Raw genomic sequence first — 72,089 nt, forward strand, 5'->3', positions numbered from 1 at the left:
GGGCCCTGCACAAGAGGCCAACGTGAGTCGGGGTCGGATCTCGAGGCCCGCATACTAGTCTACGGGTGGAATCTTGGATTAGCAATCCCTGTGGATTGCTAGATAGCCTTCGGATGGATTATGGATAGCCTTCGGGAAGATTATGGATTAGCCTATGGGCTGGACTTTATGGATGTATTTGAAAGATAAATAAGATAACCAATTGAAAAGGCACTTATTTGACATTGTTTTTTTATGTCAAGTGCTAAGATTACGTGAAGGAACCAGTCTCTAACTAATGAAGGAAGCTTCTTGATGCATGTCCAACCAAATGTGGTAGGTAATTAGACAACTAAAGCAACCCTGAGGAAAGTGCGGTGGAAGTGGCCATGTGTCTGTCCCTACGGATGGGTGGTCTCAATTGGCCGGGAACTTTTCTCAATGAAATGGACAGCAAGGAACTTCGCTCGAAGGAAACAAATAGCAAGGAACTTTGACCTAGAATCTAGGTTACTAGAACCCGATTTATGTTGTTTTAGGGAAACGGAATGGGACTATGCCTTACGAGCAGAGAGGTCGAGCTTTGCATCCCTATCGTTTCCCATTCTCCTTGAACCAAGTGCAGCATGAATCCGCTTTGACCCTGACGTTTCTGTGTAAAGTAGTTTGCCTGGGGTTCGATGCTAGCTGCCGTTTTAGGAATTTGAAAATTAGGGGAAACCCTGATTCAGGTCGATCCTAAGTGGGAAAGGCTGAAATACTTCTGCTACCTGGTAAACTTGGGAAGTCTTAGATTTCAAACCCCGTAACATTCCATGGGAGTGCCGAGCGGAGCTTTCTAGTCTCTCTTCCCGATGGACTGCTAAGACGTGTCCTGAAAGGGAACAGGTGGACATGTTACAATTGGTATCAGAGCAAACCAACGAAGGATCTGTCTTTGTAAGAAAACTTAATAAGATAAAGTAAAGAAAATGTTGCTGTTAGGAACATTTTCTTACTTATCGATGCTGTCTTGTAGAGTTATGAAGCATGGAATAGGTTCATGGTATTCCATGTCATGTCTATGACCACGGTGCATGCCTAAGATCATTGACAAAGGATCGATATGATGAACATCCTAGAGTGCATTTAGAATCCATCGCCTCTATACGTGGAACGGAGATGGATGGGTGACTCAGGAATCTATTACATAGCTACCTACAGGTTTGAGTACCTTTGAACCAACCTAAAGAGAATCAAGTGATTGGAGGACTTAAAGATCGTGAAGCTGTTCTCTTTGTTGAGGCTCATGTAAACGCGACCCTACAGGTCCGAGGTCGAAGGGTTGATCAGAATAAGTATGTGTACGGGGAAGAGACTTGAGTAATCCCTGCCGACTGAATCAAGGTGTTGGGACGTCATGAGAAGAACGAATATCAAAGGAAAAGATACCCTAATCTTCCAATGACTTATCGATTTCTGAGAATCCATGATCCCAACCCATACTATTACACAATTCCCGTAGCTGAATGCAACAACATCTTATTCTCCTTGGATTAATGTATCAGCTTGTTCCATCGCCCCAAGGATAATTGTACTCTGAAAGGGATATGCCCATATGAATGGAAATAAGACTTTTTTTTATCAATGATTGCCTTGATTCTGAGTAATGATAAAAAAAGGTTAAGTGACTAGGTCACTTGGCTAAAAGCTGATTTGGGCATGCTAAAGTATTAAGAGAAACGCTTAGCAAGTTTTAACGTAAGGAAATTTATTGCCCAAGCACAACCTCATGTGGAGTTTCTACTAGGAGGAAAGTCGACTTTGATCAGATTCAGGGTTATAAACTTAGGTATCCATGAGTGTTTGCTCAAATTGGCTTAAACCCAATGACGCCCACATTCATTGTGGAAAAGGCCAAGTTTCCTTTCGAAACTCTAAAGGGGAATTGGTCACAACTCAAGGAGAGGCTAGAAAGTCGAAAATTCAATTGGCCAAAGCATCTCAGATTATAAAGGGAGTTAGAAAGGGATTACCTGTCTACTTGATTAAGCTTAATAAGCTAGATCAGAATCAAGAGTCTAGTGAAGAACCTTCATGGCTAAAGGAGTATGCAGATGTATTTCCTGAAGAGCTGATAGAACTTCCGCCTCAAAGGGAAGTTGATCATGAGATCAAGCTAGTGCTGGGAGCTGTGCCAATTGCAAAGAGGTCTTATAGAATGTCCATCCCGAAAGCGATTGAGCTGAAGGAGCAACTCAAGCAACTCTTAGATCAGGGCTACATCCATCCCAGCAGTTTGCCATGGGGAGCTCCAGTGCTGTTCCAGAAGAAGAAGGATGGAACGCTTCGACTGTGTATTGATTACAGAGGGTTGAATCAATCAACCATTAAGAACAAGTACTTTATTCCTACAATAGATGAACTTCTTGACCATCTTCAAGGTGCGAAGATATTCTCCAAGATTGATCTTAGGTCTAGATACTATCAGATAAGGATCAAGGAAGAAGATATCCCAAAGACGGCATTCAACACAAGATATGGACACTTTGATTTCCTAGTCATGCCATTCGGGCTAATAAATGCACCTACCACCTTCAACAGGTTAATGCAGGATATCTTTAGGCCATATCTTGACGACTTTATACTCGTCTTCTTCGAGGATACCTTAGTATATTCCAAACAAGAAGAAGATCATGAAACCCATCTTTGCATTGTCCTTGAGACAATGAGAGCAAACAAGCTTTATGCTAAGATGAAGAACTGGGCATTCTTCAAACATCACATTGAATATTTGGGATTCATTGTGTCAGCAAAAGAAATTTCAGTGGATCCACCCAAAGTCAGAGATGTTCTAGAATGGCCAATACCAACAAATGTCAAAGAAATACTCGGTTTTCTTGCATTGATAGGATGGTATAGGTCTTTATAAAAAACTATTCTTTGATTGCAGCACCTCTGACGGATCTACTGAAGAAGCAAATATCGATTGCATGGTCAATTGTTGAACAATCTAGCTTTGATAGACTAAAGCAAAGTTTGGTATCAGTACCTATCCTGAAACTTCCACACCTCAGTAAAGAAGTAACCGATGCCAGCACACTTGCCTTAGGATGTGTGCTTATGCAAGAAGGTCATCCTGTAGCATACTCTTCAAGAGAACTGAAGAGTTATGAGAAGAATTATGCTACCCATGATCTAGAGCTGTTAGCTGTCATCCATGCTCTAAAACTTTGGAGACACTACATGTTGGGTAACAAGTTTACCCTAGTGACGGATCACAAAAGTCCCAAGTGGATCTTTAACCAGAACGAACTCAACATGAGGCAACGTCGATGGATTGAAGTGCTGGAGGAATATGATTTTGAAATCAAATATCGGCATGGAAAGGAGAATGTAGTTGCCGATGCACTTAGTCGCAAGGCATTCCTTAATTCTCTAATCTTGCAAAATCCATCAACTGCTAGATCTCTAGCCACAAAGGTATCCATGCCAAACAACCCAATACTTGAGCTAGCTAGAGAAGAAGCATGCCATGATCCAACTTATCAGAAGATGCTAAGGGAGATCCCTATCAAGGATCAAGACCCGAAGCTACAAGCTAAGTATCAAGAATTCTCTATCAATAGTGGACTTGTCTACTATAGAACAAGATTATGTACCGGCAAGCCAGTCACTCAAGCAAAAGATACTTTGGGAAGCTCATGATTCCCCTTTCTCAGGACATTCTGGCTATGCCAAGACCCTCAATGCAGTCATCAGGAAGAGCTACTATTGGGACAGGCTTAAGGGTGACGTTCTCAAATATGTCACTGAGTGTTTGTCTTGTCAACATATTAAAGCCAAACATGCCAAAATGCCAGGAAAGTTGCAACAACTTGACATTCCCCAAATAAAATGGGAATTCATTAGTATGGACTTTGTTGTTGGCCTACCCCAAGTTCAGGGAGGATAAAACTCCATTATGGTTGTGGTTGATATGCTCACCAAGGTTGCACATCTTATTCCTGTTAAGACAAACTATAAAGCCCCTCTGACATTGCAAGATTATTTATCAAGGAGATATTCAAGCTACATGGGTTGCCCAAAAGAATCATTAGTGATTGTGATTCTCTCCTCACATCACACTTCTGGAGAGCTATCTTTGAAGCCATTGGGACTCAACTCCGTTTTAGTACAGCTTACCATCCCCAAACCGATGGTCAAACGGAGCGAGTCAACCAAGTCATCGAGGATATGCTAAGGGCACATTGCTACCATGAACCAAAAAGGTGGATTCAATACTTGCCACTGGGTGAGTTTGCCTACAATGCTTCTTACCAACAAAGCATTTAGATGATCCCTTTTCAAGAAATGTATGGGCATGAATGTTGAAGTCCTTTACACATCTCGGATCCAACCTTGAGGGTTGAAGCTTCAAGGTAGATGTTGGAAGATATGGATGACCAAATGAAGTTAATAAGACAGGACATCCAAGCCGCCAAGGATAGACATAAGGCATACGCGGATTTGAAATGTCAAGATAGAACCTTCGAGGAAGGAGACATGGTCTTCATTCGCATACGCCCAAAGAAGAGTTTCCTATCCTTAGGAGATTGCAAGAAGCTAAGTCCAAGGTATTGTGGACCCTACAAGATCCACAAGTGCCTAGGACCCAATGCTTATAGACTACAACTCCCTAAGAACCTAAAGGTTCATAATGTATTCCATATCAGCTTACTGAAGAAGTATATACCTAGTCCTAGCCATGTACTTGATGACCAACAAGTTGCAATGCCTAGCCAAGGAGTCCTTGAGCTATGGCCTAACAGGATCTTAGATGTTAGGGAGAGACAATTGAGATCTAGAACCTTGAGAGAATGCCTCGTTCAGTGGAAAGATTATCCCGAGGAGGATGCCATTTGGATGGACGAAAGTACTCTCAACCAACAATACCCCCAGTTTTTCTCGAGATGAGGACATCTCGATTCCTCCAAGGGGGAGAGAATTTAATATTTCCACTTTAAAAAATTTATTATTAAACCTGACTTCCCGCACGCCGCGTAAAACCTGTGCAAGGTTATCTCCCGCATCGTAATTACCAGTAGCTTAATCTGTACCCCACATGCGCAAAAATTAGGCCTCCACGTTGTGAAATCTAGGCTGGGGTTAAAGACTGTGAAAGCCGCGGGGAAACACCCTTTTGAAGGGGGCAAAATGGACAATGATGCAAATTAAGAAAAAAATTTAATTCCCCCAACCAATGCATGGCTGGAAGGAAGGGAGTGGGAGAAGGAGGTAATGAGGTGAAGTTGGTGTATGGGGGGAGAGCCATGCACCAGCCACATGGTGGCTTCCCTTCCCCCCCCCAAGGCTATAAAAACACCCCTTAGTGGGGCACAAGGGGGAAGGATCATGGAGAAGAGAGGATAGGCTGCTGCGCCATCGTTCAAATAGGAGAGGTTGTCGTGCTGGGAGGAAGCCACCGTGAGGACCACCCAGACCTGCCACCAACACCACGCCATCCACCACCAAGCCACCGTGTGGACAACCCTGCCATGCCCAGCCTGTCAGGCCGCCGCCATTCCATCATAAACCCCCCCTCATCTCGTCGAATATTTTCCCCTCCCCTCAATCATTATCTTTTTCCTCACGTGGTTCTGGGAAGCAGAAGCTTCCTAGAAGCTTTATGGAAGCTTCCAAAGGCAAGGCTTAAGGCCTTCTGCACATGGATTGACCCTGAAGGTAAAAATCCTAGCCTCCTTGGGTCTTGTTCCTATGTGCTTTTCCAGTTTTAAAACCAGGCTCATAAAGCTCCATTCCCACAAGCCTTCCCATAAGCCCCAATCCCACAAGCTCTCGGGTTTTTAAAGATCTCCATTTCGGTGAAGGAATCTCTTACGTACGAGGGAGAAGGCACATCTTGAGGTTGTTCGGAGAACACGTGGAAGCGAGGGTAATCCGCGGAGTTCAAGTCATCAACGATGGCTCCCAAGGAGTCTCAAGGCACATCTGTAGGAGGTTCTTCCCCAAACTTACATGTGGATATCACCGCGGATCCACAAATCCAGGTTCCACGAATTTATTTCCACATGAAGAGATGTTTTAAGTACGCTTAATTCCATAGGGAAAATGAATTCTACGTTATCGTTAATTCATGGATAGAAGTACATTTGATAAATTATCTCTTTGAACGATAGATAAAGCATTTGTGCATATCATGCATCTCCAAAGTTATGAAGGAAAAGCACTTACTCGCCCTATGAACTTAGTCGCAAATTGCCTTCTTGTGCATTTTCAAAGTAGAAATCCTAAACGCCTATTTCTTAGGGCAAAGGGATGAAATTGTTAAGTGCATTTTTTACTAGACATGGAAAGAATAAGTGTATGTCGCATTTTAGGCAATATCTTCCTTGTAATGATTCGCATGAAGAAAAATCATTAACACCCGTAGGATGTTATCCGAAAAGGAATTGTAGAGCAAGAAAATGAATCTATGGATTTGCATGTGGCATATGCTTGTAAAATGGAATAAGTTAACACTAGCCTTAGTTTTGCATGAACTTCATTAACTACATTGTAGCTGGGTGAAGGTTGCTTGTTGCATATTCGTCATGCGAAAAATTCATTCATCAAGAGTTGCATTTAGGAAAGGTTGCATGGTTTATCAAAGCATGAGATTCTAAAGCTTAGATAAAAGGGTTGTAGGCATGATTCTTCAATGTAAATCCTAGTAGGTCCTAGGTAAGTTATTCTTCAAATTATTATCATGCGTTTTGACTTTACCAAAGAAAGATAGGGTTATTGTGAACCTTGCGGTGCGTAGAAGCAATGATTCACATGTTTACATGTATTGTGACGTCTTGCAAACTAGCTTAGCATATCTAGGAAAGAATCGTCCTTGTCGCAAGACAAGTAGTTCAATTTACCCAAATCACTTGTGATAATATAACTGTTAGGGTTTCGTATAGGTATAACTAGACGACACAATAAATACCTCAAGTACTAGCTAGGGCTTGGCACGTTGGAAGTGCTGCCTAATATCGCACTTGGAATGCCAAGTTGAAGCCCTCAAACCCTAAGGTCCTACCCACATTCACGGAATGTTGGGTCAATTGGACGCTCATGCAAACAATGATCTAGGGATTCTGCCCTAAGGATCGTTTGACCTAATGCTAAAACTCAGATTTAGTTTGGAAACTCCAGGCGAATGTTGTCGGCCTAGTACAATTAGGGTTGGATTGGGTAAAAAGACACCCTAACCTGCGTCTTGTCTAAACATAAATTCCTTGACCAGGAAATGATGTTCAATGGGTGAAATGATCCCATGAGTTAAGAGTGACACTTGTGTAACAAGTTGCATCATCGCGCAGTTTTGTGGTTTAATCACGAGAGGGGTTTGCCACTCCTTGGAATGAGGTTGGCAGGTTCTAGCACAAGTCTAACTTGCAGGAGGATGAGTAGTCATCCTGCTACATCACCTTTCTTGGGCTGATTTGCAAAGTTAAGGGAAGTTATGTAATTTCTTGAAAGTGAAGGGTCAATCAAGTTAAAGCGACATGGTCGCTAGGATTTACTGTTAATTTATGAAACCTAAGGTGTTGGTTAAGTTGGGATAACAGGGTATGGCCCCAACCCAAGGACAAAAGGGTGAACAAACGGACCCTTGGGGGGATCTTGCCAAGTCGCATCAATTGATCCCAGATCGAATGTTGGATGCATTTGGAGAGAAGGATTTACTCCTTAGCAGTTGGCCAAATAAACGACTGGATTGATTGTGCTTGTAACAGTTTAGGAGCATTGTTTGCATTGTTTGCTCAAAGAACTAAAAGATGGAAAGCTAATTAATGCTTTAGGTTGAAGGCCTGAAGGGAGAGGCAGAATCAGTTACCCTCGACTGTCTTCCTGACCCTAACCAAGGGGGTTGTTAGCCATGCCGAGAACGTGGACCCGAACCCGCCGCGTGAGGTCTCTCCGTTGAGTGCTACTTGGAGCAGGAGGATGCTTGGGTGCCAAGGGGGCTCTGGCCGTAAATCCCTTGCCTTCCGGGCCCTGCACAAGAGGCCAACGTGAGTCGGGGTCGGATCTTGAGGCCCGCATACTAGTCTACGGGTGGAATCTTGGATTAGCAATCCCTGTGGATTGCTAGATAGCCTTCGGTTGGATTATGGATAGCCTTCGGGCAGATTATGGATTAGCCTATGGGCTGGACTTTATGGATGTATTCGAAAGATAAATAAGATAACCAATTGAAAAGGCACTTATTTGACATTGTTTTTCTATGTCAAGTGCTAAGATTACGTGAAGGAACCAGTCTCTAACTGGCTAATGAAGGAAGCTTCTTGATGCATGTCCAACCAAATGTGGTAGGTAATTAGACAACTAAAGCAACCTTGAGGAAAGTGCGGTGGAAGTGGCCATGTGTCTATCCCTACGGATGGGTGGTCTCGATTGGTCGGGAACTTTTCTCAATGAAATGGACAGCAAGGATTTTCGTTCGAAGGAAACAAATAGCAAGGAACTTTGACCTAGAATCTAGGTTACTAGAACCCGATTTATGTTATTTTAGGGAAACGGAATGGGACTATGCCTTACGGGCAGAGAGGTCGAGCTTTGCATCCCTATCGTTTCCCATTCTCCTTGAACCAAGTGCAGCATGAATCTGCTTCGACCCTGACGTTTCTGCATAAAGTAGTTTGCTTGGGGTTCTTGCTTGGGGCTCGACACAAACTTCCGTTTAGGAATTTGACCATTAGGGGAAACCGTGATTCAGGTCGGTCCTAAGTGGGAATGGACGGAATACTTCCGCTACGTAGCAGACTCGGGAAGTCCTAGATTTCAAACCCCGTAACATTCCATGGGAATGCCGGGCAGAGCTTTCTAGACTCTCTTCCGGATAGACTACTAAGACGTGTCCTGAAAGGGAATAGGTGGACACATTACAGTCATAACCACAAGTGAGTGGCCCTATAACATCATCAAGTTTTCCTTTTTCTTTATCCACATTTCTCCCCCTCACTAACATACCCATGTTAGTGGACAAAGATGATGAAGTCCTCAATCTACCTGTCCAAGGACTAACTGATGTAGTAGCATCTTTAGCCCAAAAAATTTTACACTCTCATTTGCACTTGTGTGTACATAAGTCTCCTAAAAAACATCATCATCATTAATCAAGGTGATCTTCTTCTCATGCCATGATTTCAACTCATCAAATACTACATCTCTTGAGATCAATGTCTTATGAGTAGAATGATTGTAGCATTTGTACACTTTCCTATCTTGTGCATACACAATAAAGATGGCCTTTTTTTCCTTTGGATCAACCTTCTTTCTCTTTTCATTTGGAATATGTATATATGCCAAGCATCCAAAAACCTTAAGGTGGCTAATCACTCTTGTGCTTCAGCACATACAACCATGTGTACCTACTATAGTGATCTATGAATGACACATAGTAACATGATCCCCAAGAGATGCATTCTGTGAGGGACCCCATACATCAAAATGTACAAGCTATAATGGTCTAGTAGTAGTGCTTACATGCCTCATAAAGGGAAGCATTGATTGCTTCCCAAATTGACACGACTAGAATACATGTGTCAATTCCACATGCTTGAACTTAGGGAGTCCAATTAAATCTTGCTTATGCTGCATATTATTTAGCTTTTGAACATTTTCATGATTGATCCTTTTATGCTATATCTCAATGTTCCTTATTGTGGCATTGTCATGTGAGTACATAGCAGCATTCAATGCTAGAATTTTTGTATCCTATGTAAATATCTTGCCCTTTCTTTTGCCTTTAGCAATGAGTTTTCATCCTTGACCATAATCTTCAATGTAGCATCCATCTCTATTGAATCTAACTTGTAGATTCTATTCAGCCATTTGTCCCACATAAAGCAAGTTTTGGTTATGGAGGGTACACATAACACATCGTAGAGGCTCTTTTTCCTATCACCATGCATCATCAAGGGAACAATACTTGTATGCATAATGTCATGCTGTGTATCATCCCTTGTGTAAACGTATCCATGAGCACCTTCTACCAATGTGTTAAACCACTCTCCATGAGGAGTCGTGTGGTTAGTTTCCCCTGAGTCGATATAGCATACATCATCTGCTTTGCCTTGTGTAGGAAATCCTTTCTTCACATATTGCATTGCAAAAAACCTGTCATCCTTCTGTATACCACTAGAAGAAGCATAATTACCATTTTTCCTTCCTCTTGCTCTCTTATCATTCTACTTCTTGTAGCAATCCTTAGCTACATGCCCATATTTGCCACAGTAATGACAATCCTTATTTGCATTTGATTGCTATCCATGACTCATTTGAGGTTGCTACCAAGTGCCTCTTCCTCTAGATGAATAATCCCCTCTTCCACAAGCATTTGAGGCCCCTCTATTTGCTTGAGGTTGCCTATTTCGCCATCCAGTAGCTTGCTTTCCACAAGCTATATATGCATTTAGAGCATCTCTTCCTCTAAAATTTGATCTTCCTCTTCCACCTCTACCCCTTTGATTTGAGTAAAAGACATTGTTCTTGTTTTTTTAGACCCACTAGAGCTTGTATAGAGTCCAAGTTTCACTTCTTCATGCAATAGAAGTGCCATAAGTTCATCAAATTTAGGCTGCTCATGATGCATTGAAATGGACTACTTATAATCGTGGCCAAGTCCATTGAGGGTAGTGGCTGCCAAATCATCATCCTCAACTTCAGCTCTCCCATTGAGCCTAGTTGTTCTGCAATGGTTCTAATCTCACTGACATAGTCTTGAATAGAACTTCTATTTGTGGATATGTTACTAAGTTTTCATTTTAGTTGTATCTTTCTCGCATGAGTGACATGCCCATAATTCTTCATCAATAAGTCTCAAGTAGCTTTCAGTGAAGTACACTTTGCAATTTGCATAGCTTTTGTGTTTGACACACATAAGGACAGCCAATGCAAGACCTTGCTGGCCTTTTCCAACCATGTCCTATGTGTCTTCAATTGATCTTGTGTTGGAGGTCTATCCTCTAGTAGCTTGGGCTCATCTTCAAGACTTGTGACTAGGTCCCAATAGCCTCTTCCAATTAAGAAATTAGACATCCTAAATTTCCATAGAACAAAATCATTGTAGTCTAGCTTCTCACCAACTATCTGAGTGATAGTGTCCTTCTCTCCTATGTTTGCCATTTCAAAGTCTTTAGCTTGGCAAAACCAGTAGATTTTAGGTTAAAACAATATCATACATTCTAAAATGTGGAAAAGAATCTAAATATAATAGCATTCCAACCAAGTAGCCGTGTCTGATGAGTAGACATATAGGCATAAGCAACATTCAAAGATTGACAACAATATGTAATCAACAATCTATATGTAACTAGCTGTATATTCTCTACTGAAATGAGGTTATTCTCAACTCAAACAAGCCATAAACCACACAACCGGGTGCTACAACCTTTGGGAGTCAATACAAAACTCAATAGACACCAATGCTTGTCTAACTCTTCAAGCAACAATGCCACATATGCTTGGTGCAAACTATTAACAGTCAGCCCCACTACAAAAACTGTAATAAATCAGTTCAAAAACTGAGCATTTAATGCTCACAACATTCCACAAGTCATTCAATACCCATGTGACCTCATCAAATTATTCCAAAAGATGACAACTGTGTATCTGTTGTGAACTACCTATACATGAAGCTCAATAGCTTCTACAAGTGCTTAACCAACCAAAGTTATTGACATGATCACTTATCAGTCATTGTACCTTCTGCCAGTATGACATTCATTAGGGCTGCCATTAATCATTGACAATGCATAAGAGAGCATCAAGTACATTTCAAGTTAAACCAAGTGATCTTCAAGTCTACTTGATACATTCACTACTGCTGCAAACATGAGACGAATACAAGCTTCAAATAGTGTTCATTGATAATAATTGTACCCTTGAGTTCAATGCTCAGCAGGCCTGTTGTACAAGGTAAACATGATCTACACAAATTGTTTCCAGAAAAGCTTTTACATGCATCAACAATGGGTCTGTAGCCAATGCACGTGTAGTTATTACCTACTATGGCATATTGGGCCGTCTCCACTAACAAGCTTGGGATTGTGTGCAAGGGTTTGCAAGTATCCGTATTTGAAGTGTCAGACTGTGCACTGTTCACACAAGCATACATGGACATGGACATTCTGGGTGTGCAATAGCCACTGTAAGGTGTCCACCTCTTCCCTTTCAGGACACTTCTTAGCAGTCCATCGGAAAGAGAGTCTAGAAAGCTCCGTCCTGCACTCCCATGGAATGTTATGGGGTTTGCGATCTAGGACTTTTCGTGTCTGCCACATAGCGGAAGTATTCCGGCCATTCCCACTTAGGACCGACCTGAATCAGGGTTTCCTCTAATGGTCTTTTTCCTAAATGGCAACTAGTGTCGAACCCCAAGTGAACTACTTTATGCAGAAACACCATGGCCGAAGTGGATTCACACTGCACTTGGTTCAAGGAGAATGGGAAGCAAGAGGGATGCAAGGCTCGACCTCTCTGCCATAAGGCATAGTCCCATTCCGTTCCCCTGAAATAGCATAAACTGGGATTATTCTCCTTGCCAACAAATTTGGATTACACAAGATTAGCCTTAACTCGATATGATGCATCAAACCATATCTAGAAGAGAAAAGTTCCCAGCCAATGGGGACCACCCATCCATAGGACGGACTCATGGCCACATCCATCGCACTTTCCTCAAGGTTGCTTTAGTTTTCTAATTACCTACCACATTTAGTTGGACATGCATCAAGCAACTTCATTAATTAGCTAGTTAGACACTGGTTCCTTCATGTAATCTTAGCACTTGACATAGAAAAGCAGTGTCAAACAAGTTCCTTTTCAACAGGTTATCATATTTATCTTTGGAATACATTCATAAAGTCCAACCCGTAGGCTAATCCATAATCCACTCGAAGGCTATCCAGCAATCCATCGGGATCACTAATCCAAGATTCCGCCTGTAGACTAGTATGCCCGCCTCGAGATCCAATCCCGAATCATGTTGGCCTCTTGTACAAGGCCTCGAAGGCGAGGGATTTACAGCCAGAGCCCTCCTTGGCACCCAAGCGTCCTCTTGCTCCAAGTAGCTCTCAACAGAGAGACCTCATGCGGCGCGTTCGGTCCACCTTCCCAGTGCAGCTAACAACCCCCTTGATTAGGGTCAGGCAGACAGTCGGGAGTAACTGAGGCTGCCTCTCCCTTCAGGCCTTCAATGTGAAGCATTAGATATCTTTTCATCCTTTAGCTCCTTGAGAAAACAAAGCAAACAGTGCTCCCTAAACTGTTACAAGCACAATCATTTCCAGTGGTCGTTATTTGGCCAACTGCTAAGGAGTGAATCCTTCTCTCCAAATGCATCCAACATTCGATCCAGGATCAACTGTGACTTGGCAAGATCCCCAAGGGTTTTTTTGTTCTCCCTTTTGTCCTTGGTTTAAGGCCATACCCTATTAACCCAACTTAACCAATACCTTAGGTTTTATTAACAGTAAATCATGGCAACTATGTCGCTCCAAATTATTGATTGGCCCTTTGCTTCCAAGAAAATAACTAATTTCTCTTAGCTTGGCAAATTTTTCCAAGAAAGGTGATATAATAGGATGACTACTCATCCTCTTGTAATATAAACGTGCGCAAGAATCTGCCAATCTCATTCCAAGGAATTGACAACTCTCTTGTGATCGAACCACAAGATCATGCGACGATGCAACTTATTGCACAAGTGTCGCATCTATTCTGTGGGGTCATTTCACCCATCGAACGGCATCTTCTAGTCACAGAATCATGATCAGACAAGAAGCAAGGTTTAGGGTGTCTTCTTATCCAAACCATTCCCAATTGCACTAGGCCGACAATGTTCGGTCCTAGGGGTTCCATCTCAATCTGAGTTTCAACATTTGATCGAGTGATCCTTAGAGTAGAAACCCTAGATTGTTTCTTGCAAACCCTAGATTGTTTCCAATTGTCCCTACATTCCGTGAATGTGGGTAGGACCTTTGGGTATGAGGGTTTCCACTTGGCAACAAGTGCAAAACTAGGTCAAATCCTCAATGTGCTAAACCCTAGTTAGCACTTGGAGTATATTGTATCGATTGAACCATCCTATGCGAATCCTTTGTGGTTTAGGTGTTTTAGGTAATCCAGTTTACTTGTCTTACGACAAGGACGAACCAATCCCAAGGATGTTAATTTGATAAAAAAAGGGAAAACTAGTTGCATTACGTCCCAATTCACGTAAGCACGCAATTCATTGCCTCTACGTACAACTAGATTCACAATCCCAAACTTTTACTGTTAAGACCAAAGCACATGTTAAATTACGGAATAATTTCCATTGATCTTACTAGGACTTGCATTCACGAATCATGCCACTAAGCTTTTAAGATTTTACACTTAAATGAACCATACAACCTTTCCCTAAGTGTACCCTTGATGAATGAAATTCTTGCATACGTCAAATGTGCAACATGCAACCTTTCCCTAACTCCTACATAGTTAAATGAGATTCATGCCAATTGAAGTTAGAGTTAACCTATTTCATGCAGCCCTTAGAATCTTTTCCATTCTTTGCTATTTCCTACGGTTGATAACGACTTTCTTAATGAATCATTACGAAGAAGATTTGTCTAAAAAAAATATGACATGTGATTTATTATTTCCATGCATAATCAAAGGTGTACTACAATAATTTCAACTTTGTAAAGGTAGTCATTAGTTATTCTAGACTCGTCACTTTGCAATACACAAAAGGAAACTTGCTAATAAGGTACTAAAATGCATAGATACCTTATGTTATTTTTCGTTCATTCCATTGAAAGTACACATGACCAACTTCGTATTGTGAGTTACTTCAAGTAAATTTCAAATAGCAATTTTATTTCAATCGCAATTAGCTAGGTGGATTTGACAAGCATAAATGCATCCTAGTTCCATGAAATAACCATGCATAATTTCAATACTTTTACGTAAATCAAAAAAAGGAAGAAAACCTGGACTTGTGGGCTCGGTGAGATATCCACATGAATACTAGGAGATGATCCTCCTGCAGGTGCACTTTGTGACTTTTTAGGGGCCATTGTGATTTCGGCTTCTGGTTTGCCTTTGCGGATTCGAATTGCTTGCCTTGGTGCGCAGCCTTAAGATCTTTACCCATCTCCCTCGTACGTGGAGATTCCCTTTGAAGTATGGATCCTTGACAGAAGTACCAACTTGCAAAAATTTGGCTTATGGAAGGCCTTAGGGTTCGGAGTTTGGGCCTTTTTGCGGGAGAGAAGGGGTTCGCAAAAGGGTTCTTTTGAACGGCCCTTGCAGAAATAGAGGCTTGAGAGCCATTCCTCTCCTTGAAATTCCGTGGTTAGGAATGGTTTTATGGGGGCTTGCGGGAATGGGGACTTCAAATCCCGGCCTAGGAATGGGCTTGTGGTGATTGGTGGGAAGGGCTGTATAGGCTTCCCCTTCTTCTCTTCGAATTTCGAGGCTAGGGATGGATTTGTGGGTGATTGGTGGAAAAAGGAGGCTTATGAACTTCTTCTTTCTCTCATAAAAATCCCGAGGGAAAAAAGGGATCTAGCGGGAAGGGGGCTTAGGGAAACCCCTCTTCTTCTCTACAAAGAACCGGGCCTAGGGGGTATGTGGGAGATTTGGTAGGAAGGGCCTTATAGGCTTCCTCTTCAAAGCCTGAGGGGTAAAATTGGCTTTTGGAGGATCTAGTGGGAAGGGGCTTTGTAGCTTCCTCTTCTTCAAAGTCCCAGGATGGGCCTATTGAGTGATTGGTGGGAAGGGGGCTTAGAAAAGCCCCCTTAAAAGCTTCCTAAAGAAGCTTCTATGAAGCTTCTAAAGCGTGCAGATGTGGAAAGAGGGAGGATAATAGCTACGTGGATGACGATGATTTGGAAGGCCTTGATGGCGGCTGTGAGCTCAATGACAACAGGTGGCGTCAACAGCAGAAGCAGCCGGGCCATTGGTGTAGTGAAGGGGGGATGGCTCGCACGACAGCAGTCAACTTGTGGCCTTTCCTTTTGTCTGTCAGCATCTGATCCTCATGCAATTTCCCTCTCCCCTCTTACCTCCCCCTAGGGGGGGTTTTTATAAGTCCGGGGGGGGAGAGGGGACCTCCCCCACGTGGCCCTTTTGCATGGCTCTCTTCCCCCCCTTCCTCATGCAGCCCCTACTAGCCCATCCCCCCACACTCCCTCTCCTCCAACCGTGCATCAGCTAGGGGAGAAGGAATAGTAAAAGAAATTTGAAATTAATTTCAACATTATCCTCTTAACCTCCTCCCAAGAGGATGTTTCCCCGCAGCTATGCGGTTTTGAATCCCTGGTCTTACTTTGCCAAGATAGAGCTCTCCATTTCTCGCGTGCAGTTATAGATTAACTACCGGCATTGAAGATAATCTTCGCACGAGTTTATGGTGCACGGGAAGTTGATTTAGTAATATTTTTCAAACGGGAATAATACAGCCACATTGAGAGCCATAAAAACTTGCAATTCTTTCTTGCACTGCATGGAAGCCCTTCTGCGTATTACTAGGCCCTCTATAGTAATCACAAAGCACCCATCGATGGTGCAAAGCAATGTGAGGCTCAAATTAATGGTGAACACTTCAATCTTCTTGGTCTTTGGATCATATTTGGACAACAGAACAAGGCAAGCACCACATCTGCCATTTTCATTGGTATCATCCCAAATTCTTTTGATTTTTTGAGTTGTATATGAGACCCAATGGTGATATTACAATAGATGTTGTGCCTTGCAATCAATAAGCACATGATAGATGGATCCATAGGCAAATAGTCTGTGAGCTATGTTAGCTATGGCAATGTTGGATTGACAGACAAGAGGGGCTGACAAGCATAGCATGACTATTGCAATATAGGCCAATGGCATCAAAGGATCCATCAGTAGTCTCAAATGGAAGATTGAATCATCCTAGAATCTTCCTACATGTGCGCATCTGTATAAATCTTTTACATCAATGCAAAAGATGGGGCATGCTTCTCATCAAACTTCAACACAAAATGAAAAACCTATCAACCAAGGTCTAGAGTTCCAAATCTAATTGATTTGCACCTCCACTGGCTGATTGTCAAAGAGAGTATTAAACCATTAAGTGTAGGCTACTAAATGTGAAGTGTATTCAGAGATGACAGGGGGGTAACATCATCATTTGTATGGAGTTAGACATCTCGCTGCTGTGCTGGCCATTCACGTCATGGCTGCTCGTTAAACATCTCAGTGTTCATGTAACCTTCTTCCCAGTCAAAACTCAGATGCTTCATTCCTTTATCCGTGCTTCGGTGCTTGCCTTAGTAGCTGCTCTTTAGAATATGTTGGTCACACAGCTCATTTGTTGAGCTCTACTACAAGCCATTAGAATATTTATATGATGCCTCAACAGGTCTGGGATAGCAACTACTATGTGAACCAATGTCCCAGAGCTTCATGGAGCACAACTAGCTCTGATACCATATTAGAAATTAGAGTGAGAGATGGAAAAAGGCACAAGACAGAAGGGTAGCAGGCATGCTCCCTATTCATCCCATTATCTTCAACACTATGAAGTCAACTCAAGTACAACACACTCATACACAAATAGTAACCTAGTTTTGACCATGGTTAAGTCAGTATTACTTAACCTTATTCAAATAAGGTAGAAAAATGATAGAAGACTATGAGCTTGACTCTCAATACTCTCCCTCTCACGTCGCTACATATCTTCTCTCTATATCTCAACACTATCACACTATTACCTCCCTTTGCTTGGAGAAACACAAATAACACATATTTGGATATTAAAATTTGAGTGTGATATATATATATATACACACACACACACATAGACATACACAAACACCATAAACCTCTCCATTTGTGTTTGTGTGTGTGTGTGTGTAGTTCCAATGTCCATACTTACATGTATCTTTTCACACTTATTATTGGCATTAGGGTATTTTTCAGATATTGGTAATGTTGCAAACTCTCCCTCTCTCTCTCTCTCTCTCTCTCTCTCTCTCTCTCTCTCTCTCTCTCTCTCTCTCTCTCTCTCTCTCTCTCTCATTTCAAGACTAAGGATCACCTTATATTACACTTAGATGAAGTAAAACTTGAAGGAGAAACCATTCAAATCTTGAGCTCTCAGTTAGTCAGTCAGTCTATCTGTCTCTCTCTCTCTCTAAACAAAATCCACTTTCCTAGAAAAACGCACCCATGTATCTTTCTGCACTTAGAATTAATGACCATATACACTCCACTCCCCCCCACATGAGAAATACACATATACACACACTCTCTCTCATTCCAATTGTTTTGCATATCTTAGCACTATATCTCACTTCAATGATACTATTACTTCCACACTTCTATCATCTCTCACCTTCAAAGCTTGTTTGTCTCAGAGAGTCATGCCTTTTTTAGTAGTATAGCTCACACTTCAATGCTCATTAGATAGCCACACCATTGTCAATATGGCTATTTATTTCTACATTTTATAGGATCTCACACTTCAATGCTTATTAGTGAGGGCCATTTTGAGTTTGCTAACAATATCAAGCATACGCTTCTAGCTAACAATAATTATTCACCACACTCACCCACCCCTAGCACCCAAAATACAAAAAGAAGAAGAAGAAAAGAAAACTTGGGCACTTTCTTGAACTTCATTTCTGTCATGGTCTTTAACTTGTTCTTTCCTTTGATCAATTGCTCTTTCACTTTAATTCTTATGATATTCTCTTTTTGATTGATACACAAATATACATTGCTTTGGCTTGATAAACATTTCATGACTTGAGTAATCTTTGGATACATATAATTTGGGATTTTTTTTTACTTTGGCTCAATGACATACATGGTCTTTAGTGATTTTTTAGGCACGACAATGGATTTTTAATTGATTTTGAATGATAAACTTAGGCATCTGTGCATGATGAAAACATACCATTTTTTTTGGGGTAGCTCAATGGCATACATAGATGCATACATGTATATATGGGTTAAAGTATTCTTATGATGAAGAAGATACATTATTTACTCTAAAATTTTATGGATGTATTGATAAGTTTTAGATCAAAATAGCTTTTTTACAAGGTTCAATATTGGAATAGGAGAGGAATAAGACATTGTAGTTCTTAGCATGTGAAGAAGGCTCAAAGAATAACCAATTTTGAATTCCTAGTGTGAAAGTGTCTTTGTAAAAATAAATTTGAAGAGGTTCGGTAAGAGTGTTTTTTAGTAGGTAAAAGGAAAGAATTATCACCTATTTTGAGAACTTTTATACTTTCAGATGTAAACTTGTGACCAATTTTGATAGGATCAAGAAGACTTGGTTGATTTGCTACCCTATGAGTCAGCCCTTCACTTTCAGAGGTAGTGAGACTATCATAGGCTTGACTTTCTTATCCACTGTTTTATATTTTGTCTCCACTTGCACTTCAGCTTTGTTGAGAGAACCAATGTCTTCCTGTTCAACAAATTCTTGAATTGTTTATGTACATACTTCTAAAGATTGATTTTCAACCTCATTTTTTGCATGAACAGATGCATATATTTCAGCCCAATGTCTCATCAGTAATTAGTCCAAAAAATATGCCTAAAATATTTTCATTTTTGGCCATCATATTGTAAGTTTTTAGCTCTCTTTTTACATGACATAAATGTTTTATTTCAACTTTAGTTCTGGCTAGAAGAGACATAGAATAGCCTATACTATTGGTTGTACATACATATAGATTTGCTAGAGACACAGTTTCTGTCACATGAGGAGGCACAATCTTTTTACATGAAGCACCGCCATAGCCTCGCAACCCAAAAACTCTTGAATTCTCGAACATTAGGAGGCACAGGATAATATCGCAATTGATCTATGTTTCAATGATGGTTAATACACACAATAAGAAATTTGACAGTCCGTTCATTATCCTTCCTTTGGATTTGAGCATAGGAAGAGCCATTATCAAGAGATTTTGTTTCCAAGCAGGCTTTAGAAATGTAAGGTTGCCAAAGAATGATAGGATAGCTACATGAGTCTTGAACAAAGAAGTGAAAATTATCTTTTATGTCTCCAATAGTTACCTGCACATTAGGACATGCAGCATATAACTCTCCAGAACAATTGTTTGTGGCTCTCATTCCCCAGCTTGGATCAACATCTATGGGCTATCTGCCACTTTTATAGAGACTCCTAGCCATGAAATTTATCTCAGAACCATGGACTAAGAGCGCAATACATAATGTTTCTTTTTCTCCAATTTTGGCAACTGCCTCTGTTCTTGCTCTTGCCCAATGCATACGGGAGTAGTGACTACTTGGAATGAATCAAGCTTCTTTCTCATCATGCATGTGCTACAGACGACCTTCCCTTTTAGAGGCAAGCTGCTTAACTGGTTTGGACCAACCGACCATTACATTTTCAGTCTTTACTTCTTCAATTTTTGCATCCATGCTTTCCTCATCTTCAGCTTCAATTACTGCAATTAATTCTTTAACTGCTTCTGTCTGAATCCCTTGTGCATTCAACTTCTCTTCATCTTGCACAAATTCTTGAAGATCTTGCAAAAAAACATGCACTGTTTCTTTAATATAATCACCAACATATTGTCTTTTTCTTTTGATTACATCAATAATTACATCATGGAATTCATGTCTGGAAATTCCAAGAATTTTGCCTAGGTGAACTCAATTTTACTTCCCAAGATTCATTCTTCTAGGACTCCTTTGAGATCGATTGCAGATTCTATGTTAGACTGCAATTTGTAGCCTGGCTGCTTGTGTTTCTTCTTTTCTTCGGCCTTCTTAGTTTGGGTGCATCTTCCATCTCTTGATCTGGGGTTATATTTTCAACAGGCTTTGGTTGTTGAGACATTCTTCTAGTTAACCGTTTCAGAGGGCCAGAAGGGGAAGGGTCAGGTTCATCTTCTCTTCTTCTCTTTTCTTCAACCAAGACTCCTTTATGTTTAACTTCAGCCAAATGTACAAAGGAGAAAAAAGAATCTATTGGTTCTTTCCAACCAGTTATTCCTCGAATGCACTGACTCGAGTTAGTCAAATCATCCTTGGCTGCTTTGCCGTGTTTCACTTGATCTAATGCATGCATCCATACTTTAGAGTGCACATCAGATTTACATGCTTTCAAATTAGATTTAGTTGGTTCAATTTGTAGCCCATAGGCAACTGCATCAATTGTTGTGTAGGCATTATTTTACAACTAAATCTTCTAATATTTTCTTCATTCCACCATTGCCAAAATTTGGCTCCGGTGGAAGACCAGTTTCAACTACATGAATTTTTCTGTCTTACCAAAAGATGATCTTCTGTGCTTTAGCCTCATGGAAGGCAGTACATTCCCTCTTTTCATGTTATTGGTTGTCACACCAAATATAGTGCCTCTTATAGTCTTCTCTCATGGGTCTTTGAGTTGATGATCATCCTCACTCTTCACCTTTGACATCAAGCTTCTCTACTTTTGAGATAATTTTTGTAAGATCCAGATGAAGGTCTCACATGCATTTAATGAGTTCATCCATGACATCATTTTTAGAAGGAGCAAAAGAAGAAAGAGTTGGTTGATTAGTCAAAGGGATTAGGGTTTTTGAAGGTGGAACACGCTCCGTCAATGGAGTTTTTGAAGTTGAAGTAGAGCCCAATCTTAGTGGCATCAGCTCTCTTCGAGCAATCATGTTAACTGCATCAATAACATCTATCCATGTAGTTTTGACTCCTATTTCAGATGTCAGAGGTAGCATCCTCTAGGCAATCAGCAAGCTTCTCTTGCAAAATGGGGTGTACAGCCTTAAGGAATAATTCAATCTTTGACCTTCCATACTTTGTTGGTCTTCAACGTTAAGTTGTACAATTTTACTTTCAAATTCATGGTATAGAGCTATTGTAGCTAAACCTTTGTTGGGTTTCTCAACCCCTTCAATGAAACTTTTCTTTGTCATAAAGCCAGAGTCTTCTAAGAAGAATTCTTCGCGTAGGGATTTCTTGAATGCAGCCCAATCCGCATCTCGCTAAAAAAGACCATGGATTCTCTCTTGAAGACCATGCTTGGCTAGTTTGGCAAAATAGTGACTCCATGCATATTGCCATGGGTACAGCAAAGAAGAGCATTTTCTCAATATACAAGCGAATGAAAATAAAGACATTTTTACCATTAAATTGTTTTAATTCATGGCCAACTTCTTCTAGGGCCTTGATAGCTGTGGAATCAAACTTCTCTTCATCTTGCCTTTGTTGTTGTTGTTGGAACATTTGGATCTGTTGTTGTTGGGTCTGTTGCAGTATGCGCACCAACTATTGTAGAATATCTCTCAAAGAATCCCCCATCTTGGGGTTTCCTTTCAACCAACCTTCACGTTAGGTTCACCAATGTCGCAGTGCATAGGGTTGAAGGTCACCATAGGGGTAGGAAACTGGACAAGTTAGATGGAGATGTGTCTTCAAGAGATAGGTAGATACAAGTAAATGTTTGTGGGTTCAAGAGGAGCTTCAAAACCTTCAATTCATCATATACTTTAGTTTAACTTGAAAAGACATATTTATACATAAGAGGGTTGAATAAATGGGTTGAGAGCTTGAAACTTAAGATCACAAAAAAGGATGAATTGTAAACATGAGTACCACTTCAATTGATACAAGAATAGTATTTCCCTTCCTTGCCTATGAATATAGCTACCTATTTTAGCCTAGGCATGAAGAAGAACTTCAAGATACTTTCTCTTTTCAACTGACTAGTACAACGAAGATAGAAGATTGAAAAGAAGACTGCCTATATCAGCCTTTGAATGAATCAAGGTTATTGAACTAGCATCACTATTGTTGGGTTTTCATGAAAAGTTCATGAGTTTCATGACTTAGATCAATGTAACTTGAATTGAGCATCTACATAAAAGATTTAGCTTATGGATTGACTGTCATAGACAACCAAGATTAATTCGGGAGTATGGCAAGAAATCGCCAAAATACTTCTTTAAAACTTCCCTTGAATGAAGAGGGAGCAAGATACTATGTAGACATGATTACAAGTCTAGTTTGTACTTGCAATGATTGGAGATGAAGTAGAACCTTTGTTTACAAGATTCAGCCCATGAGCACCATATTTTATCAAGAAGAAGAGTCCAAAAGTATCTCTTAACAATGTCAAAATATGTCCTTGAAATTTACTCACAAAGAGTAAATCTTGTAGTCACTCATATGAACCAAGAGCAGCCCATGTTCTACCAAGATTAAGGAAGTGGATCACAAATAAAGCTTCAGCCCATAAATTCCCTATTTTGGGCAGCCAAGAATAATCAAGATGACACAAATAATCTCCCAAAGAGTGTCTTCAATGCCCTTTCAAGGCGAGAGTATTTAGATATAGCAGTTACAAGGGAAAGTAGAGCATGTTCTATTCATAAACCTTAAGAGTAGAAATTGGAACATCAACGAGACAAGAATCAGCCCAAAGAATGTGATGGGCTAAATATGACAGCCTAAAAACATATTTACATAAGGAATTTCCCTTCTTTTCATCTACACAAATACATGTACCTCTTAAACTGTACAAGAGGTGCTTTGCAAAACAGAGATTCAGCCCACAAAGAAAGTAATGGGCTGCATATAACAGTCCAAAACAGAGCCTTTATGTTTCCCAAGATCTCTATTTGATAGAGAAGAGAGTCTACATCAAGTGGTAGGTTCATAAGGAATTTCCCTTCTTTTCATCTTCACAAATGCAAGTACCTCTTGATCCATGCAAGAGATGCTTTGTAAAATAGAAATTCAATCCATCAAAGAGCATTCTTGGGCCTTTCAGTTCAGCCCACAAGTCTTGATAAGAAAGATCAAGAAGTGGAAGAAGAGGCTCATTTGAAAGGAGAGAATTGCTACTCCATAGATAGAGTCACAAACAAAGCTTCCTTCTTTCTTCTTCCATGCGCATGAATAATAAATCCCTGAATGGGCTGCTGCCCTCATTTTTATACATATTTACCCTATTTTACTCAGCCAAGAGTGGTCTTCCATTTTCGTTAATGCATGGGAAGAGAGATACTTACAGTTCAAGTTGAGTCTTCTGAAGTTACTTGTGGTTGCATGACATGAGCTTCCCCCTTTGTGTGGTGGCTTGGATACCTCTTTCTCTCCTCTATCCATGGTGCCTTGATTTAGTCTGAGATCTGTCAAAAAAAAAAGGCACAAAAAATAAAAGGTCCATGTAGTTCTATTGAACCACCATAAATCCACATAAGCAAGGCTAATGCATACACAATGTCCCACACTTAGTCAACTTAGACAACTCCATCTTCTTTGTGACTTAGCTTGTGAAGACACTTAAAGCTCTTGAATATTATAAGTACACAACTGCATCATTGGCTTCTGGAAAGTATAATCTAGGGGAACCTACCAAGTCATCTGATCTTAACCATATTTCTCTTGTTTAATGTTCCATGACTTACATAACTTGTAGCATCTTCATGTAAGCAATGCAAGGATGGATAAGAGTTAGTAACCAAAATCAGTCATCTTGTCAAGGACCCATGATAAATTTATTGTATTTTAAGGCATATCCTCTTCTTTACTACACCATGCCATATGCTGGGGGACTTAAGTTTTTAAGACTTATTGCACTAGGCAAGTCTCTATGTAGCATGTCTAGATTACAAGTGACTAAGTGATAAATGTAAAGGATAAAAGTCTTATGTTTAGATCATGGGCAAAGAATCCCATGATAGTGCTTTGATGTATTCAAATTAGCCTCTGATTTATTTAGCTATCAGCATTAGGTAGACCTTGCTGGTATAGCTCCTACATGAATTTCTCAAACATGGTAATGTATTCCTTAATTTGTTAGCCATGGCATTGGAGCCCTTAACCCTCAATAAGCTCTCCTTTTATTGGAGAGATATTCTTGGCTCATGTAACTTACTCAACTTTTGCGTACAACTTATCAGAATCCTCTTAGCAATGCCCTATGAATTGGAAATGCAATCTATATCAAAATATGCTGACTTGAAAACATTATCCTCTTCAATACACATGTTGTTAAGAATCATGTGGTGGGGGGACTTGCTTGAGTTGTTGTGCCAAACACATACCATACACAAAAAAGAAAGCTCACTCAAGAACATAATAAAATAAATGGAGGCCAAAACTTTTTATTTTTGGTTTCTTCTTCATCTTTCACACACAATATAATGTACACAAGGTATAGATAAGATAAAACATAGAGGAAAGTGGCCTCCTAACTCAAACAATGCATAACTGACTATACTAATTGACTTACACTATAACTATGCCATCTATAGGTAGGTACAACAAACTAGATATAAAAAGTGATAAGTTAATGGCTATGTGAGGATACTAATGACTATGATGTGCTAAGTATAGATATACAGATTCATCTAACCAAGGGGTTCATCATCATTCTCCGCACCTATTGAGCTTGCCATCTCAACACATGTTTCTTGCACCTTGTGTGCAGTTGGTCTTTCTATTCGACCCATGTAGGCCACCGTGAGATATTCCCTTTTCCCTCCTCCAATTTTCCAACTTCTTTTCCAATAGTCTAGGCTTGATTTTCCATATGTCTAGCTTGATCTCCGTTAGCGTTACCCATGTAATATTATATGTGGAAGGGTTCTCTTTTGTATACACATCTCAAATGCATAGCACTTGGAAAACTTTTCCATGATCTCCCCACATTATGCAAGGGCCTAATAAGCCTTATGAAAGACAAATCTCCAATCCTTGGAAAATTCAAGCTGTAGATGGTTTAGGTATAAATTGGCATTTTTTTTATGTTGCATCTTGAACATAGTGATCCATTATTTGTTTAGGGAGATCAAGACCTTTTCCTTAATGATCAAGCCATACTTCTCATATAGGTTGTGTGTTATAAAGCATAATTTACTAAGTACTAAGTACTCATCCCTTTTATTTTTTCTTGCAATGCATAACTATTTCATTAGTTGCTACATGGAGACCGAAATTCATCCTATAATTAACTATATGTGATCATGCAAGTGATGATGCAACTGCTTACTCCTCATCCTTGTTGCTAACTTGTTATTGCTGAGAAAGTATTTTCTATGGTCTCACCAAAGAGATCATCTATCCTCTTCAGTGTTAACATAATGACTATAGGGATACTCTCATTGTGAGTTCACCACACTAGTGACCACCCTTGTGACATTAGGCCTAGGAGACCTACTTAGGCAACATCCAATGCTATAGAAAGAGCTTAAATAGTGGGTTGAAGGTCCAATGGAGTAAGCTGCCCGCTCACTTGTACAAACATGATGCAGAGACACAAATACCAAGTATGATGATGCACTTAATTCCTAAATTCTTGCACGTTAATGCTTTTTGGGAAGGCACGGAAATGCATGATGTCTTACCGATCTGAGCTCTTGAAGATACCACAAGAAAGGGAATTGTAGACATGGGGTAGGAGTTAGTGTGCTCAACAACGCAATACTCTAGGCTTGGGGAAACCCACCTGTTAAGAATGCTAGGTTTAATGTCATGCTAGCTAATAGAATGAAGGGAATGCTATTTGAAGGGCTAAATAACTAGCCCTTGAAGATCACAGGAGTTCAATTCTCCGTTGACTTTATAGTTATGAAGAGGGTGGACTATGACATCCTACTAGGCCCGGCCGTGGATGCGCAATGCACGAGTCATAGAGGACTAGGGTAATGGTCTAATCCTCTTAGGAAATAAAACAAAAGTAGTGAGGGTAGAGATGGACACTTGGAAGACAACACCAGTTGATGTAGATGCAATCTAAGCCATGCTAAAGGGTGATGCCCAAATTAGAAAATCTTACAGGTCCTTGACTAAGTATATCCCTTGTCTAGAAGATGAGCAAGATTGGATGCACGATCTAGCCACTATCAATCTGCCATAATTCTTAGATGGTGAGGAGTACAAGGAGGCTACTAAGGTAGTCAGTAAGCCTAGAGAGAAACCTTCAGTTCCAGTCTACATGATGGCTAAAAGCTCAAACAAACAACCAAACCGTGTCAAATTCCAAATCCCCAACAATAAGGGAGAACTCCTTAAGATCCTAGAGCATTTGGAAAACAAGCTAGCATGCAACCCAGCCACTAACCTTAAATCTCTCCAACATCTCTTGGATGAACCTAAGTGGTGATGAACCAAAGTGCACAACTTCAACTTGATGTACAATTGGGCCTTAGTCACCAATGAATAGGAGGAGTGGTATCAAGACTTAGGAGATGACGAGTAATCGAATCAAGATAGCTCTAAGGATGAATACCAGGATTGTTGTTCCTTTAGTGACCAAAGCAAAGGATAGATGGATACCATAGAATACGACACTAAGGGACAAGTGATAGAACACATATGAGCAGACTCCAAACCAAGCAAGTGGAATGTTTTTAGGATTCATAAAGGAGTCATGCGCATGGATTGTGACCACACATGGTTGGAGCACATAGGAGTGATAGATTATGAGCAAGTAGGCCTAGTCCCTAACCAAGTGCCGCATCATTATTTAGGATGATGAATTCACCCTCTAAGCTTTGACCTCTAAGAGAGAGACTCCCTCTTCTAGTAAAGATAGAGAATTTGATTCTGAGTTAGAAGTAAGGTTAGATAGTGATCATGAAATACCTCAACCTCCTAACACTAGATGCACCGAAGGGAACCTACCATCTAAGACTAGATGAATTGCCAGATGCACATCTCTTTCACCTGTCTAGTGAGAGAGACTTATTTAGAGTTGATTTGATGCCATATTGGGTAGATGACATAGTCCAAATGCTTGAGCATGGATTCCCTGATTGACCTATTGAGAAGGCATGACTTAGACGACTCATCCTTAAGATCCAACACTATAATTTGATAGCAGGTCAACTTTATAGACTCGATCAAGATGGGTTGCTACATAGATCTGTGTGCAAGCATAAGATACATGACATACTGGAAGAGGCACATGGTGGGATTGCAGGAGGATACTTCAACGGAGATATGACAACCCGCAAGATGTTGCAGTCTCATCTGTGGTGGCCTACTCTCTTTCAAGTTGCAGCACGATTCGTAAAACACTACGAAAAGTACCAAAATGGACCAAGGTCCCAATTTTCAAGGATCAAACGGAGCTAACCCCTATCATTGCAAGACGGCCTTTCAAGAAGAAAATTAACTTCATTGGGCTGATTAGTCTTGTGGCACAGTATTCACAAGCCAAGTTGCCATAGATTATCTCACAAAGTGGGCCAAAGCACAAGCAACTTGAAAGAGCGATGCTAGGAAAATTGCCAAGTTCTTATGGGAGCAAGTGATCTCATGATTCGGGTGCCCTATCAAACTAGTTAGTGACCAAGGAATGCACTTCATTAATAAAGTGATCGCTCAACTCTTGTCTACCTTTCTAATCATCCATCAAAATTCTTAGCCTTACTATCCTCAGGCGAATCTCCAGAGAGTCTACTAATAAAATCTTAGTGAACTTCCTAACCAAAGTAGTCTCTACTTTGCACAATGACTAGATAACAAATTGATGGCAGCCTTGTGGGCCTATTGCATAGCCTATAAAATGGTTGTAGGACAGACTCCCTTTAGGTTGACCTATGGGTGTGAAGTAATTCTACCCATAGGGTTTTCTATTCCTAGCCAAATAATTTCTCTTCAAGAGAGCTAGCATGAAAAGGAAGCATAGAGAGGGAACCTAATTGAGCTAGAATGTCTATCAAAAACTCAACCCCTAGCTACCTATGCACTAGTATGTGAGAAGGCAAGATGCAAAAGCTAGTTTGACAAGCATGTCAAGTTGTGATATTTTGAATAGGGAGACTTAGTACTCTTGTGCTCAGTCAAGAGTCATAAACAAAAGATGAAGTTTAGAGGGCTAGGGCCTTTCAGAGTTTGAACCGTTAGCATAATCAATAATGTGAAACTTGAAGCCCTAGAGGAAGAGGAAATAGGCTTCTTCAATGGCAGTCACATCAAGAAGTACTACCCTCCCACGCACCCATTACATGAGCCTCCACCAATGCTTGAATCCCTTGTCAATGTACGAGTGACCATACATACATAGATTGAAGATGAAGATGAGGAAGTAATAGAACTAGCTTACCTAAGCGTAACAGTCATTGCCAAGCACACGTCCACCCTCAATGCACTGATCAATGAGGGAGCTGACTTTAATGTCCTAACTCATGATCATTGGATCCAAATTGGAAAACTACAGTTACAGCCCACTGATGCCAAACTTAGCCCATTTGGGGGCCAATCATATGCAGTTTTGGGAAAGTACAAAGTGGCAATCTCTATCGAGTCTGAGAGCATACGAATGATCTGTTTTTCCATGCAATGTGCCCTATCAAGAATATGATTTGGAAGAGAATATCGTACCCAAACATTCATGCGGTTTGCAAATTAAAATCCATGCAATGCAATCAATCAAGAGATGCTTCCACATAAAAAAAAAGAATGCATTGAAGAAATTGTACCTAACCTAACTACATGTATTCGTAGTCATGAAAATGTAAACAAAGAGATACACACAATAGAACATAAATTCCTAATGACGCTGACTAATGTGTTCAAATTTTTGGCAAAAAAAACTCCACCCTCAGATTTGCAGTGGTGGACGTGCAGTGTCACGACATCGTAAAACATATCGTGCATCATCAGAGACTCAGGCATGATATTTTCAAGTAGTAATATATGATAATTTAGAAAACTTTAAAAAAATCATAAAACACCTTGAAAATCACGTGTTTTTTATAATGGTACCGAAAAAAAATCAACGGAGCACTGTCAAAGAGTTTACTATTCATAATATAAATCATGGGATTCTTATGAATACAAAAGAACTTCACTGGGAGTTATATGAGGAATTTGCATACAAAATTCAGACATTGTTATCCAATAACCAACTTAGTTACATAAGTTTTTTTTATTTAGCATATAATTTTCAGTTATGCCATGTATATTGATTAAAAATAAGTCTATGGGAACCTAAAACTTGGTCAACTGGAAGTAATTGACAGTCTGCAGGATAAATCACATTGATTCAAGTGCAAAAATATGGTCAGAACTCAAGAAAAATGCCAAAAGTTGCCAAAAGTCCACTAAGTTCACAGGGGACCTAAAGTAATAGACTTAAGTGACCAGCAACTGACCTGGGTAGGTCAAAAAGTGACCTGGGCCTGAGCAAGGAGCAGCTCGCATTTTTTGGCGCAAAATGTGGGCTGCACAGTCTGAGCACAACTGGAGAAAGCTGAAGCTATGGTGCATGCTTTGGAGCATGCAAACTGAAGATCAACAGTCCCAGAAGCTGAAGATGTAAACACGGTGAGAGCTCCACTTCTCTGCCCATTTGGTCTAACAAAAATGCATGTTGAAACAGTCTATAAAAGGGAAAAATCTGAGAGAAAAGTATTCAGCCTGCTCTTATGCACAACTTCTCTCATTTTGTCTACCTCATTCTTGGTCCAATGAAGCCCGACTTGTACCCAAGTACTTGAGTGACTTTGGGGCAAGCAAAGGGTGAGGATTTTGAAGTTATATGGGATGTTATGGACTGAAATAACCAGTCATAAACAAGGCAGCCCACTGTTATTGTCCATTTTTATGAGCAAACAAGAGATTTATGTGGTTGTAATGGAAGGAAATGACCTCTTTTCATCAGGACTTTGTTCATTAATGATTAGAGGATCTTCTTCATGAGTTTATGCACTCATTTTGAGGTTGATTATGGGCTGGAATTTTCTATTTTAAAACAGGGCTGAAGCTAAAATTATGCTTCTTCAATTCATTTCATGTACCTTTGGCCCAGATCTTGAATGTATTTGAGTCTATCAACATAATACTTGTTCCAAAGGGTTGAAATCCATCTATGTACTTGAAATAAAAGCCATTAGAACTTGCATTTGATATTCATAATTGAATTGAGAATCTGAAAATATCATTTATGATATGATGTATGTATCTAGAGGCATTTGATGTAATCAAGATAGAGTTATTTCTTCCGTTCATGTATGCTAAATACATAGAGAAAAAGCTTGAATTCTTCTTCCGTACCTCAATCATTTCTAAATCCCGGATCTTATTAAACCCCAGTCTATTTTCCCTTCCTAAACTTTGAATCCTAAACTTCTCTTTTGCACTAAAGCCTCGGGGGTAGACCTTCAGCCCTTAACACACGATAGTGGTGAACCCGGCGTGAAGGTCTGCTGCGGAAGAAGAAGTCCAATGGGAGAATCATCAAGTTCGGGAGGAGATGCCTTGCAACAATTGGTTCGTCTAATTCAAGAAAGCCAACAACAACAATTGTGATTTCAGCAGCAGCAGTTGCAATTGCAACAACAACGGAGACAAGAAGAAGAGCGGATTGATGCTGCTACCATTAAAGCCTTAGAAGCAGTTGGACAAGAGCTCAAGCAATTTAATGGGAAAAATGTATCCTCTTTTATCCACCTTTATACTAACAAGATGGTCTTCTTTGGAGTCCCTCAACATGCCTGGAGCCATTATTTTGCCCGTTTGGCTGTGCATGGTCTCCAGGACCGAATTCATGGTCTTTTCCAAAAAGATGCGGGATGGACTGTGTTCAAGAAGGCTCTTCGAGAAGAATTTTTCCTTGAAGATTCTGGCCTTATGACAAAGAAAGTCTTTACCGAATGGGTCGAAAGGCCCAATAAGGGTCTAACCGCCACTCCTCTTCATCAAGAATTTGAAAGCAAATTTGCCCAACTAGATCTTGACGACCAATAAGGTATGGAAAGTCAAAAGTTTGAATTATTTCTAAAGGCTGCAGATTCTTCTCTTCAGGAGAAATTAACTGATCGACTTGAAGACCCTGACTCTGAGACGAGATTGAAGACTGCTTGGAGTGATGTCACTGAAGCAGTTAATATGATTGCTCGAAGAGAGCGATTGTGCCTAAGATGGGGATCAACCCCTACAACAACTGAATCTATGAAGGAGCATGTTCCAGTTTCTCGACCTCCTGTCTCTATGGCTGAGCAACCAAGAAATTTTGATGTTCCATCTCCAAAGAAGGATGTCATGGACAAGCTAATTAAAAGCATGTGGGATCTCCATCTTAATCTAATGGAGATTAATTCTACAGTGGAAAGGCTTTATGTAAAAGTAGAAGAAAGGGGTTGGTCAACTTCCCAAAGGCCTGTATGAGAAGGCTTCAAAAGACGCTGTATTTGGTGTGATAGCCTTCAGCATGACAAGAGGGAGTGCGGTGCATTCCGTGAAGCTGACGCACAAAAATTAGTCTTTTGGAAGGATGGTAAAATTCATGCAACCGAAATCGGGCTTCCTCTTGAGCCAAACTTCGGCAACGGTGGCATGAAGAAAAGATTGGAGGATTTGGCAACAAGAACGGCCTATGCAACTATTGATGCTGCAACCTATGGGCTGCAAATTGAGCCAACTAATGAAATTGTTAAAGCATGTAAAACTAATGCAAAATCTAAAGTGTGGATGCAGGCCTTGGATCGCATGGAGCAAGGTAAGGCAACTAAAGATGATTTAACCATTGCCAGTCAATGTATTCAAGGAAGAACCGGTTGGACCGAGCCTGTGGATTCATTTTCAAATTTTGCCCAGTTAGCTTAAATTAATAATCAAGAAGCCATGATAGAAGAAAAGAGAAGAAAATGTTGCCGGTCCTTCTTCTTCAAGACCGACTAAACGCATAACAAGAAGTAAACCAGACCAACAAAAGGCTGCTGAAAATCCACCACCGCCAGAGTTTGACATGGGAGATGCCCCTCAAGCAAAGAAGACAGAAGGAAAAAGAAAAAGCAAACATCCCAGTTACAAGTTGCAATCTGACATAGAGACTGCAACGGATCTTAAATAGATCCTAGAAGAAAGGATTCTTGGAAGTAGAATTGAATTTACATTAGGTGAAATTCTCGGTATTGCAAAACGAGGATTTCATGATGTAATAATTGATGTAATTAAATGAAAAAGACAATATGTTGGTGAGGAAACTGAAGAATCTATACATGCTTTTTTGCAAGTACTTCATGTGTATTTGTAGGATGAAGAGAAGCTGAAAACTCAAGGGATTCGATTGGAGGCAATCAAAGAATTGATTGCAGCCATAGAAGCCAAAGATGAAGACTACAAGCAGAAACTGAAGAAGACATTATGGTGGGGACTTCTCAATCTAAAAGCCCATGCGTAAGAAAGAGGCTCTTCTTCACAACATGCAAGAAGAAAGTGAAGCTCACTTTATTCCTAGTAGTCACTACTCCGTACCCATTGGGTAAGGGCGACTACTGAAACTGTTGTTAAAATCGGTGAAAAAGAAACTCCATGCATTGCCCTTATAGACCATGGTTCGGAAATTAATGTTATGTCAAGAAGTCTCTATGAGAATGGCGGATGGCCCATTGATGTGGACCCAGGATGGCGCATGAAGGCAGCCAATAACTCTTCTAGCGATCTTTATGCAGCATGTCCTTATGTACAAGTTACTATTGGTAATGTAAAAGATGAATTTCATTTCTTTGTTCAAGATTCCTGTAGCTATCCTATCATTCTTGGACAACCATTTATTTCCGAGTCTCGTTTAGAGACAAAGGCTCTTGATGATGGTTCATCATATGCTCGGATAAGAAGTAAGGATAATGACAAAGCTGTCCAATTCTTGACCATCTGTGTTAATCACCACCAGAATAGGGATCGATTGAGAGATCATCCTGTTCCTCCTAATGCCCGAGAATTTAAGGGTAGCGCTGCTATAAGTGGAGGCTATAGCAATGCATCATGTCACAAAAAATTACCTCCACATATAAAGGAGGCAAGGCCAAAAGCTGATTTGCAGGTTTTTACAGCCAATAGTGTGGGCTGTTATAAACAGTTTTCAGCCATGAACATGGCTGAAAGAAAGTATCTGTGTCATATGGAACAAGAGCTGAAGCAAATTGATGTTTTACCTAAAGACGAAGAAATTTCAGGACTATTTTATGGGCTGAATTATAATGATACAATGGCTGAAATTTATACAACCGTTCATGCAGAAAATCAAGCTGAAAATCAGTCCATATAGGTATGTACATTGGATATGTATGACATAATTCAAGAATTTGCAGATTATGAAGCTTTTGGACAGCCAAACAAGGATGAAGTAAGAGTAAAAACAAAGTATAAAACAGTTGATAAAAAGGTCAAGCCGGTAGCCACTCCTCTACTGCCTGAAAGCAAAGGACTGGCAGAAAGGGTATCCAAACAGCCAAGCCTTCGTGATCCTAAAGATATTGCCCACCAATTTACAACAAAAAGTCTACAAAAGCTGAAAATTGGTGAAGAATCTTTCCTCTTGCCAGCTGAAAAGCAAATCTTCATGCAGATGTTAAAGAATCATGGCAAAGCCTTTTCATTTCAGCCACATGAAATTGGTTGTGTGGATCCAAGCATTGTGGCACCAATGGTGATTTTTACGGTCCCACATGTACCTTGGAATCTTAAACCAATTCTGGTTCCAAGGGCTCATTTGCCTAAGTTATTGGAACTTCTAAATGAAAAGATAAAAATGCGAATATTGGAGCCATCTTCAGCTCCATATTCCATCCGATGGTTTACCGTACCTAAGAAGAATGGATCCTTGCGATTCATTCAAGATTTACAACCCGTCAATAAAGTCACTATTAGAAATGTTGGATCAGGGCCAATTGTTGATGAGTTTGCAGAAGCTTTTGCAGGTAGGGCAATCTATTCCATGGGAGATTTATATTCAGGCTATGACCAATTTCAGCTTGCTTTGGAAAGCCGAGACAGTACCACAATGAAGATGCCTCTTGGCCTAGTCCGCATGTGTACTCTACCTCAAGGGGCTACGAATTGAGTAGCTCACATGATGAATGCTATGCATAAAGTATTGAGGGATAATATTCCTCAATTAACTCTTCCTTTTCTTGATGATGTTCCAATCAAAGGATGTGAAGTTCATGAGGAAAATGAAGAACTCAATGAACTTGGATGTCGAAAGTTTGTTTCTCATCATATTAATGATTGTGCTCAAATCTTGTCTAAATTAGAAGAAGTCCATCTTACTCTTTCAGGAGCTAAATCTGATCATATTAATGATTGTGCTCAAATCTTGTCTAAATTAGAAGAAGTCCATCTTACTCTTTTAGGAGCTAAATATGTTTTTGGAGTCAAAGAAGTCCTTGTGGTCGGACATACGTGTGGTCCATATGGCCGAAAGCCTTCTCCATCCAAAATAGATGCTATTAGCAAAATGCAAGAAGAATGCACAAATATTTCAAAGGTGAGAAGATTTCTTCTTGGTGCATGTGTCTTCTACCTTATTTGGATACCACATTTTGCTCATGTTGCTGAAAGTCTTTATCAACTGCTAAGAAAGGGCCAAAGGTTTATATGGGAAAAAGAACATACTCAGGATATTCGAAAACTCAAGAAAATGTTGATTTCAGCCCCCACTTTAAAGAAGGCTAATTACTCTAATGGACAGCCCATTATACTCACAGTGGACACAAGTCCTATTGGAATAGGATGGGCAGTTGGTCAAGACGACCTTGAAGGCAACAGATATGTAATCCGCTTTGGAGCGAAGGTTCTTAATGAACGAAAAAGAAGGTATGCTCAAATTAAAAGAGAACTTTGGGGAGTAGTAACTGCATTAAAATGTGATAGGGAGTACTTCATGGGCGCACACGTTATAGTTCAAACAGATTGCCTTCCACTCTTGGGCATGATCGACTGTTCCACTCCCGACATAGCCATGCTAAGATGGATAGCCTATATTAAATCCTTAAATCCTGATTTGAAACATATTGCAGGTAGAGATAATCTAGTTGTTGACATGATTTCGCGTGCAAAATATAGGGATAAAGAAGAAATGATGGATGAAGAAGAATCAAAGTTTATAAATGATACTATAAATGCAGGTGTAATGTCTCGCTCTCATTCCACCCTCACACATTCTAAAGAAACACGCTTTTGACATTGGCGCTCACCTCCGAGGATCGAATCTAGTAGTGGTAGTCAAAATTAGTAGGCGTGTTAGTAGGGTGAGATCGAAGGAGTTATTTGATTAAGTAAGGTTAGTAAGTTAGTAAGGGTAAATTAAAAAGGTTAGAAATATAGAATATGCTAGTAAAGGTTAACATTAGTAATATACTATGGTATAGTATATAAAGCTTACCTGAGATGGGTGAACCTGCCATCTCCCGCCACCTCCATGATGATTGAAGCCGACGTCCACATCATCATTATCATCATCAGTGCCAATTTCATTCTCACCCTCGTCATCATCTCGAGCTGGCCGTCCATGCGAGAGGACACGACTGCAAGCCTGTGCACTTATGCCACCCGTCGGGAGCATGAGGAAAGCAACCCCTTCCCCCCCCAACTATATAATAATCCTTTCCCCCCCATTGCAATGGGTGTTCTCACCTCCATCGCCTGTGTCTTCTGCTTGTTGTAGGCAGCCGTCAACATCCTAGGGCCTCCCCTTGCACACCATTTTGTTTCCCTCGCTAGGTCTCCAACGTCGCCACCTCCCTGCAGCTTCGTACAAGTCTTTCTCCCCCCCCGTGGACTATCTGCATCAGCGCCAACCTACCGGGATGCTCCGCCACCTAGTCCACGTGTTCCCCCCCTGAGTCAGACTGCGACGGCAGTTCTGCGGGCCGCTCCGCCACCCAGCCCCCTGTGACATTTTCTTCCTCCCATCAACTTGACGTAGGCCACGTAGGGCCTCTGACCTTGGTCAACTTTTCCCCCTCTATCCCGGGACGTCATGGACCCCCCACTTGGGCCCCAATTCAAACCACCACCATGGACCCCGACAGACTGTTTTTCCCCAGGATGTTGTTACCGTGAGGTGAAAGAGAGGAGTGAAGGAGGAAGAGTAGTGTGAAAGAAGGAATAGGGTGGGAGAAGATAAAGAAGAGTAAGAGAGAGAGAATAGAAGGAGGTAGAAGAGTAAAAAGGAGGGAAAAAGAGGAGTGAAGGAGGAAGAGTAGTAGAAGAAGGGAAGGAGAAGGAAAAAGGTAGAGGAAGTGCAAGAAAAGAGATTAATTCCCTTTCTGTACCTTTTACCCCAAGCCCAAAGTTCTCCAAAGGTTCATGTGGTTGCAAAGCCACACTCACCCATAACCTTTTTGCCAAGTATATACCCTATAGGGCCTTCTTAGGCTTTATAAATCTTTCCCTCTCCGAAGAAGCTAAGAACCTAAAGGTCTTATTATTCCTTCTCATGATCAACCATTCAAACGGCTCCTTGCCTCGAAAGAGAGACGGTGGAAATCCCGAAGAAAGAGTAAAAGCTGCCTTCACGTTCGAATTGCGATGCCGCCTAAGAAAGTCCAAGGAGTTGCTGCGGGAGGGTCATCTCCCGGTATCCATGTGGATATCTCACCCCAAAACCAGGTTTTTTTCTTCTTGGTTTTATATCTGGTTTCGGGTTTAAGTCAATCATGCAAAGATGAATTGTTAGGGATAAGATATATTTTTCCGAGTTATTTATGATGAAGGAGTTTAGTTTAATTGAACATGCAAAAATAATAATGTATAAAACATAGTTCCTTCGAATAGCATCATGCATTAAAACGAATCACGAGCAAGATTATCTACCTACTATAGTAGTATATTTCGGTTAAATCTTGAAGGTATAAAAACTGCATCTTGCACAATTAGCCCTATTCCTTTTTGCAGCGAATCATCGTAGAAGATGAAATTCATGAAAGGTTTCTTACGTTGCTTGAATTCTACGAAGTTATCATTGCTAATTGCATATCTTAGCAAGGAAAAGATTGTTATTTGGCATTTGTTTCATTTGCAAGGAAAAATGAAGATTAATTGAATTTACCTAACCTCAAAGCATTAAAATTTAGGACTCAAAAATCAATTGTCACAAGGATAACAAATCGTGCTGAGGTGATCTCAATAGTACCTTCTAATAGATAACCGAATTAGTGTAAACTTAGAAGTACCTATGCTACAAAATATGCCTTGGGAATGATTTATAGACCAAGAAATGTTTATACCTTAAAACACTTGACTATCTTCCTTGGCTGTAGGGTCAATAGTCTCGTAAATGTAAAAGAACTAGGGTTTGTCCTTGAGGTTCTTAAAAAGAGACCCTAGGTTCGACAAACGTCAGCTTAAAGAAACTAAAACGGATTATTTCATCGTATATTACGATGTAGGACTTGCGCAGCAAGTACGAAGTCGTATTGTGATTGATGCACAAGAAGAAAGGTTAAACACCCTCAACAAGGATGGGAGTTCCTTACGCAAGTTATCTTGAAAAAGGATGTATTATTTGATATCCTTCTAAATAAGGAAAGTTAAAAACCAAAAACTAAAGTATCCAATGAACTTTAGGGTTGACCAAGTTGGGTTAATAAGGTATGCCCTAACCCGGAATATAAGGGATCTTGCCAAGTTGCAAGACACCTTGGAAGAGTGCTGATGCATTCGAAAGGAAAAAATCATTCCTTAGCAGTTTGCCAACAACAAGATTGGTTAATGAAAGTGTTTGTGCTTGCTAGAGAATTTAGAGCATTGTTTGATTTATGAATTACAAATTAAATGAATATCCACGCTTCAGGTTGAAGGCCTGAAGGGAGAGGCAGTTTCAGTTACCCCCGACTGCCTGCCTGACCCTAACCAAGGGGGTTGTTGACCGCGCTGGGAAAGTGGACCGAACCCGCCACGAGAGGTCTCTCTGTTGAGTTCTACTTGGAGCAGGAGGACCCAAGCGAACTACTTTACGCAGAAACGCTAGGTCCGAAGTGGATTCACATTGCACTTGGTTCAAGGAGAATGGGAAACGAGAGGGATGCAAAGCTCAACCTGGCCGTCCTTGGCCGTTCCCACTTAGGATCGACCGGAATTAGCGTTTCTGCGTAAAGTAGTTTGCAGGGATCAAGGGATTGCAGAGGGATCCTAAGTGGGAACGGCCAGGATACTTTTGCTAAGTGGGAACGAATGGGAAACGGCCAGGATCAAGGGATTGCAGAGGGATCCGTTACTTGGGAGAAGCTGAAGAAAGCCGTGCAGGGAAGATACGTACCACCTGCATATTGCACGCAGAAAATGAACGAGTTCTACGAGCTAAAACAGCTAGGACTCACTCTTGACGCATACTACTCTAAATTCGTCTCACTTTTAAAGTATGCACTGTCGAAGAGTTTGTGAAAGCAATGTCGTAACCACAGAGGACCTTAATTAACTTCAGGATAGAAGATCAATCAAGCAAATAATCAAGATGAGAAAATTTGTGTACAGTAATAGATCTGCCAAGCTCCCAACGAGATTTCCTCTATGCAGCGATGATAGAACTGAAAGCAAGTTTCAGTTGAATATAAAATTCATCCTTCAACATAGGAACCTTCAGTATAAATCTGGTTATCAACTATAGACAGAAATTTCAGCATTGCCCTTTCAGCAGCATCAGCCAAAGGATGGATCTATAGATCCATAGACTTAACAATAAAACCGTAGGGAATTTGATTCCAAATGATGAGGTGAACAATATCACCCACTCCCACATCAAGGATAGACACTATTTTCGTTCTTCCGCCTCTGATATTTTGAACCTGATTTCAAGATGTCATTCTAAAGCCAAAGCTACACGCATGCATATCCACCTTGTGTAGAAGATGGTGATAGAAGAATTGCATGGAGTGGACACTACAGCAAGTACTGATCTTGTCCATGTGAGCTGTAAAGCTTGAGGGAGTTGCATCAAGTCGTCCACACTAAAAGCCTGGAGGTATAATTTCCTTTTGGGTTCTCTTTTCCCTGAGTCTTTTGGCAATCACCCAAACGTCATGTTCGTTACACAGACATAGACACCGAGAGAGAGCGCATGATGGTCCAAACCAACTAAGGCAAACGCCTATATCGTCTTCTTCTGTAACTGTTGCAATAGTCCGCTGCTTCATCTCATTAGAGTCATCCTTGTTTATTACCTCTTGATCACTGAGCTATGACAAGTGGACAAGACCCTGTTTTAAGAAGCCATTCAAATGGACAAAGATGCCAAACGGCCGCACAAATTGAACTTTAGCGATGAACAGAGTATAGCTCTAGTAGCTCCGCATCAGCATTCCAAGATGTCTCTCTCAACCTTTTAGGTCCATCAAGTCTGTCTTTTTTTTAACCTCCTTCGAAGTTGCAGAGCTTTGTCCTCTTTTTCCTCCAACTGAAGAGTCCATTTGCCAGCAATCTCGATCACTTGACAATTGCTTTTTCAGCTTTTTACTGTCATAATGCATCGGACAGACTCCAATTTGGGAAGAAGCTCAAAGAGTGAAAGAAAGCGCCCTGGGAGACGCAGGGACTTCTCCTGGACGGTTCCCAGAAAGACATCCATACAGAAGGAATTCTGTCCCGATTTTTAGAGTTCGAAGACAGTTCGGCTATTGCTTCTTTGACTTAATCCTGTTATCATGACAAATTCGTCTGCTTTGTCATTGAATTTTATTCCACTTCATCTTCATCTTTATCTTCGTTGCAGCCCTTCAGTCTCTTTGCATCACAGCAATGTCTTTGTTCTCCCTCCTCTTCTCGTATTCTTGTTCTGTTCCGCACTCTCACCTTCCCTGTTTCCTTCTCGTTCCTCCTTTTCTTCGTATGTAGCATCGGAGCTCCAGATTCAGATCATCATTCTGATTCCGAGTAGCAGAACCAGTTGGAGTAGGGGAATAAGATGACGGAAAAGGAAGAGAAAATTCACGTGTTGCCTGTCAAAGTGATCGTCCCTGATGTCCGAATGGCTTTGCATGAAGTGGCCTTTTCAAGATTGAAGACCGCTCCTCCCAGCTACTTCGTCGAATCCCCTTCTGTAGTCGATGCTTTTTCATTGAAGCCTCATCCTCCACAGCTGATGCCGTTCTCCTCAATCCATTCACCCTGCTTTTTTTTATGTTTCCTTTCCCTCCCTCCGTTTTCTTCCGCCTCCCACCAAAAACGAATCTCCCCACCATTTCCAGCGGCTCTTCTTTTTGCTTCGGACCCATAAAGCAGGCCCCCAATTTAGCTTTTCTCTCCACCATGCTACTGTGATTTGCCTTTTTCAAAACAGTAAAACAAAGAGCCGTTTTATCTCTTCCAGGTCACTTTCATATGCAGCATGCCTCGCAGTCAAAAGTACGACTATTGAGCACCTGTTTTTTTTATCATAGCCTTGCATAAAAATCTGCTTTCTATCAAGTTCTGTGTTGATCTCTGCTTCTTTGACAAAACCAAATGATCTCCTCATTTTCACAATCAGCATTTTCTGAAACATGTACTGAATCTGAATCACAAATCAGAAGGAAAGTTTTGTCTTTCAAAACTTCTAGTGTTTACACTTGGCTGAACGGAAACATGTCAGAAGTACCCATCAACCCTGTGTGTGTTTTATCATTGCTAGTAACAGCCTCCCTTCTAGTATATCGCAACTAGTTTTGCAAAAGGATTCATTGTGGAGGAATCAAGGTCATTTGATAACAATAGACTATCAATCCTCCCATATTTCACATACATGTCAACCAGTGCATTGCCAATGGCCAAATCAGATACAACACTGTCCAGTGTCAGCTGAATAAATACTAGGTTCCCCTGCTCAATGGCTCCAATGTTGCCACAAGCTTTCAAACGAACCCTTGGTCACAATCAAAGTGGTCCATGAGATTGCATCTCGAGTCACCAATCTACCAAAATTCCTTATTCTTCTCTCGAATGCGCAGCAATACGACATCCACCCCCTCTAATCCTGCGCATCCTCCAGATGGGCCAACTACCCATGATCATTATCATCTAGATCCACAAACAGATGAATCTCTTCATTATGCATTTCTGGTAGATCAACAAGATTATCTGTCATATCATCTGTCTCTTCCATTGGAGTTTCTTGTCGTTGCTCTTCTCTTGAAAATTCTTCCAATGCATAGTCCTCATCATCCCTTTTCTTGAAAATCTTGATTCTTTTTCCAGCAATAGGCACTCTAAGCACTGTCCCATCCAATTCAGTCAGCTCATATGTTGCATTATCAAAGACATGTCTGATTATGTACGGCCCAAACCGTCTTTTCACCATCTTCCAAAGTGCAGTATGCTGATTTTCAAGGCTGCTATCAAAGACCAAAACCCAATCTCCCTCTTCTATTGCTCTAGGCCGCAAGCGATGCCTGCTGTCAAACCTGTCCTTATTTCTTAGTCTAGCAACCTTCAACCTGTCAATAGCTAGCTGAATATCCTCAGGTCTCCTCTCCAACTGTCGAATCCGAAGAGCTAAGAGCTCTTCTCTCGTCAAATCCTCTTGCCAAGGTAGAACTGACCAAGTCAAAGCACAAGTCTCAATTGGCATAACAGGTTTCTGACCATACATCAACTCTGCAGGCATATATCCTATGGTACCACTATGAGTCGTACGATCAGCCCACAAAGCAAATGGTAGAAGTCTCGGCCATTCTCCAATCCGTCCTCTGCATGCTTTGGCTAATGCTTTCACTATCGGCGGATGCCCTCTTTCACTCTTTCCGTTTCCCTCTGGATTGTATGCTGTGGTTAGAGCCAATTTGATTCCTAGCTGAGAGAAAAACTCCCTAGCTTCATCTGCATCCAATTCACCACGATCCGCAGTGATCTTACCCACACAACCATACCTGCAGAAAATTTCCTCCAATAAGAACTTACACACTGCACTAGTGGTCTTCGTTCTCAAAGATCTGCCCTCAACATGATTGGTAAGATCCTCTCTAGCCAAAACAATGTATCTCATCTGCCATAGACCCATAGGCATGGTAACCAAATCAACTACCCACTTATAATGAATGCATAGCGGATAGGTCGGATGAAGCTCATCTCGATGACGCACTACTGAATACATCTGGCAGTCTTTGCAAGTCTCAACAAAGTGAGAAACATCTCTATACATGCCTTTCCACCAATATTTTTCCTTGATTTTCTCATAAGTAGCCCACACTCCTCTATGACCAGCCCAAGGACTCTCATGAAACTCCCTCATCACCTGTAACTGTGTTTCTCTATCGCAGACAACCCGCAAAGGTAATCCGCCTCTTTTCTTCGGATGCTTCCAAAGAAATCCGTCCTTGAGAAAATAACCATAGGCTTTCCTTCTGATCTTCTTGAACTCTTCATCTGTCCATTCATCTCTTTTGCTTAGTGTACTAAGGTACCTGCCAATCTGCAACCAATCTCCAACATAAAGTTCTTCTATGAAAGCCACAATATCATAGACATGACAAACATGATCAACCATAGTGGCCGAAATTTCTGCATCATCCTCTTCTGCAAGTAGAGTCTCCTCATCATCATATCTGGCTCTAGACAACATATCTGCCACTGGATTATCCTTCCCTGCTATGTGTTTAAATTCCGGATTTAATGACTTAATGTATGCAATCCATCTCAACATAGCTATATCCGGAGTAGAGCAACTCGTGATCATACCAATCAATGGCAAACAATCTGTCTCTACCACAACTGAAGCTCCAATAAAGTACTCCTTGTCACATTTGAGAGCCGTGACAATCCCCAATAACTCCCTCTTGATTTGCGGATATCTCCTCTGTCTCTCGTTTAGGACTTTCGCCCCAAACCGAATAGCATACCTATTTCCATCTGCATCATCTTGACCCACAGCCCAACCTATGCCAATTGGACTAGTGTCAACTGTCAATACAATAGGCCTATCACAATTATAATCCCCTTTCCTGAGAGTAGGAGCATTCTGCAATAACTTCTTCAATTTCCGCATGGCTCTAGTGTGGCTCTCATCCCAATAAAATTTCTGCCCCTTTCGAAGCAGCTGATACAAACAATATGCTATGTGTGCAAAATGAGGTATCCAAATCATATAAAACACACAAGCACCAATGAATCTCCGTACCTCCGAAGTAGTAGAACAATACTCTGCAATCTTGCCTATAGCATTCACCTTATCAGGTGAGGGTTTCCTGCCATAATATCCACACATATGCCCAACAATAACAACCTCATTCACCCCAAAAACAGATTTTTGCCCTGAAAGTGTCAAGTTCACTTCTTCTAACCTAGCCAAAATCTTCTCACATGCTGAAATATGATCAGCCACAAAGTATCTGCATCCCTGCTCATTTAGACTCTCATTCTTCTCTTCTTCTGCACACCCCTTAATGGGCACATCATCCAAGAAAGGCATAGTAAGCTGAGGTATGTAATCACGAAGGACCTTATGCATGGCATTCATCGTATGCGCAACAGAATTAGTGGCACCTTGAGGCAAGGTACACATCCTGACAAGCCCAATAGGAGTTCTCATGGTGGTTATGTCCCTGCTTTCCAAAGCCAGCTGAAACTGATCATATACTGAATACAAATCACCCAAAGAATAGATGGCACGTCCAGCAAATGCCTCTGCAAACTCATCCACAACTGGACCTATACCAACATTCCTGATAGTAACTCTGTTCACTGGTTGCATGTCCTGAATAAATCGAAGAGTACCATTCTTCTTTGCAACTGTAAACCACCTGTTTGAGTATGGTGCAGATGAAGGCTCAAGGATTCCCATCCTGATTTTCTCATTCAATAAATCAATCAGCTTTGGCAAGTGTGCTTTAGGCACTGGAATAGGTCGGAGGTTCCATGGGATATGAGGAATAGTAAAAATGACCATAGGAGCAACAATATCAGGATTCACACATCCAATCTCATGTGGGAAAAAAGCAAATCCCTTTCCATGACGCTCAAGCATATCCTGAAAGCATTGCTTCTCTATGGGTAACAAGAAATCACCATTTCCAATTTTCAATTCAGCAAGAGTCTCTGCTGAAAATTTATGACCAATATGCTCCGGATTCCTCAAAATTTGATGTTTAGCAGCCCTCTCTATTTGCTGATCACTGTCAGGTGGAAGCGGTACAACAACCGGCTTCACCTTCTTATCCACGGTTTTGTATTTCGTGTCAACGCTGGCTTCATTATGCTCTTCTGCATTACATAAACCTTGCTGTAAATCAGCAATTCTGCACTCCAATGGCTGAATATTCTCAGCCCTCTGCTCTATGGACTGCATAAGAACAGCCCCAAACTCTGAATGCTGAAATATTTCAGCAGTAAACTCTGTTGGCTGAAATTTTTCAGCCCTCTGTCTCTTTGAAAGCTGATCATAACCAGCTAGAAACTCTGTTTGCTGAATTTCTTCAGCACTCAACACTCTTTGCTGAGTTACCTCAGCCTCTGACTCAATCTGTGACATAAAATCTGCAATTTCATGAAACATGTCCAGGGACTGCACTAATACATTACCGTGACAATTCAGCATATCTCCCATCTCTGTCATCGTATCTACACAAATCACACTGTCATACATCCCATCTATGTGCTCATCATCCTCCAAAATTCCTGCATTTTTCAAATTTTTCTCCTTCCTGCATATATACTGCCTGGCAGCTCTAGACAACCTAGAGGTCTTCTGATAACTCATCGAACTGTTTGCTGAAATCCCAACAAACCCGGAGGAGAAAACACCGCTGCCAGGAGGCGAGAACTCCAATCTCCTCTGCTCTGTACCACCGTCATCTCGCGAAACGACGGTACCTAATGAAAACCCGAATCCCTCATAGTGGGCAAGGGTGCATCTCTGAGAGTATCTTTGTTTCTAACATGGTTCACACATACAGTCATAAACTGAACTTCTCTCATACCATCTTTACTGCGAATCCGTGCATAAGCAGATCCATCATCCATGACCTTTGTTTCCATGCGCATCTCTGTAATGAATGGCTGACCAAGAATTATGGGATAAGAGCATGAATCCTGCACAAAGAAATGAAAATCCTCCTCTATATCACCAATAGAAACCCTGACATTAGGGCAAGTAGCATATAAATCACCTGCAGTGTTATTGGCGGCTCTCATACGCCACCCATGCTCTACATCCATAGGCCATCTGTTACTCTCATAAACTCCACGAACTATGAGATTAATCTCTGAACCATGATCAACCAATGCAACATAAGGCACCTGTTTCTCTCCAATCTTTACCATCGTCTCTGTAGTTGCCCTAGCCCAATGGCTCCGCGAAAAGTGACTACGCGGTATCATGACAGGCTCATCAATTTCAGCATAATGCATAGGCTGAACCCTCTTCTCTACCTGCGGAAAAACAGAAGCATTATCAACCATAACCTCATCCTCATCCTCATCCAACTCCCCAATCAAAACTCCCTGTGTATCAGTGGTAGCCAATGCATGCCTTTTCCTCTTCAAGACCTCCTGAAACTGATCCTGAAACTCTCTTTTTGAGATGCCCAAAATCTCAAAAATAGTGAAAGTCACCTCACTGCCAAGTATCTTATCATTAAATATTTTCTTCATGTCTGTAGATGTCTCAATATCGGACATCAATCTGAATCCTGGTTGTTTCCTCTCTCTAGGCTCTTGCCTCTTTTCTCTCTTTTGAGCATCCTCCATCTGTCGATCTGGCCCTGGTCTTGAAGACAGTCCTGCAGTAGGTGGAGTAACAAACTCACCCCCTCTAGTCTTCTTAGCTGCACTTGGATTTTCTTCATCCCTCTTACGTTTCTCCTCAACAAATACATCTGCACCATGAGATTTAGCCAAATAAGCATAAATAGAGTACCTGTCAACAGGCGAGTCCCAACCTATCTCTGATCTGATGCTAGAGCCTGCACTAGTCAAAACAGTTTTGCTGAATTTTCCCCTTGTTTGCAGTCTCCATAGCATAAGTCCATAGCTTTGACTGAGTCTCTGATCCCTTCTCAATCTGTACTCCATATGCAGAAGCATCACCTCTAGCTGTCACATAAGAAGTACGCGCAACCATGTCCTCCACTAACTTCTTCATTCCACCTTTACCAAAGTTGGTAGCAAGTGGAGCTCCTATCTCGGTCAACCAAATCTTACCATCTTGCCCCCAATATACAAAATTCTGCCTCCTTGCATCCTGGAAAGAGTCACAATCCCTGTAATGCTGATGCTCCGTACTATCACACCAAATACATCTCCGATCTCTCCTAGGTGCACTAGGAGCAGTTCTAGGTGCAGTAGGAGCACTAGAAGAAGTAGTAGGCACAGTTGAAGCAAACTGCTCCTTCAACTTTCCCACCAACTTCGCTTTGACTGACTCCAGTGTCAAATCTGTAATGCCTTTGATTATGTCATCAAGAGAGGTAGGTACCGATGGAGCGGATGATTTTGGGGCAGAAGGTGTAGGCATCGGTCGTGGAACAGGAGGAATAGGTGGAGTAGAAACAGTAGGCACTAGCATAGGCCAAGAAACTAGCTGAGGAGGAGAAGAAATAACAGGGATAGAAGTAGGCATAGGAGCAAATGATGGTGTAGGTGTCATGGAACCATTTTGTAGGCGAGTCTTCCATATCCTCCTCTTGGTCAAAGTCGAGATTGCATCCTGAGCATCCTGCCAATCAGTTTTAAGACCCATAGGCTTCGTACGATCTTCAAGAAGCTCACCCAATTCTTCTTGAAGAGCAGGATCTGCAGCTTGCAAGAAAAGCTCAACTTTTTCAACATCCAATGCTCTTTGTTCAATAGCATCAAGTTGACTATACCTCTCTTCGAATTCTCGAATCAACTCCGAAGGAGCGAGACCTTTGTTTGGCATGTAGACCCACTCTCGGAATGACCACCGAGTAGCCATACCAAAGTCCTCAAGGAAGTATTCTTCTTTTAGGGCCTTCTTAAAATCTTGCCAATGTGTATTTTGAATAAAAAGATCAGTCACTTTTGTCCTCAAAGCAGGTGTGACAAGACGAAGGAACTACTTACTCATAAGTCCAGCAGGAACTCCAAAAAATCCCATCTTGATCTCATATGTCTTCAAATATGCTGAAACATTACGTCCGTCAAATAGCTTCTTCTCACTCTCAACTGCTTCAATAGCCTTAGTCGCGCTGTTTGCATTCTCCTGCTCCGAATAGAGTTGCCTTTGCTGAGACAACTGCTGTTGATGCAATTGTTGTTGCTGCTGCATATACAATTGTGTTTGCTGATTTTGGAGCTGCATATACATGGACTTATTCTGCAAAATCTATTTTAGATCCTCCGTTGAAGTACTTGACACAGCACTCATTGATGGAGCTGAAGTAGACGCAGCTGGAGTTGTAGAGGAAGTTGAAATAGAGGCTGAAGTATCTCCCATCCTGAAATTTCTGCGACGCTTTCACGTCGGGTTCACCAAAGATGTCGAAGAGTTTGTGAAAGCAATTTCGTAACCACAGAGGACCTTAACTAACTTCAGGATAGAAGATCAATCAAGCAAATAATCAAGATGAGAAAATTTGTGTACAGTAATAGATCTGCCAAGCTCCCAACGAGATTTCCTCTATGCAGCGATGATAGAACTGAAAGCAAGTTTCAGTTGAATATAAAATTCATCCTTCAACATAGGAACCTTCAGTATAAATCTGGTTATCAACTATAGACAGAAATTTCAGCATTGCCCTTTCAGCAGCATCAGCCAAAGGATGGATCTATAGATCCATAGACTTAACAATAAAACCGTAGGGAACTTGATTCCAAATGATGAGGTGAACAATATCACCCACTCCCACATCAAGGATAGACACTATTTTCGTTCTTCCGCCTCTGATATTTTGAACCTGATTTCAGGATGTCATTCTAAAGCCAAAGCTACACGCATGCATATCCACCTTGTGTAGAAGATGGTGGTAGAAGAATTGCATGGAGTGGACACTACAGCAAGTACTGATCTTGTCCATGTGAGCTGTAAAGCTTGAGGGAGTTGCATCAAGTCGTCCACACTAAAAGCCTGGAGGTATAATTTCCTTTTGGGTTCTCTTTTCCCTAAGTCTTTTGGCAATCACCCAAACGTCATATTCGTTACACAGACATAGACACCGAGAGAGAGCGCATGATGGTCCAAACCAACTAAGGCAAACGCCTATATCGTCTTCTTCTGTAACTGTTGCAATAGTCCGCTGCTTCATCTCATTAGAGTCATCCTTGTTTATTACCTCTTGATCACTGAGCTATGACAAGTGGACAAGACCCTGTTTTAAGAAGCCATTCAAATGGACAAAGATGCCAAACGGCCGCACAAATTGAACTTTAGCGATGAACAGAGTATAGCTCTAGTAGCTCCGCATCAGCATTCCAAGATGTCTCTCTCAACCTTTTAGGTCCATCAAGTCTGTCTTTTTTTTAACCTCCTTCGAAGTTGCAGAGCTTTGTCCTCTTTTTCCTCCAACTGAAGAGTCCATTTGCCAGCAATCTCGATCACTTGACAATTGCTTTTTCAGCTTTTTACTGTCATAATGCATCGGACAGACTCCAATTTGGGAAGAAGCTCAAAGAGTGAAAGAAAGCGCCCTGGGAGACGCAGGGAACTCTCCAGGACGGTTCCCAGAAAGACATCCATACAGAAGGAATTCTGTCCCGATTTTTAGAGTTCGAAGACAGTTCGGCTATTGCTTCTTTGACTTAATCCTGTTATCATGACAAATTCGTCTGCTTTGTCATTGAATTTTATTCCACTTCATCTTCATCTTTATCTTCATTGCAGCCTTTCAGTCTCTTTGCATCACAGCAATGTCTTTGTTCTCCCTCCTCTTCTCGTGTTCTTGTTCTGTTCCGCACTCTCGCCTTCCCTGTTTCCTTCCCGTTCCTCCTTTTCTTCGTATGTAGCATCGGAGCTCCAGATTCAGATCATCATTCTGATTCCGAGTAGCAGAACCAGTTGGAGTAGGGGAATAAGATGACGGAAAAGGAAGAGCAAATTCACGTGTTGCCTGTCAAAGTGATCGTCCCTGATGTCCGAATGGCTTTGCATGAAGTGGCCTTTTCAAGATTGAAGACCGCTCCTCCCAGCTACTTCGTCGAATCCCCTTCTGTAGTCGATGCTTTTTCATTGAAGCCTCGTCCTCCACAGCTGATGCCGTTCTCCTCAATCCATTCACCCTGCTTTTTTTTATGTTTCCTTTCCCTCCCTCCGTTTTCTTCCGCCTCCCACCAAAAACGAATCTCCCCACCATTTCCAGCGGCTCTTCTTTTTGCTTCGGACCCATAAAGCAGGCCCCCAATTTAGCTTTTCTCTCCACCATGCTACTGTGATTTGCCTTTTTCAAAACAGTAAAACAAAGAGCCGTTTTATCTCTTCCAGGTCACTTTCATATGCAGCATGCCTCGCAGTCAAAAGTACGACTATTGAGCACCTATTTTTTTTATCATAGCCTTGCATAAAAATCTGCTTTCTATCAAGTTCTGTGTTGATCTCTGCTTCTTTGACAAAACCAAATGATCTCCTCATTTTCACAATCAGCATTTTCTGAAACATGTACTGAATCTGAATCACAAATCAGAAGGAAAGTTTTGTCTTTCAAAACTTCTAGTGTTTACACTTGGCTGAACGGAAACATGTCAGAAGTACCCATCAACCCTGTGTGTGTTTTATCATTGCTAGTAACAGCCTCCCTTCTAGTATATCGCAACTAGTTTTGCAAAAGGATTCATTGTGGAGGAATCAAGGTCATTTGATAACAATAGACTATCAATCCTCCCATATTTCACATACATGTCAACCAGTGCATTCCAAACGGCCAAATCAAATACAACACTGTCCAGTGTCAGCTGAATAAATACTAGGTTCCCCTGCTCAATGGCTCCAATGTTGCCACAAGCTTTCAAACGAACCCTTGGTCACAATCAAAGTGGTTCATGAGATTGCATCTCGAGTCACCAATCTACCAAAATTCCTTATTCTTCTCTCGAATGCGCAGCAATACAACATCCACCCCCTCTAATCCTGCGCATCCTCCGGATGGGCCAACTACCCATGATTGTAATATTTCCGCAACTGCGTATCGTAAATATTGACGTCCCGCACACGACGTAAACCTTGTGCAAAGGTTATCTCTTGCATTGAAATTATTGGCAGTGTAATGTGTGACCCGCACGCGTGAAATGGGATCCTCCGCATTGGTAAATCAAAACCAGGAGTTCAAAACCGCAAGTCTCACAAAAACACCCTCTTGGGAGGGGCATTCAAGGCAATTTTTTTTTACTTTTCCCCTTTTTTCTCCAGCCGATGCATGGCTGGAGAAGGGGGAGTGTGGGGAGGATGGGAATATGGCAGACGTGGCCTGCATGGGGGGGGGGGAACCCATGCAAGGCGGCCCCGTGGTGGATGCCCTCTTTTCCCCCCATGCCTATATAAACACCCCCCTAGCTAGAGGGGGGGAGGCTAGATAGAGGAAGGGCCGTGCAGAAGGAGGACGGGCCGTGAGGAGGGAGGTCAGGTCGCCGTGGAGAGGAGGTCGCCGACGCTGCCGAGCTGCAGTCCGCCCTGTCCGCCAGCCGCCATAGCTGCCGCCTCAGTCCCGCCAGGCCATCTCAGCCGCCGCCGCCACGCTGGAATTCGACTCCTTTTCCCCCCCTCGACGTCACAGCTAAAGCTCCGAAGCTTCTTGAAGCTTCTTTAGAAGCTTCTAAGGGGGGGCCTCCTTAAGCCCCCTTCCCACCACATTCCCCAAAAGACCCATTCATGAGGCAATGTCAATGGATTTTTACCCAGAACGAGCTCAACATGAGGCAACGTCGATGGATTGAAGTATTGGAGGAATATGATTTTGAAATCAAGTATCGACCAGGGAAAGAGAATGTAGTTGCCGATGCACTCAGTCGCAAGGCATTCCTAAACTCCCTAATCTTGCAGAATCCATCAACGGCCAGATCTCTAGCTACAAAGGTATCTATGCCAAGGAACCCTATACTCGAACTAGCTAGAGAGGAAGCATGCCATGACTTAGCCTACCAAGCAATGATAAAAGAAATATCTACCAAGGATCAGAATTTGAAGTTACAGGCCAAGTATCATGAATTTTCTGTTGACAATGGACTTATTTACTATAGAACAAGGCTATGTATACCAGCAAGCCAGTCACTTAAGCAAAAGATATTGTGGGAAGCTCATGACTCCCCTTTCGCAGGACATCCTGGCTATGCAAAAACTCTCAATACAGTCAGGAAGAGCTATCATTGGGAGAGGCTCAAAGGTGACGTCCTCAAATATGTCACTGAATGTTTGTCTTGCCAACGTATCAAGGCTGAACATGTCATGATGCCAGGAAAATTACAACCACTTGACATTCCCCAAATGAAATGGGAATTCATCAGTATGGATTTTGTGGTGGGCTTACCCCAAGTCCAAGGAGGATACAACTCCATTATGGTTGTAGTTGACATGCTTACTAAGGTTGCACACCTGATTCCAGTAAAGACAAACTATAAAGCCTCCGATATTGCAAGAGTGTTTATCAAAGAAATATTCAAGCTACATGGGTTACCTAGAAGGATCATTAGCGATCGAGATTCTCTTTTCACTTCTCACTTCTGGAGAGCTATCTTTGAAGCTATTGGAACCCAACTCTGTTTTAGCACTGCCTACCATCCCCAAACAGATGGACAAACAGAGCGAGTAAATCAAATCATTGAGGATATGCTTAGGGCTTACTGCTGTCGAGAGCCAAAGAGATGGATTCAATACTTGCCGTTAGTAGAATTTGCCTACAATGCTTCTTACCAGCAGAGCATTCAAATGACGCCTTTTCAGGCATTGTATGGTCATGATTGTCGAAGTCCCCTAAATTTTTCTGATCCTACCCTAAGGGTGGAAGCTTCAAGACAAATGTTGGAGGACATGGATGACCAAATAAGGTCAATAAGACAAGACATACAAGCAGCCAAAGATAGACAAAAGGCATATGCGGATTTGAAGCGCCAAGAGAGGATCTTCGGAGAAGGAGACATGGTCTTCATTCGTGTACGGCCGAAAAAGAGTTCTTTATCTCTAGGTGAATGCAAGAAGCTAAGTCCAAGGTATTGTGGTCCGTATAAAATCCTCAAATGCCTGGGACCCAATGCTTATAAATTGCAACTTCCTGATAACCTAAAGGTTCACAATGTATTCCATGTTAGTCTCTTAAAAAAATATGTACCCAACCCAAATCATGTACTTGATGACCAACAAATTGTAATGCCTAGTCAAGGAGTCCTTGAACTAAGACCGGAAAAGATTTTAGATGTCAGGGAGAGACAATTGAGATCTAGAACCTTGAAAGAATGCCTTGTCCAGTGGAAAGATTATCCCGAAGAGGATGCTACCTGGATGGATGAAAGCTCTTTCAGTCTTCAATATCCCCAGTTTTTCTCGAGATGAGGACATCTCGATTCTTCTAAGGGGGAGAGAATGTAATATTTCCGCAACTGCGTATCGTAAATATTGACGTCCCGCACACGACGTAAACCTTGTGCAAAGGTTATCTCTTGCATTGAAATTATTGGCAGTGTAATGTGTGACCCGCACGCGTGAAATGGGATCCTCCGCATTGGTAAATCAAAACCGGGAGTTCAAAACCGCAAGTCTCACAAAAACACCCTCTTGGGAGGGGCATTCAAGGCAAATTTTTTTTATTTTTCCCCTTTTTCTCCAGCCGATGCATGGCTGGAGAAGGGGGAGTGTGGGGAGGATGGGGATATGGCAGACGTGTCCTGCATGGGGGGGGGGGGGGGGGGGGAAACCCATGCAAGGGGGCCCCGTGGTGGATGCCCTCTTTTCCCCCCATGCCTATATAAACACCCCCCTAGCTAGAGGGGGGGAGGCTAGATAGAGGAAGGGCCGTGCAGAAGGAGGACGGGCCGTGAGGAGGGAGGTGAGGTCGCCGTGGAGAGGAGGTCGCCGACGCCGCCAAGCTGCAGTCCGCCCTGTCCACCAGCCGCCATAGCTGCCGCCTCAGTCCCGCCAGGCCATCTGAGCCGCCGCCGCCACCACGCTGGAATTCGACTCCTTTTCCCCCCCTCGACGTCACAGCTAAACCTCCGAAGCTTCTTGAAGCTTCTTTAGAAGCTTCTAAGGGGGGGGCCTCCTTAAGCCCCCTTCCCACCACATTCCCCAAAAGACCCATTCATACCTCTCCCCGGAACTTGAAGAGGAGAGGGTGGAAGCCGTAAAGTCCCCCACAAGACCCATCGAAAAGGCTTTCGCAAAAAGATTTTTAAAGCCGCAAGCCATCCAAGAATAAATTCTGTGCCAACCCGGGTTTTCCCTAAAAGACTCCTAAAGCCCTTTTCCGCAAGCGCCATCCCGCAAAGGAATCCTCCGCATACGGGGGAAAAAAGACAAAGGTCGGAAGGCTGCATCCCGAGGCTAGTCATTTCGTAGACCACCAAGGCAAATCAGAAGCCGAATTTACGCCTACGATGGCCCCAAAAAGATCACAAGGTGCGACTGCGGGAGGCTCATCTCCGAGTATACAAGTGGACATCTCCCCGAGCCCACAAGTCCAGGTTCTTTCGAGTTATTTCCGCATAAAGAAATGATTAGGCGCGCTTAGTTCATAAAGGGAATTGCATTTTTACGCTTAATTTTAATGCATGTGGAAATTGGGAAAAAAAAAATACATTTGATACGTATCTCTTGAAACATTAGGCAAGATTGAAATATGTCATGAATTTGAACGAGTTATCCACCTTAGAAGGCTAGTTGCATGTAGCTATTTTGGTACATTATCAAAGTAATGAGTCTAAACTTAGGCAAAGAAATGGAATTTATAAGTGCATTCTTTTTCGTCCGAGACATGGTAGGAATAAGCGTGTGCCGCATGTTAGGCAACATCCTTCTCGTAACGATTTCATGAGGCAAGGTTAACACCATAAGATATTATCCGAAAAGAAATAATAGAGTACGGAAATGATGGACTTGCAAATAGCATGTAAAATGGAATGAGTTAACACTAGCTTTAGTTTGGTATAAACTTCGTTAAACTACATTGTAGCTAGGAGAATGTTGGGTATTGCATAGTCATCATGCGAAAACGTCATTCATCAGAAACCGCATTTAGGAAAGGTTGCATGGTTCGTCAAAGCATAAGATTCGAAAGTAGACAACAAGGTTGTAGGTATGATTATTGATGTAAGACCTAGTAGGTCCTAGGAAAAGTTAGTATCCAGATTATCGTGCACCAAAGAAAGATAAAGTTATCGTGGACCATGTGATGCGTAAAAGCAATAAATTGCATGTTTACGCGTGTTGGTGGAGTTGTAACTATTGTTCTCCATTAGATGTAGTTTATTACCTTTAGAAGGTTCATCCTTGTTGCAATACAAGAATATTGAGTTGTCTAAGTAACCTAAAACACAAGGGATTCATATGGGCATGGCTCAGTTGATATGATAGGTATCCCAAGTGCCAAGTGCAATAAGATTTCGACCTAGTTTTACACTTGTTGCCAAGTCTAAAACCCGCAAACCCAAAGATCTTACATACGTTCACGAAATATCGAATCAATTGGATGTTCATGCATAAAATGATCTAAGGTTTTATCCTAAGGATCATTCGTTCAAATGGTGAGACTCCGACGGAGTTGCAAATTTCTAGGACCATGGGCCAACATAATTAGGAATGGGTTGGAGGATACCCTAAACCCTGCTACTCGGCTAGAAGTAATTCCGTGGCCGGAGGACGCCATTCAATGGGTGGAATGATCCCGTGGAATGATGCAACGCATGTGCAAAAAGGTTGCAACATCGTATAGACTTGAGATTTGTCCACAAGAGAGTTTTGTCATCTCTCGAAATGAGGTTGGCAAGTTATTGAAAGAATTTAATTTCCAAGAGGATGAGTAATCATCCTGTTACTCACTTTTCTTGGGGAATAATTGCCAAGGAAAAGGAAAGTTAGGTATTTGCCTTGAAGCAAATGACCAGACAATAAACTAAAGCGACATGGTCGCTGGAATCTACCACAACAAGACCTAAAGTATTGGTAGGGTATGACCCTAACCCAAGAATGATAGGAATCTTGCCAAGTTGCAATTGATTCCGGATCGAATGCGGGTTGCATTCGGAGAAAAGGAGTCACTCCTTAACAGTTTGCCAGCTAAACGACCATTGGAAATTGATTGTGCTTGTAACAGTTTGGAAAGCACTGTTTGCATTGTTTGCTCAATGAACTAAAGGACGAAAATATATCTAAATACTTCAGGTTGAAGCCTGAAGGGAGAGGCAGCTTCAGTTACCCCCGACTGCCTGCCTGACCCTAACCAAGGGGGTTGTTAGCCGCGCCGGGAACGTGGACCGAACCCGCTGCGAGAGGTCTCTCCGTTGAGTTCTACTTGGAGCAGGAGGACGCTTGGGTGCCAGAGGGGGCTCTGGCCGTAAATCCCTCGCCTTCCGGGCCCTGCACAAGATGCTAACGTGACTCGGGATTGGATCTCGAGGCCCCCATACTAGTCTACGGGCGGAAACTTGGATTAGTGATCCCTGGTGGATTACTGGATAGCCTTCGGGCGGATTATGAATACGCCTACAGGCGGGAACTCCTTGTATTTCAAAGATAAAAGGATAAAATGATAATAAAGAAGTTGTTTGGCATTGTTTTCTTTATGTCCTGTGATAAGATTACGTGAAGGAACCAGTGCATAAGAGGGTTAATTCAAAGAAGCTGTTTGTATATGTCAAACTAATGTGGTAGGTAATTACATAACTAAAACAAACCGAGGAAAGTGCGGAGGATGGACCATGGGTCCGTCCTACGGATGGGTGGTCTCGGTTAGCCGGGAACTTTTCTCAAAGTCTTCGACGGAACAGAAGGATGATCAACATCGCCGAAACAAGTAATGAGAACGATGACTTGGAATTACCGGTTACCCGATTCACGCTGTTTTAGGGGAACGGAATGGGACTATGCCTTTTGGCAAAGAGGTCGAGCCTTGCATCCCTCTCGTTTCCCATTCTCCTTGAACCAAGTGCAGCATGAATCCGCTTCAGACCAGGCGTTTCTGCGTAAAGTAGTTCGATCAGGTCTGATGCTAGTCGCTGTTAGTAAATGACCAAACAATTCCGGTCGATCCTAAGTGGGAACGGCCAGGACACTTCCGTTACGTGGCAGACGTGGAAAGTCCTAGATTGCAAAACCCGCAACATTCCATGGGAGTGCCGGGTGGAGTTTTCTAGACAACCTTTCCGATGGGCTGCTAAGACGTGTTCTAGAGGATTCTAGTGGACACGTTACAGTTGGTATCAGAGCCGACTTACAATGGAATTGTTTTCATAAAAATTTCATTGAAAGATGAAGTAAAGAAATTGTTCCTGTCCAAACATTTTCTCATCTTCAATACTGTCTTGCAGAATTACGAGGCGTGGAACAAGTTTTTGGTATTCCGGATTATGTTCATGACTGCAATGCATTCTCCGCATTATAGGCAGAGAATTGAAATGATGAACATCTTGGAGCGAATTTATAATCCATCACCGCTATATATAGAGCGAAGATGGACTGGGTCTTCAGGAATCTATTACATAGCTGCCCACCGGTTCGCTTATCTACAGACCAACCTGAAGAGGATCAAGTGGTTGGAGGATTTGAAAGTCGTGAAGCTGTTCATTTTTGTGGAAGCTCACGTGAATTCAACTTTGCATATTCGAGGTCGTAGAGTTGAATTAAACTCATATGTATATGAGGAAGTAACCCGTGTAATTCCAGCTGATAGAATTAAGGTATTGGGCCGCCATGGGAAGTATGGATTCCAGCGGAAAGGATATCCTGAACTTCCGATGAATTATCGATTCTTAAAGATTCATGACCCAAAACCCTACTATTACACAGTTCCTATAGACAAATCCAATACAATGTTGTTCTCCCCAAACTAAATGTAATGATTGGATTATCATCACTCAAGATGTTGTATGAGGCTACGCCATATAAATATAAATAAGGATTTCTTTTACTACTATCTGATTGTGCATCAGGGTTGTTGCAAAAAGTTAAGTAGCTTCATGAGTTACGAATTAGCTGAACTAAAGATAAGCTAATGTCAATTATCATATAATAATGTTAAGAAAACTTTTACGCCAGGCACAACCCCAGGTACAAGTTCCAAATTCACCCCCTACATCAAGTACTACTGTGATCCAGGAGAAGAAGTTCCTCCTCAAGCAAATAAAGCCACCCGAGTTTGACGGGAGAGGCAGATTCGTCCAGTCGGACGCTGAGATTTGGATTGAGTCTATGGAGGACTACTTCGAAGCAGCTGGCACTGCACCTACCAATCAGGCCATGCTCGCCAAATTAAAACTCACCGGTGAAGCCAGACTATGGTGGAAACAATGGTGCAGGGATCAAGGGATTTCAGAGGGGTCCGTTACCTGGGAGAAGTTAAAGCAAGCCGTGCAAGGGAGATATTTGCCACCTGCATATCGTACACAGAAAATGAATGAGTTCTATGAGCTAAAACAGTTAGGACTCACCCTTGACGCATACTACTCTAAGTTTGTCTCACTGTTAAAGTATGCGCCACAAATGGACAGGACACAGCAGGTGTCCAAGTTTTGTGCAGGCTTAAATCCACCTGTAAATACCCGTCTCGAATCTATGCGACCATCAGACCTTCAGGATGCACTCATTCGAGCGGCCCCTATAATTCAGGAAGTACAAGCTAAACCAAGGAGTATTAAGCGTTGGTCTTATAGCGACCCAAGCAGAGGAGCATTCAGAACCCAGGTTAAGAGAGTTCAAGGCCACAATCAGGGACAAAGAAAGAAAGCAAGGACAAATAACGTCAACAACTTTGTTCCTACTCACGGTAATGGCCAAAACATCCGATGTTTCCACTGCAATGAACTCGGTCACTTCAAAAAGCAATGCCCCAAGCTCAGCGAGGGACACCGTCAAGGTATTGGCCGCGGTCAGGGAGCCGCCGCCCGTGGAAGGGGAAGAGCTGCCTGCATTACCAATAGGCAAAGATGTGAAGCAGAGGAAGAGGAAGATCCCACTATGGAAGCGGATTTCGAAAGAGCGACGGTCCATGCCGCTCTACACAAGAAGGGGCCGAATCGCCAGTTCTCGGTAATTCAAACACCGTCGGACTATCAAGGTAAAGGTTTCAAAACCTTGATTGATTGTGGCAGTACACATTCCTTTATCTCACCAGCATGTGCTAAGAGATCAGGAATAGCCACAGTAGAAGCACCTACCCTACTTGTGGAATTGGCAAACGGTCGTGAGGTAAATTGTGCTAGGCAAACTGCTAAGGAGGAGTTCTATCTTGGAGGAAAAAAAACCTGAGTCAAATTCAGAGTCATGAACTTAGGCATCCATGAGTGTCTACTCGGGATGGATTGGCTTAAGCCCAATGACGCCCACATCCACTGTGGAAAGGGTCAAGTTTCCTTTCGAAACTCTGACAGAGAGTTTGTTACGACTCAAGGTGAGGCAGGAGTGCTGAGAATCCAGCTAGCCAAGGTATCGCGGATCATAAAAGGGGTTAGGAAAGGATTACCTGTTTACTTGATCAAACTCAACAAGTTAGATCAAAAGCAAGAGTTTCATGAGGGACCCTCTTGGCTAAAAGAATATGCTGACGTATTCCCTGAGGAATTAACTGAACTTCCACCCCCAAGAGAAGTTGATCATGAGATAAGGCTAATACCTGGAGCTGCGCCAATTGCAAAGAGACCTTATAGAATGTCTATTCCGAAAGCTATTGAGTTGAAGGAACAACTCAAGCAACTGTTAGATCAGGGCTACATCCGGCCTAGCAATTCACCATGGGGAGCTCCAGTTCTATTCCAGAAAAAGAAAGATGGGACACTTCGACTATGTATTGATTACCGTGGGTTGAATCAATCAACAGTCAAGAACAAGTATCCTATTCCTAGAATAGATGAGCTTCTTGATCGCCTTCAAGGTGCAAAGATCTTCTCAAAAATTGATCTCAGGTCAGGTTACTATCAAATCAGGATCAAGGATGAGGATATTCCAAAAACGGCCTTCAATACAAGATATGGGCACTTTGAATTCTTGGTTATGTCATTCGGGCTTACAAATGCACCTGCCACCTTCAATAGATTAATGCAGGATATTTTTAGACCATATCTTGATGACTTCGTGCTTGTCTTCTTCGACGACACTTTAGTCTATTCTAAACAGGAAGAAGATCATGAACCTCAACTACGGATTGTTTTGGAGACAATGAGGTCTCATAAGCTGTATGCAAAAATGAAGAAGTGTGCATTCTTCAAGCGTCAGATTGAATATCTAGGATTCATAGTATCATCAGAAGGAATATCGGTAGATCCAGCCAAAGTCAGAGATGTGCTTGAATGGCCAATACCATTATCCGTCAAAGAGATACGCAGTTTTCTTGGCTTGACAGGATGGTATAGGGTCTTTATCAAAAACTATGCTTTGATTGCAGCACCTCTTACCGACTTACTAAAGAAGCAGACTTCCATTACATGGTCAACTCCAGAGCAAAATAGCTTCGACAAATTGAAGCAATGTTTGGTATCGGCACCTATTCTAAAACTTCCTGACCTCAATAAGGAGTTCGAGGTAGTAACTGATGCCAGCATTCTTGCCTTGGGGTGTGTTCTTATGGAGGAAGGTCATCCAGTAGCATATTCTTCAAGGAAATTGAAGAGTCACGAAAAGAATTATGCCACTCATGATCTGGAGTTATTAGCTGTCATCCATGCTCTAAAGCTTTGGAGACACTATCTGTTGGGAAACAAGTTTAATCTACTAACAGATCATAAGAGTCTCAAATGGATTTTTACCCAGAACGAGCTCAACATGAGGCAACGTCGATGGATTGAAGTATTGGAGGAATATGATTTTGAAATCAAGTATCGACCAGGGAAAGAGAATGTAGTTGCCGATGCACTCAGTCGCAAGGCATTCCTAAACTCCCTAATCTTGCAGAATCCATCAACGGCTAGATCTCTGGCTACAGAGGTATCTATGCCAAGCAACCCTATACTCGAACTAGCTAGAGAGGAAGCATGCCATGACTTAGCCTACCAAGCAATAATAAAAGAAATATCTACCAAGGATCAGAATTTGAAGTTACAGGCCAAGTATCATGAATTTTCTGTTGACAATGGACTTATTTACTATAGAACAAGGCTATGTATACCAGCAAGCCAGTCACTTAAGCAGAAGATATTGTGGGAAGCTCATGACTCCCCTTTCGCAGGACATCCTGGCTATGCAAAAACTCTCAATACAGTCAGGAAGAGCTATCATTGGGAGAGGCTCAAAGGTGACGTCCTCAAATATGTCACTGAATGTTTGTCTTGCCAACGTATCAAGACTGAACATGTCATGATGCCAGGAAAACTACAACCACTTGACATTCCCCAAATGAAATGGGAATTCATCAGTATGGATTTTGTGGTGGGCTTACCCCAAGTCCAAGGAGGATACAACTCCATTATGGTTGTAGTTGACATGCTTACTAAGGTTGCACACCTGATTCCAGTAAAGACAAACTATAAAGCCTCCGATATTGCAAGAGTGTTTATCAAAGAAATATTCAAGCTACATGGGTTACCTAGAAGGATCATTAGCGATCGAGATTCTCTTTTCACTTCTCACTTCTGGAGAGCTATCTTTGAAGCTATTGGAACCCAACTCTGTTTTAGCACTGCCTACCATCCCCAAACAGATGGACAAACAGAGCGAGTAAATCAAATCATTGAGGATATGCTTAGGGCTTACTGCTGTCGAGAGCCAAAGAGATGGATTCAATACTTGCCGTTAGTAGAATTTGCCTACAATGCTTCTTACCAGCAGAGCATTCAAATGACGCCTTTTCAGGCATTGTATGGTCATGATTGTCGAAGTCCCCTAAATTTTTCTGATCCTACCCTAAGGGTGGAAGCTTCAAGACAAATGTTGGAGGACATGGATGACCAAATAAGGTCAATAAGACAAGACATACAAGCAGCCAAAGATAGACAAAAGGCATATGCGGATTTGAAGCGCCAAGAGAGGATCTTCGGAGAAGGAGACATGGTCTTCATTCGTGTACGGACGAAAAAGAGTTCTTTATCTCTAGGTGAATGCAAGAAGCTAAGTCCAAGGTATTGTGGTCCGTATAAAATCCTCAAATGCCTGGGACCCAATGCTTATAAATTGCAACTTCCTGATAACCTAAAGGTTCACAATGTATTCCATGTTAGTCTCTTAAAAAAATATGTACCCAACCCAAATCATGTACTTGATGACCAACAAATTGTAATGCCTAGTCAAGGAGTCCTTGAACTAAGACCGGAAAAGATTTTAGATGTCAGGGAGAGACAATTGAGATCTAGAACCTTGAAAGAATGCCTCGTCCAGTGGAAAGATTATCCCGAAGAGGATGCTACCTGGATGGATGAAAGCTCTTTCAGTCTTCAATATCCCCAGTTTTTCTCGAGATGAGGACATCTCGATTCTTCTAAGGGGGAGAGAATGTAATATTTCCGCAACTGCGTATCGTAAATATTGACGTCCCGCACACGACGTAAACCTTGTGCAAAGGTTATCTCTTGCATTGAAATTATTGGCAGTGTAATGTGTGACCCGCACGCGTGAAATGGGATCCTCCGCATTGGTAAATCAAAACCGGGAGTTCAAAACCGCAAGTCTCACAAAAACACCCTCTTGGGAGGGGCATTCAAGGCAATTTTTTTTTATTTTTCCCCTTTTTCTCCAGCCGATGCATGGCTGGAGAAGGGGGAGTGTGGGGAGGATGGGGATATGGCAGACGTGGCCTGTATGGGGGGGGGGGGGGGGAACCCATGCAAGGGGGCCCCGTGGTGGATGCCCTCTTTTCCCCCCATGCCTATATAAACACCCCCCTAGCTAGAGGGGGGGAGGCTAGATAGAGGAAGGGCCGTGCAGAAGGAGGACGGGCCGTGAGGAGGGAGGTGAGGTCGCCGTGGAGAGGAGGTCGCCGACGCCGCCGAGCTGCATTCTGCCCTGTCCGCCAGCCGCCATAGCTGCCGCCTCAGTCCCGCCAGGCCATCTGAGCCGCCGCCGCCACGCTGGAATTCGACTCCTTTTCCCCCTCGACGTCACAGCTAAACCTCCGAAGCTTCTTGAAGCTTCTTTAGAAGCTTCTAAGGGGGGGGCCTCCTTAAGCCCCCTTCCCACCACATTCCCCAAAAGACCCATTCATACCCCTCCCCGGAACTTGAAGAGGAGAGGGTGGAAGCCGTAAAGTCCCCCACAAGACCCATCGAAAAGGCTTTCGCAAAAAGATTTTTAAAGCCGCAAGCCATCCAAGAATAAATTCCGTGCCAACCCGGGTTTTCCCTAAAAGACTCCTAAAGCCCTTTTCCGCAAGCGCCATCCCGCAAAGGAATCCTCCGCATACGGGGGAAAAAAGACAAAGGTCGGAAGGCTGCATCCCGAGGCTAGTCATTTCGTAGACCACCAAGGCAAATCAGAAGCGGAATTTACGCCTACGATGGCCCCAAAAAGATCACAAGGTGCGACTGCGGGAGGCTCATCTCCGAGTATACAAGTGGACATCTCCCCGAGCCCACAAGTCCAGGTTCTTTCGAGTTATTTCCGCATAAAGAAATGATTAGGCACGCTTATTTCATAAAGGGAATTGCATTTTTACGCTTAATTTTAATGCATGTGGAAATTGGGAAAAAAAAATACATTTGATAAGTATCTCTTGAAACATTAGGCAAGATTGAAATATGTCATGAATTTGAACGAGTTATCCACCTTAGAAGGCTAGTTGCATGTAGCTATTTTGGTACATTATCAAAGTAATGAGTCTAAACTTAGGCAAAGAAATGGAATTTATAAGTGCATTCTTTTTCGTCCGAGACATGGTAGGAATAAGCGTGTGCCGCATGTTAGGCAACATCCTTCTCGTAACGATTTCATGAGGCAAGGTTAACACCATGAGATATTATCCGAAAAGAAATAATAGAGTACGGAAATGATGGACTTGAAAATAGCATGTAAAATGGAATGAGTTAACACTAGCTTTAGTTTGGTATAAACTTCGTTAAACTACATTGTAGCTAGGAGAATGTTGGGTATTACATAGTCATCATGCGAAAACGACATTCATCAGAAACCGCATTTTGGAAAGGTTGCATGGTTCATCAAAGCATAAGATTCGAAAGTAGACAACAAGGTTGTAGGTATGATTATTGATGTAAGACCTAGTAGGTCCTAGGAAAAGTTAGTATCCAGATTATCGTGCACCAAAGAAAGATAAAGTTATCGTGGACCATGTGATGCGTAAAAGCAATAAATTGCATGTTTACGCGTGTTGGTGGAGTTGTAACTATTGTTCTCCATTAGATGTAGTTTATTACCTTTAGAAGGTTCATCCTTGTTGCAATACAAGAATATTGAGTTGTCTAAGTAACCTAAAACACAAGGGATTCATATGGGCATGGCTCAGTTGATATGATAGGTATCCCAAGTGCCAAGTGCAATAAGATTTCGACCTAGTTTTACACTTGTTGCCAAGTCTAAAACCCGCAAACCCAAAGATCTTACATACGTTCACGAAATATCGAATCAATTGGATGTTCATGCATAAAATGATCTAAGGTTTTATCCTAAGGATCATTCGTTCAAATGGTGAGACTCCGACGGAGTTGCAAATTTCTAGGACCATGGGCCAACATAATTAGGAATGGGTTGGAGGATACCCTAAACCCTGCTACTCGGCTAGAAGTAATTCCGTGGCCGGAGGACGCCATTCAATGGGTGGAATGATCCCGTGGAATGATGCAACGCATGTGCAAAAAGGTTGCAACATCGTATAGACTTGAGATTTGTCCACAAGAGAGTTTTGTCATCTCTCAAAATGAGGTTGGCAAGTTATTGAAAGAATTTAATTTCCAAGAGGATGAGTAATCATCCTGTTACTCACTTTTCTTGGGGAATAATTGCCAAGGAAAAGGAAAGTTAGGTATTTGCCTTGAAGCAAATGACCAGACAATAAACTAAAGCGACATGATCGCTGGAATCTACCACAACAAGACCTAAAGTATTGGTAGGGTATGACCCTAACCCAAGAATGATAGGAATCTTGCCAAGTTGCAATTGATTCCGGATCGAATGCGGGTTGCATTCGAAGAAAAGGAGTCACTCCTTAACAGTTTGCCAGCTAAACGACCATTGGAAATTGATTGTGCTTGTAACAGTTTGGAAAGCACTGTTTGCATTGTTTGCTCAATGAACTAAAGGACGAAAATATATCTAAATACTTCAGGTTGAAGCCTGAAGGGAGAGGCAGCTTCAGTTACCCCCGACTGCCTGCCTGACCCTAACCAAGGGGGTTGTTAGCCGCGCCGGGAACGTGGACCGAACCCGCCACGAGAGCTCTCTCCGTTGAGTTCTACTTGGAGCAGGAGGACGCTTGGGTGCCAGAGGGGGCTCTGGCCGTAAATCCCTCGCCTTCCGGGCCCTGCACAAGATGCTAACGTGACTCGCGATTGGATCTCGAGGCCCGCATACTAGTCTACGGGCGGAAACTTGGATTAGTGATCCCTGGTGGATTACTGGATAGCCTTCGGGCGGATTATGAATACGCCTACAGGCGGGAACTCCTTGTATTTCAAAGATAAAAGGATAAAATGATAATAAAGAATTTGTTTGGCATTGTTTTCTTTATGTCCTGTGATAAGATTACGTGAAGGAACCAGTGCATAAGAGGGTTAATTCAAAGAAGCTGTTTGTATATGTCAAACTAATGTGGTAGGTAATTACATAACTAAAACAAACCGAGGAAAGTGCGGAGGATGGACCATGGGTCCGTCCTACGGATGGGTGGTCCCGGTTAGCCGGGAACTTTTCTCAAAGTCTTCGACGAACAGAAGGATGATCAACATCGCCAAAACAAGTAATGAGAACGATGACTTGGAATTACCGGTTACCCGATTCACGCTGTTTTAGGGGAACGGAATGGGACTATGCCTTTTGGCAGAGAGGTCGAGCCTTGCATCCCTCTCGTTTCCCATTCTCCTTGAACCAAGTGCAGCATGAATCCGCTTCAGACCAGGCGTTTCTGCGTAAAGTAGTTCGATCAGGTCTGACGCTAGTCGCTGTTAGTAAATGACCAAAAAATTCCAGTCGATCCTAAGTGGGAACGGCCAGGACACTTCCGTTAGGTGGCAGACGCGGAAAGTCCTAGATTGCAAAACCCGCAACATTCCATGGGAGTGCCGGGTGGAGTTTTCTAGACAACCTTTCCGATGGGCTGCTAAGACGTGTTCTAGAGGATTCTAGTGGACACGTTACAATGATCATTATCATCTAGATCCACAAACAGATCAATCTCTTCATTATGCATTTCCGGTAGATCAACTAGATTATCTGTCATATCATCTGTCTCTTCCATTGGAGTTTCTTGTCGTTGCTCTTCTCTTGAAAATTCTTTCAATGCATAGTCCTCATCATCCCTTTTCTTGAAAATCTTGATTCTTTTTCCAGCAATAGGCACTCTAAGCACTGTCCCATCCAATTCACTCAGCTCATATGTTGCATTATCAAAGACATGTCTGATTATGTACGGCCCAAACCGTCTTTTCACCATCTTCCAAAGTGCAGTATGCTGATTTTCAAGGCTGCTATCAAAGACCAAAACCCAATCTCCCTCTTCTATTGCTCTAGGCCGCAAGCGATGCCTGCTGTCAAACCTGTCCTTATTTCTTAGTCTAGCAATCTCCAACCTGTCAATAGCTAGCTGAATATCCTCAGGTCTCCTTTCCAACTGTCGAATCCGAAGAGCTAAGAGCTCTTCTCTCGTCAAATCCTCTTGCCAAGGTAGAACTGACCAAGTCAAAGCACAAGTCTCAATCGGCATAACAGGTTTCTGACCATACATCAACTCTGCAGGCATATATCCTATGGTAACACTATGAGTCGTACGATCAGCCCACAAAGCAAATGGTAGAAGTCTCGGCCATTCTCCAATCCGTCCTCTGCATGCTTTGGCTAATGCTTTCACTATCGGCGGATGCCCTCTTTCACTCTTTCCGTTTCCCTCTGGATTGTATGCTGTGGTTAGAGCCAATTTTATTCCTAGCTGAGAGAAAAACTCCCTAGCTTCATCTGCATCTAATTCACCACGATCCGCAGTGATCTTACCCACACAACCATACCTGCAGAAAATTTCCTCCAATAAGAACTTACACACTGCACTAGTGGTCTTCGTTCTCAAAGATCTGCCCTCAACATGATTGGTAAGATCCTCTCTAGCCAAAACAATGTATCTCATCTGCCATAGACCCATAGGCATGGTAACCAAATCAACTACCCACTTATAATGAATGCATAGCGGATAGGTCGGATGAAGCTCATCTCGATGACGCACTACTGAATACATCTGGCAGTCTTTGCAAGTCTCAACAAAGTGAGAAACATCTCTATACATGCCTTTCCACCAATATTTTTCCTTGATTTTCTCATATGTAGCCCACACTCCTCTATGACCAGCCCAAGGACTCTCATGAAACTCCCTCATCACCTGTAACTGTGTTTCTCTATCGCAGACAACCCGCAAAGGTAATCCGCCTCTTTTCTTCGGATGCTTCCAAAGAAATCCGTCCTTGAGAAAATAACCATAGGCTTTCCTTCTGATCTTCTTGAACTCTTCATCTGTCCATTCATCTCTTTTGCTTAGTGTACTAAGGTACCTGCCAATCTGCAACCAATCTCCAACATAAAGTTCTTCTATGAAAGCCACAATATCATAGACATGACAAACATGATCAACCATAGTGGCTGAAATTTCTGCATCATCCTCTTCTGCAAGTAGAGTCTCCTCATCATCATATCTGGCTCTAGACAACATATCTGCCACTGGATTATCCCTCCCTGCTATGTGTTTAAATTCCGGATTTAATGACTTAATGTATGCAATCCATCTCAACATAGCTATATCCGGAGTAGAGCAACTCGTGATCATACCAATCAATGGCAAACAATCTGTCTCTACCACAACTGAAGCTCCAATAAAGTACTCCTTGTCACATTTGAGAGCCGTGACAATCCCCAATAACTCCCTCTTGATTTGCGGATATCTCCTCTCTCTCTCGTTTAGGACTTTCGCCCCAAACCGAATAGCATACCTATTTCCATCTGCATTATCTTGACCCACAGCCCAACCTATGCCAATTGGACTAGTGTCAACTGTCAATACAATAGGCCTATCACAATTATAATCTGCTTTCCTGAGAGTAGGAGCATTCTGCAATAACTTCTTCAATTTCCGCATGGCTCTAGTGTGGCTCTCATCCCAATAAAATTTCTGCCCCTTTCGAAGCAGCTAATACAAACAATCTGCTATGTGTGCAAAATGAGGTATCCAAATCATATAAAACACACAAGCACCAATGAATCTCCGTACCTCCGAAGTAGTAGAACAATACTCTGCAATCTTGCCTATAGCATTCACCTTATCAGGTGAGGGTTTCCTGCCATAATATCCACACATATGCCCAACAATAACAACCTCATTCACCCCAAAAACAGATTTTTGCCCTGAAAGTGTCAAGTTCACTTCTTCTAACCTGGCCAAAATCTTCTCACATGCTGAAATATGATCAGCCACAAAGTATCTGCATCCCTGCTCATTTAGACTCTCATTCTTCTCTTCTTCTGCACACCCCTTAATGGGCACATCATCCAAGAAAGGCATAGTAAGCTGAGGTATGTAATCACGAAGGACCTTATGCATGGCATTCATCGTATGCGCAACAGAATTAGTGGCACCTTGAGGCAAGGTACACATCCTGACAAGCCCAATAGGAGTTCTCATGGTGGTTATGTCCCTGCTTTCCAAAGCCAGCTGAAACTGATCATATACTGAATACAAATCACCCAAAGAATAGATGGCACGTCCAGCAAATGCCTCTGTAAACTCATCCACAACTCGACCTATACCAACATTCCTGATAGTAACTCTGTTCACTGGTTGCATGTCCTGAATAAATCGAAGATACCATTCTTCTTTGGAACTGTAAACCACCTGTTTGAGTATGGTGCAGATGAAGGCTCAAGGATTCCCATCCTGATTTTCTCATTCAATAAATCAATCAGCTTTGGCAAGTGTGCTTTAGGCACTGGAATAGGTCGGAGGTTCCATGGGATATGAGGAATAGTAAAAATGACCATAGGAGCAACAATATCAGGATTCACACATCCAATCTCATGTGGGAAAAAAGCAAATCCCTTTCCATGACGCTCAAGCATATCCTGAAAGCATTGCTTCTCTATGGGTAACAAGAAATCGCCATTTCCAATTTTCAATTCAGCAAGAGTCTCTGCTGAAAATTTATGACCAATATGCTCCGGATTCCTCAAAATTTGATGTTTAGCAGCCCTCTCTATTTGCTGATCACTGTCAGGTGGAAGCGGTACAGCAACCGGCTTCACCTTCTTATCCACAGTTTTGTATTTCGTGTCAACCCTGGCTTCATTATGCTCTTCTGCATTACATAAACCTTGCTGTAAATCAGCAATTCTGCACTCCAATGGCTGAATATTCTCAGCCCTCTGCTCTATGGACTGCATAAGAACAACCCCAAACTCTGAATGCTGAAATATTTCAGCAGTAAACTCTGTTGGCTGAAATTTTTCAGCCCTCTGTCTCTTTGAAAGCTGATCATAACCAGCTGGAAACTCTGTTTGCTGAATTTCTTCAGCACTCAACACTCTTTGCTGAGTTACCTCAGCCTCTGACTCAATCTGTGACATAAAATCTACAATTTCATGAAACATGTCCAGGGACTGCACTAATACATTACCGTGACAATTCAGCATATCAGTTTTCAGCATATCTCCCATCTCTGTCATCGTATCTGCACAAATCACACTGTCATACATCCCATCTATGTGCTCATCATCCTCCAAAATTCCTGCATTTTTCAAATTTTTCTCCTTCCTGCATATATACTGCCTGGCAGCTCTAGACAACCTAGAGGTCTTCTGATAACTCATCGAACTGTTTGCTAAAATCCCAACAAACCTGGAGGAGAAAACACCGCTGCCAGGAGGTGAGAACTCCAATCTCCTCTGCTCTGTACCACCGTCGTGTCGCGAAACGGCGGTACCTAATGAAAACCCGAATCCCTCACAGTGGGCAAGGGTGCATCTCTGAGAGTATCTTTGTTTCTAACATGGTTCACACATACAGTCATAAACTAAACTGCTCTCATACCATCTTTACTGCGAATCCGTGCATAAGCAGATCCATCATCCATGACCTTTGTTTCCATGCGCATCTCTGTAATGAATGGCTGACCAAGAATTATGGGATAAGAGCATGAATCCTGCACAAAGAAATGAAAATCCTCCTCTACATCACCAATAGAAACCCTGACACTAGGGCAAGCAGCATATAAATCACCTGCAGTGTTATTGGCGGCTCTCATACGCCACCCATGCTCTACATCCATAGGCCATCTGTTACTCTCATAAACTCCACGAACTATGAGATTAATCTCTGAACCATGATCAACCAATGCAACATAAGGCACATGTTTCTCTCCAATCTTTACCATCGTCTCTGTAGTTGCCCTAGCCCAATGGCTCCGCGAAAAGTGACTACGCGGTATCATGACAGGCTCATCAATTTCAGCATAATGCATAGGCTGAACCCTCTTCTGTACCTGTGGAAAAACAGAAGCATTATCAACCATAACCTCATCCTCATCCTCATCCAACTCCCCAATCAAAACTCCCTGTGTATCAGTGGTAGCCAATGCATGCCTTTTCCTCTTCAAGACCTCCTGAAACTGATCCTGAAACTCTCTTTTTGAGATGCCCAAAATCTCAGAAATAGTGAAAGTCACCTCACTGCCAAGTATCTTATCATTAAATATTTTCTTCATGTCTGTAGATGTCTCAATATCGGACATCAATCTGAATCCTGGTTGTTTCCTCTCTCTAGGCTCTTGCCTCTTTTCTCTCTTTTGAGCATCCTCCATCTGTCGATCTGGCCCTGGTCTTGAAGACGGTCCTGCAGTAGGTGGAGTAACAAACTCACCCCCTCTAGTCTTCTTAGCTGCACTTGGATTTTCTTCATTCCTCTTATGTTTCTCCTCAACAAATACATCTGCACCATGAGATTTAGCCAAATAAGCATAAATAGAGTACCTGTCAACAGGCGAGTCCCAACCTGTCTCTGATCTGATGCTAGAGCCTGCACTAGTCAAAACAGTTTGCTGAATTTTCCCCTTGTTTGCAGTCTCCATAGCATAAGTCCATAGCTCTGACTGAGTCTCTGATCCCTTCTCAATCTGTACTCCATATGCAGAAGCATCACCTCTAGCTGTCACATAAGAAGTACGCGCAGCCATGTCCTCCACTAACTTCTTCATTCCACCTTTACCAAAGTTGGTAGCAAGTGGAGCTCCTGTCTCGTTCAACCAAATCTTACCATCTTGCCCCCAATATACCAAATTTTGCCTCCTTGCATCCTAGAAAGAGTCACAATCCCTGTAATGTTGATGCTCCGTACTATCACACCAAATACATCTCCGATCTCTCCTAGGTGCACTAGGAGCACTTCTAGGTGCAGTAGGAGCACTAGAAGAAGTAGTAGGCACAGTTGAAGCAAACTGCTCCTTCAACTTTCCCACCAACTTCGCTTTGACTGACTCCAGTGTCAAATCTGTAATGCCTTTGATTATTTCATCAAGAGAGGTAGGTACCGATGGAGCGGATGATTTTGGGGCAGAAGGTGTAGGCATTGGTCGTGGAACAGGAGGAATAGGTGGAGTAGAAACAGTAGGCACTGGCATAGGCCAAGAAATTGGCTGAGGAGGAGAAGAAATAACAAGGATAGAAGTAGGCATAGGAGCAAATGATGGTGTAGGTGTCATGGAACCATTCTGTAGGCGAGTCTTCCATATCCTCCTCTTGGTCAAAGTCGAGACTGCATCCTGAGCATCCTGCCAATCAGTTTTAAGACCCATAGGCTTCGTACGATCTTCAAGAAGCTCACCCAATTCTTCTTGAAGAGCAGGATCTGCAGCTTGCAAGAAAAGCTCAACTTTTTCAACATCCAATGCTCTTTGTTCAATAGCATCAAGTTGACTATACCTCTCTTCGAATTCTCGAATCAACTCCGAAGCAGCGAGACCTTTGTTTGGCATGTAGACCCACTCTCGGAATGACCGCCGAGTAGCCATACCAAAGTCCTCAAGGAAGTATTCTTCTTTTAGGGCCTTTTTAAAATCTTGCCAATGTGTATTTTGAATAAAAAGATCAGTCACTTTTGTTCTCAAAGCAGGTGTGACAAGACGAAGGAACTACTTACTCATAAGTCCAGCAGGAACTCCAAAAAATCCCATCTTGA

This window comes from Lygodium microphyllum, chromosome 7 (genome assembly GCF_053477565.2).
Source record: "Lygodium microphyllum isolate KBCC chromosome 7, Lygodium_microphyllum_v1.1.10, whole genome shotgun sequence".
Lineage (NCBI taxonomy): Eukaryota > Viridiplantae > Streptophyta > Polypodiopsida > Schizaeales > Lygodiaceae > Lygodium > Lygodium microphyllum.